The 60,948-nt window shown below is 35.9% G+C and overlaps 2 protein-coding genes and 1 long non-coding RNA gene across 5 annotated transcripts; 1 reads left to right on the forward strand and 2 right to left on the reverse strand.

Moving 5' to 3' along the window:
* Positions 1 to 6,913: 6,913 nt before the first annotated feature.
* LOC132629030 (pectin acetylesterase 7-like) lies at positions 6,914 to 11,253 on the reverse strand. Its single transcript, XM_060344776.1, has 13 exons — positions 11,209 to 11,253; positions 11,036 to 11,113; positions 10,843 to 10,916; positions 10,498 to 10,625; positions 10,317 to 10,399; positions 9,195 to 9,324; positions 9,035 to 9,114; positions 8,843 to 8,929; positions 8,461 to 8,585; positions 8,308 to 8,368; positions 7,413 to 7,469; positions 7,240 to 7,317; positions 6,914 to 7,015 (listed from the first exon to the last, which is right to left on the reverse strand). The coding sequence occupies exons 1-13, from the start codon at positions 11,251 to 11,253 to the stop codon at positions 6,914 to 6,916; spliced, it is 1,128 nt and encodes a 375-aa protein (XP_060200759.1).
* Positions 11,254 to 29,103: 17,850 nt separating this feature from the next.
* LOC132627611 (uncharacterized) lies at positions 29,104 to 32,979 on the reverse strand. 3 transcript variants are annotated; one of them, XR_009577928.1, is made up of 3 exons: positions 32,823 to 32,977; positions 31,639 to 32,224; positions 29,104 to 29,360 (listed from the first exon to the last, which is right to left on the reverse strand). It is a non-coding gene; the product is annotated as an uncharacterized LOC132627611 (long non-coding RNA). The 3 variants fall into 3 exon arrangements; XR_009577931.1 differs by having other exon boundaries at positions 31,639 to 32,229; positions 32,823 to 32,966; XR_009577929.1 differs by having other exon boundaries at positions 31,639 to 32,979.
* A 12,732-nt stretch (positions 32,980 to 45,711) lies between these two features.
* On the forward strand, positions 45,712 to 54,631 carry LOC132629031 (serine carboxypeptidase-like 17). Its single transcript, XM_060344777.1, has 14 exons — positions 45,712 to 45,884; positions 46,356 to 46,501; positions 47,400 to 47,500; positions 47,575 to 47,697; positions 47,819 to 47,921; positions 48,026 to 48,063; positions 50,148 to 50,246; positions 53,250 to 53,336; positions 53,431 to 53,562; positions 53,707 to 53,778; positions 53,865 to 53,986; positions 54,081 to 54,194; positions 54,293 to 54,336; positions 54,426 to 54,631. Exons 1-14 carry the CDS (start codon positions 45,712 to 45,714, stop codon positions 54,509 to 54,511), a joined length of 1,440 nt encoding a protein of 479 aa, XP_060200760.1. The 3' UTR covers positions 54,512 to 54,631.
* Positions 54,632 to 60,948: the final 6,317 nt, after the last annotated feature.

Consider the following 60,948-nt stretch of genomic DNA (forward strand, 5'->3'; position numbering starts at 1 on the left):
AACCACATCAAATTACGTGTGCTGATTATATTTCTATTTGGAGATATAGAATTAATGCAACTATTGTTTGCTCTATGATCAACCCAAAATTACTGCTGGCATGTGGTAAAGGGCTGACTCCCTCGAGTCAACACCTTTTTTTTTTTTTTTTTGGTTAAGCATCTCCTTCTCTCACATACGCTTCTACTTATTCCGATTTAAGTGATTGTATTTTCTTCTTAGTCTGTTCCTAAAAGAAATGACACATTTCTAAAATGTGGAAATAATTCAACTTAATCTCTCACTCTATTAACGATAAAGTTTTATAGTCATACAAATATAATGCATGTTAATAATGGCAAATTTCAAAAGCCTTCATTTTTTTTAAAGTCCGCGTTCTATCAAATAGGTTACATATATAAATAAATAGAGCAGAAAGAGTACTATTTTAACCAAAGCATTAATATAAATTAAATATCTCTCACTGGAAAAATCTTGTGTATATAAAGGTTGAGATACCTCATTGTGGAGATCTCTTGTGTCTGCGAAGAAAAGACTTGCAATGGAGTCTTATTGTTATGCCTATCCTAATTGTATTGTAATTGTCGTTTGAACATGTATTCTCTTAGCAAATATATTTAAAATGCAGAGGCAATGCCAAGAAATGCGGTATTACGTTCGTTTATAATATTCACTCTTCATATCATTCATACGCGTATAAAACACCATTTTCCAAATATATGTATGGGGCGAAACTCTTTACAGAAAGCCAAATTAAATATTTACATTATATATATAACAATAAATATTCCTTAAAAAAAGTAGAATAAGATAAAATTGTCTGATTGCACTGAAAATTATTCACCAATGCCTAAAGTTCTTGAATTTGCAACAACGAGGAAAACATTTTTTTTCTTTGTTAGTATTTATGTGTACGATATTCTCTTTTCTTTTGAAAAATTAAAAGTAATAATACAAATGCTCAAAATTTTGACTTCATGAAATCCATAACAAAATTATGGCTATATTTGAAATTTTCAATCTCCCCAAAAAAATGCAAAATTATAAACTAATTTCTCCCTGGGAAATGATTGAAAAGAAAGAAGATAAAAAATTACAGGTGTCTATTGCACAGTATGCAAGGCATATGGGGTTTTTTTTTAAAAAAAGTATGCAAGGCATATCTAAAGCTAAAAGGTGCTTAATTATATGGGCAATATGTAATATGTGAGCCATATTGAATGGTAAAAACTTACTCCATCCTCGCGGTTTATATCAAATAAATAAATATACGATGCATGTTTTGCACACTAATCTTATTTAATTAAAATAGTTAATATATTTTGATTTCATTAAATCAATTAACCATTATAATGAGACGGACCCGACTCTGATCTTTTAAAGTTCACTGTCATCATATATGATTTAAATTTCAAAAAGAAAAAAAAACCATCATCAAGTTGTATGTATCTTTTAGGGCTCACTAGGTTTAAAAGTGACACATCGCATTGGAGTGGGGCGGTTGAAATAGAGGCTCACTTCCGGCGTTTTGTGTGATAAGAAGGTACTAGCAAGGCTGAAGGGCAAGTTTTATAGAGTGGTGGTTAGACCGATTATGTTGTATGGGGTGGAGTGTTGGCATGTTAAGAAAGCTCAAGTTCAGAAGATGAAGGTAGTAGAATAATGAGGATGTTGAGGTGGATGTGTGGGCATACCAGGAGATATAAGATTAAAAATGAAGTGATTCGGGGCGAGGTAGGAGTAGCCCATGCGGGACAAAATGTGGGAAGGGAGGTTGAGATAGCTTGGACACGTGCGGAGGAGATCTGCGGATGCTTGAGGTGCGAGAGCTAGTTGGCATGGTTGGGCTAAGAAGAGGGAAAAGTAGGCCTAACAAGTCTTGGGGAGAGGTGATTAGGAAGGATATCGCGCAACTTCAACTTGCCGAGGGCATGACCTTTGATAAGAGGGCGTGGAGATCGAGTATGAGGGTAGAAGGTTAGTAGGTTGCACACGATTTACTTTGCCATACTAGGAGTGGTACTATCTTTGTTTTGTCTGCTTATTATTAGATCCCTAGTACTATCTGATTGTTTATTTCACTCTGTCATCTTATTATTTGGTTGTTATTATTGCCTATAATTACTGATTATTATTACTGATGCTTTTCATCTGTCTTTTCTTCTCTACTTGAGCCGGGGGTCTGTCGATTACAGCCTCTCTACATGTCACAAGTTAGAGGTAAAGTCTGTATACACTCTACCCTCCTCAGACCCGCCTGATGGGATTTTACTAGGTTGTTGTTGTTGTTGTAGTTGTAAGGTTTCAAAGTGGTTCAAAAGCTGGGTATGGATCAAATTTTATACAGAACAACTGTGATTATTTGAGTTTGATGGAATTATGCTGTGTTTTAGAGGCATATTTTCGGAGATTTTAAAGCTTTAAGGTCTCAGTTAAAGCTAAGTATTGATTCTTTTGGATGCTTAGCTATTTTAGTTGGACTTTCAGTAAGGCAAAGCTTTTTGGAATTTTAATTAATTAAAATGACATTCAGCACCAGTGTTTTAAAAGGCGGGCATGAGGGCGGGGCGTTTTATTATGTGAAAATATCAACATGTACTCCATACAAGTAGTGCTGCCATATCTTGAGTGCAAAAACTACAGCTGCCAACTCTAGGTCATGAGTCGGATAATTCTTTTCGTGAACCTTGAGCTGACGAGATGCATAAGCTACAACCTTACCATGCTGCATTAAGACGCATCCGAGAACAACTCCCGAAGCATCACAATAAACCACGAAACCTTCGGTTCCTTCTGGTAGAGTCAAAACTGGCGCAGAAGTCAGTAACGTTTTTAATTCCTCGAAACTGTGCTCACAGGCATCTGACCACTGAAATTTAATGTCCTTCTTCATCAGCTTGGTCAATGGTGCTGAAATAGACGAAAACCCCTCTACGAAACGTCGGTAAAAACCTGATAGACTCAAGAAACTGCGAATATTTGAAACTGATGCGGGTCTGGGCCAATTCTTAACGGCCTCAATCTTCTGAGAGTCAACCTGAACACCCCCACCAGAAATCACATGACCTAAGAAGGCCACTAACTTGAGCCAAAATTCACACTTAGAGAATTTTGCATACAACTTGCGGTCCTTAAGAATCTGAAGAACTATACGAAGGTGTTCTACGTGCTCGGCCTCACTACCAGAGTAAATAAGGATATCATATATGAAGACAATGACAAATAGGTCGAGGTATGGCTTAAAGACTCTGTTTATGAGGTCCATAAATGCCGTTGGGGCATTAGTCAAACCGAAGGACATGACAGAGAACTCGAAATGACCATATTTGGTTCTGAAGGCTGTCTTAGGAATATCTTGTCACCTAACCTTAAGCTGATGGTAACCTGATCGGAGATCTATCTTGGAGTAACATTGGGCACCCTGAAGTTGATCAAATAAGTCGTCTATTCGTGGAAGAGGGTATTTTTTCTTGACCATGACTTTATTGTGCTGACGATAGTCAATGTACATACGCAAAGAACCATCTTTCTTGCGAACGAAAAGGACTGGGGCACCCCATGGAGCCTTAAGCTCGCGTAATTCTGCTGGAGCCATCCTATAAGGTGGAATAAATATAGGTTTTGTACCTGGGAGTAGGTCAATTGCGAAATCAATTTCCCTATCAGGAGGGATTCCGGGAAGTTCCTCGGGAAAGACTTCTAGAAACGCATTAACAACAGAGACTGATTGAAGAGTTGGGGTCTGGGAAGTTGAATCCCTAACCTGAACGAGATGATAGATATAACCCTTAGACACCATTTTTCTTGCCTTGAGGTAAGAAATAAACCTACCCTTAGGACTCACTGAATCACCCTTCCACTCTAAGACTGGCTCATCAGGAAACTTGAAATTTACAGTGTTGGTTCTACAATTAACTGACGCATAACATGAATATAACCAGTCCATGCCCATGATTACATCAAAATCTACTATTTCTAACTCACATAGGTCAGCTGGAACAACATGGTGATAGACTCTGACTGGACAACCCTTATAGACACATCGAGCTATGACTGACTCACCAACTGGAGTTGACACTTCAAAAGGTTCTTTTAGCTTTTCAGGTTCGATACCAAATTTCCTAGCAACATAAGGGGTGACATAGGATAAGGTGGATCCAGTGTCCATGAGAGCATAAACATCGAAACTGAAAATGGTGAGTATCCCTGTAACAACATCAGTACGGGAATCGGTATCCTGGAGCTCGGTCAAAGCATACAAATGGTTTGGGCCATGCTCGTGTTGCCGGATCCAGCTGGTACATGTCCTGCTCGAGTTTGGTTATTATGAGGAGCTGATGAACTTACTGACTGAGTTTGATTACCTTCTGTGCCTTGTCTGATTGAAGGGTAATTTCACTGAACATGGCCCAGCTGGCCACACCCATAGCAAATATTCGATCCAGGGTGGCACTCCCCAGGATGCCTCTTCCCACACTTAGCACAAAACGGATTGGTGAAGTTACTCTGAGTCACACTGGCCTGAGACTGGGATCCTGACCACCTGAAATTCTGTTGACGGTTATCTTTCCTGAACTTGGAAACTGGAGCACTTATCGTGGACGGAGTAAGTCCGGCTGACCTGTTCTTAAAGAACTTTCTATTTTCATTACCTCTGAACTGTCTGGTAGACTTGGCCCTCTTGTTGAACTCTTTGTCTTTATCTTTTTGTAAGGCTTCATCCTCCTTCATCCTTGTCTCATACCCTTCTACGAAAGCAACCATCTTGGAGATAGTCATCCCCCCATTCTGTGTCGCAATATTGGCCCCATCGTACAAATAGGGATTAAGACCCCTAACAAACCTCCTCACTCGTGCCATCATGTCCGATACCATATTTGGAGCATGCTTAGCCAGACTAAATAGTAGTCCTGAACTGACCTACCATTCTGTTTAAGCTTCAGGAATTACTCAGCCTTAGCTTCTCTGACTTCTGTTGGCATGAAGTGGTCCAGGAATGCACTTGTGAATTCATCCCATGTAGCATCAGGTGCATCCTCACCTCGGGGAAATTCTCAAGATTCATACCAGGTGTTAGCAATGCTCTGCAGCTGATGAGCTCCAAAAGTAGCTGTTTCGATTGTCATAACTGTCATAATCCTGAAGATTTTCTGAAGAGCATCGATGTAGTCCTGAGGGTCCTTATCTTTCTTTGTCCCCGTAAAGACTGGGGGATTCATCCTGAGAAAGTCCTTAGTCTTAGAAGACTCTCCATTACCTCTTGAGCTTGACCCAGACTCTGACATTGGGCCTGAGCTGCTACCAGTTGTGTGAGCATATTGATAGCATTCCTAACATCCCCCATCCGAATCAATTGGAGGTGTTACTGTAGGATCGGTTGGGGCTGCTATCTGAGTCGAAATAGTCTCTTCGCGAGTTGCTTCTGTAGTAACCCCTTGGCTGGTAGCTGTAGCCTTTCTGGTGTATTTCCTTTTCGCAGGCATTTTTTGAAAATACGTACACGCACGAATTAGAAAGACATCCTAAAAGCACTGCGCTAACTGCACGATCTAGAATATGTAAGAAGTGAGACAATCCTGAATGTCTTGGTGGTCAACTGTTTATATGTATGGTGCCCTCACACATATAAAAGTGACCCCACCGGACACGTTTTCATAGACTCCCTAAAGACACTTGAACCTAGGCTCTGATACCAAGCTTTGTCACGCCCCGAACCATGGCCTAGGCGTAACACGACACTCGATCCTTGCTTGCATGTGTCCGAGCGAACCTTATGGCTTGCTTGTCAACATGGGCATCAAAACAATACAATCTATATGATGCAATTTAAATGAATCATGAAATGTAATTTGCGGAATAAAGTCTTAGAATTTTCTTATAACATGAAATATCATAACATAATAGTCTGCAAACATGAAAGCATAGCTGACTCTGTGAACTAATATATGTCTGTGAAACCTCTAAAACATGTCTAAATACTAACTACCAGGACATGGCCCTGGACTACCATAAACTGAATACTAATAAGCTGATAACTGAGGTGATCCTACTGCGCAGGTGTATGTTCCTGAAAACTAGTATCTGCACCGTGAAGTGCAGGCCCCAGACAAAAGGGACGTTAGTACATAGTGAATAGTACTAGTATGTAAAACCTGTTGAAACGAAGAACATGGCACAACATAGGTACAGGACATGAACCGAAACTGAATGTAACTTGAACATGAGCATGAAACGTGAGTAAAGTCTGAAAACAGTAAATCAATGGAAAGTACATGTATGTAAAACTACTTGTAATGTGGGGAACGCTATAGTATAACCGACAACATGATCTGGTACTTGCGTCCTACCAGGAGAACACTCACACCTTACCAGGGATATGAGACTTAAGTGATAATAAGCATGTAAGGATCCAAACTGCATAATGAATGTGTTGCCTCCTTGCTGACAACCCTTATCCTACGGTGGCAACGTAGTTTCAGGCTATCTGAGCCTTCTCGGTTAACTACGCAATTTCCAAAAATATGTTTTCATGGATAGAGTTATTCGATATTTTTTCTGATAAGAGATAGCAGATACTTGGTGAAATGGATTAAGATGTGTGCCAAAGTACGCCCAAACACCACTGTTATAAAAAATAAAATAAAAAGGACAAAAATAACACTCCCTACATCCCAATTTATGTAGCGTCATTTGACTAGGCATAGAGTTTAAAAAAGAAGATAAGATTTTTAAAAATTTTGGTCCAAAACAAGAGTTAGATACTTGTGTGGCTCTAAATCATCTCATTAAGGGTCAAAAGAGATTTTTTGTCAAATTATTTATAAATTCGAGAGATGACATTATTTTTGTGACAGACTAAAAGAGAAAGTATGCCACATAAATTGAGACATAGGGAGTACGTTATTTGTCTGTTCTAAAGAGAAAGATTGAGGAAGAGTACATGCAAGTTAACCACTGCAGCAAAGGTTGATTCCAATACTTTCCCTCTCTTGCCATCATTGCTAAAAGAAAGAAACTGTAATTATTATGTTGTTATTGACAAAATACAATTATGGTTCAATGCTTTTTAGTTTCTGAGTTATTTGAATCTTACTCAAGTAAAAAATAGCCACCATCTGAGAGGCATTTCACCAAAAAGAATTTGATCAATAAAAATAAAGAAGTACTATAGTTGAATTGGAAAAGGAAATTAATAGAATATGCTTTTACTGTTGTGTATTTGGTGACTAATAAACAAACCTGGTATGAATCATAAGCAGAATTGATTATGAAAAGTGGTGTCTTGATATATTGTTGTAAATTTTGTGGGAAAAAACACTGCAAGTTATAATTTGTGAAATTATTAGTTTTAGATACATAAGAAAATAAGTCAGTTATATATGAACTGAGACTGGTGATGAAATTGCTCTTACCAATGTTGGATCCAATTTTCTTGAAGTACATGATGAAGGCAACATTTTTGCTGAATTCTATAACCCAATAAAAGAGTTCATGTAAGCATCTTGCAAGATGAGAATAATCAAATGGATTACAACAACTTTTTTTTTTTATTTCATCCTAATTATTGTTTGTGATATTTACACAAAGTTGAGTGACTGCTTTTGTTGCGAATAAAAGTTTAGTGACTTTTGTGATACTGAAATGAGCACTTTATTCGTTTATAAAATAAGTTTAATGGTTTTAATGAAAAAAAGTAAAAGTTGAGTAACCGTCAATGAAATTAACTTTGGAATATAGTTATGACAAATCATGAAATAGAATTTATATGTATTCACAAGTATATAAATTTTTCAATATGTATGAATGCATGTGGAAAACGACCAGAACGATAATATATATATATATATATATATATATATATATATATATATATATATCCCATCTACCTATGTTTTCGTGGATAGAGTTATTCGATATTTTTGCTGAAAAGAGATAGCAGATACTTGGTGAAATGGATTAAGATGTGTGCCAAAGTACGCCCAAACACCACCGTTATAAAAAATAAAATAAAAAGGACAAAAATAACACTCCCTCCAGCCCAATTTATGTGACATCATTTGACTAGGCATAGAGTTTAAAAAAGAAGATAAGATTTTTAAAACATTTGATCCAAAACAAGACTTAGATACTTGTGTGGCTCTAAATCATCTCATTAAGGGTCAAAAGAGATTTTTTGTCAAATTATTTATAAATTCGAGAGATGAAATTCTTTTTGTGACAAATTAAAAAACAAAGTATGCCACATAAATTGAGACATAGAGAGTACGTTATTTGCCTGTAATAAAGAGAAAGATTGAGGAAGAGTACATGTAAGTTAACCACTGCAGCAAAGGTTGATTCCAATACTTTCCCTCTCTTGCCACCATTGCTAAAAGAAAGAAACTGTAATTATTATGTTGTTATTGACAAAATACAATTATGGTTCAATGCTTTTTAGTTTCGGAGTTATTTGAATCTTACTCAAGTAAAAAATAGCCACCATCCGAGAGGCATTTCACTCTAGGCGTGCTAGGTAACAGAGATCGAAAACGATCACAATGGATCATAGAAGCCAATCCACCAGCTGAATTGCCTGAAAGAATAGCCTGCCATCACAAAAATCCATTGATAACCGTCAGTAATATTCTTTGCACTATCATCACAATTTAATCTATATTATTTATTTTATTTTTCAAGTTATATATCATTCTTGTTTTAAAACACTACGTGCTGTTACAGGTAACTTAATCTGATGGTATAATAATATTACAAACTATCAATTCACAACGCTTAAACTCCTTTCTTAACTTATTGTAGTTTTGTTTATTAAAATGATAGTTTAATTTGCACTAATTGACCATACATTTTTTGCATTCTTCATTCCTTTTGCTAGTAGCTCCTCCATAATTGTTTGAAAAATCCTTGCACCTCTATAATGTTGATTGGTAGCCTGAAAAAGAAGTTTGACATATTACCATAATTCCACTTCTATAACTTATAAATATATAGGACATAATTAAAGTCTACATTTGATAACACAAATGTGGTGACGTACTTTATCGACTGATTCAACGTCTCCTGTGAATGAAGATCCATCGCAATATTTGATCATAATTCTGTGCCAATTGTAGAAGTCTGGAAAAAAATAATCATTAGTCAAGATCGTTATTATCCAATTAATAAGAAGTATATATAAAAAATATGTTCATATGTACCTGGATTATTGGTCTTGTTGTAATCTAGCAAGCCGCTAAAAACACGGGTGTTATCCATATGGTTAGAGGAGCCCGTGGAGTTGCCAAAACGGAGTCCACAATCTTCCACACTTCCACACCATCCTCCCCCCTAATTAATCACGTGCAAAGCTATTAATTAGCACTAGTCTATATTTTACAAAACATGATATAAACTAAGCACTGGTTTGAAATTTGGAAGCGAATTGATGTTGTTGTTGCAAATATGGATGTTAAATTTAGTCCATAAAATATAACCAGCCCAATTTTAAATAGGTTGGACAGGACATATACTCATGACAGTTTAATTCGGCACAATCCAAATTAACACGTTTAAAAATATTGACTGATTTCGACTTAGGTATGTAGTGAAATTGACCTATAATTTTATTTTTTTTAATCAAATCATAGAAAAATAAGTTTCTTTTTTCTTTTGTTTGCATGTTGGATATAGCCATCATAAAGAAAAAAATTGTTAATCATGTTTGATGAAAATAATTAAATCAACAAACAAATAAATACAAAGTCGGTTTGTTAAAACCCAATATCTAGCTTAATTTGACTCGTACATCTTCATCCAAGTAAACGTGTTTGTTGACTCAAGTTATTTTTATCTTTTCAACTTTAACCCAACATGCCCACTTGATATGACAATTAATGAGAAAATAACATCATATGAAAGTAGCAAAAGATAAGAGACATTTACGCAAGACAATAAAATAAGATACATGAAATGCTCGTTTTAGAAAATACTACACTTTATATATGTTTAAGAACACTCAGTTGATTATATATATATATATATATATATATATATATATATATATATATATATATATATATATATATATATATATATATATATATATATATATATATATACTTTTCAGCTGGTATGCAACATGTAAGTTGGATACCCAAAAATATACAACGTACATAATTGCTGCATTGTAATTTCTTAAGGGATGATTTTGTGAATGATTATAGACGGAAAAATGTTTTATTCCGGGAAAAAACTCCAAGAGATAATTAGCTCATATTCAAGCCTCGAAGATTTTTTATCGGAGATGCATGAAAATAAAGTTGTGGATAAATATGGCTCACCTCAAGAAAAACTACCCAATTATTGACTCCATCTCCAAACCCTTTGTCATAATGATATGCTGCTGGACTTCCGTCTAAACAAACTGTAAATGGTTTGTCACCACAAAACAAGTTAGTAAAATTACTCAAATAAAATTTCTCGAATCATTTTGATCTATCAAGAGTTAATTAAGGATTTGACCAGCTCCTTTTGAGACGGCGTCTTTAACCAGCGTTTTCTCAACTGTTGGTTGCAAAACCTCAGCTTTTACTTGTATCAATGAACAAATCACTAGGAATAACCACTGATGCCATCTTGATGATACACTTCTGCCAAAGGAAAAAAAAAAAATTACTATCTACTATAGACCAAAAGAACCACATCAAATTACGTGTGCTAATTATATTTCTATTTGGAGATATAGAATTAATGCAACTATTGTTTGCTCTATGATCAACCCAAAATTACTGCTGGCATGTGGTAAAGGGCTGACTCCCTCGAGTCAACACCTTTTTTTTTTTTTGGTTAAGCATCTCCTTCTCTCACATACGCTTCCACTTATTCCTATTTAAGTGATTATATTTTCTTCTTAGTCTGTTCCTAAAAGAAATGACACTTTTCTAAAATACACCAAAAAGAATTTGATCAATAAAAATAAAGAAGTACTATAGTTGAATTGGAAAAGGAAATTAATAGAATATGCTTTTACTGTTGTGTATTTGGTGACTAATAAACAAACCTGGTATGAATCATAAGCAGAATTGATTATGAAAAGTGGTGTCTTGATATATTGTTGTAAATTTTGTGGGAAAAAACACTGCAAGTTATAATTTGTGAAATTATTAGTTTTAGATACATAAGAAAATAAGTCAGTTATATATGAACTGAGACTGGTGATGAAATTGCTCTTACCAATGTTGGATCCAATTTTCTTGAAGTACATGATGAAGGCAACATTTTTGCTGAATTCTATAACCCAATAAAAGAGTTCATGTAAGCATCTTGCAAGATGAGAATAATCAAATGGATTACAACAACTTTTTTTTTTTATTTCATCCTAATTATTGTTTGTGATATTTACACAAAGTTGAGTGACTGCTTTTGTTGCGAATAAAAGTTTAGTGACTTTTGTGATACTGAAATGAGCACTTTATTCGTTTATAAAATAAGTTTAATGGTTTTAATGAAAAAAAGTAAAAGTTGAGTAACCGTCAATGAAATTAACTTTGGAATATAGTTATGACAAATCATGAAATAGAATTTATATGTATTCACAAGTATATAAATTTTTCAATATGTATGAATGCATGTGGAAAACGACCAGAACGATAATATATATATATATATATATATATATATATATATATCCCATCTACCTATGTTTTCGTGGATAGAGTTATTCGATATTTTTGCTGATAAGAGATAGCAGATACTTGGTGAAATGGATTAAGATGTGTGCCAAAGTACGCCCAAACACCACCGTTATAAAAAATAAAATAAAAAGGACAAAAATAACACTCCCTCCAGCCCAATTTATGTGACATCATTTGACTAGGCATAGAGTTTAAAAAAGAAGATAAGATTTTTAAAACATTTGATCCAAAACAAGACTTAGATACTTGTGTGGCTCTAAATCATCTCATTAAGGGTCAAAAGAGATTTTTTGTCAAATTATTTATAAATTCGAGAGATGAAATTCTTTTTGTGACAAATTAAAAAACAAAGTATGCCACATAAATTGAGACATAGAGAGTACGTTATTTGCCTGTAATAAAGAGAAAGATTGAGGAAGAGTACATGTAAGTTAACCACTGCAGCAAAGGTTGATTCCAATACTTTCCCTCTCTTGCCACCATTGCTAAAAGAAAGAAACTGTAATTATTATGTTGTTATTGACAAAATACAATTATGGTTCAATGCTTTTTAGTTTCGGAGTTATTTGAATCTTACTCAAGTAAAAAATAGCCACCATCCGAGGTAAAAAATAGCCACCATCACCCCCAAACTTAGGCTTTTAGCCTATATTTGCACTTTCAACGCACTTAAGGAGGTAGGGTACCAAAAGATGGATCAATGAAGAACAAAAGGTTAAAGTTTGTAACATGGTTGCCAAAGAAAAGGTTAAAGGCTCAAAAGGGGTTGACTAGGGAGAATATGCAAGGGTAGGATATTTAAGGCACAAAAGCGGTTCAATGAAGGCCTAACATCATTTTTCAAACCAAGTGTAGTCTAGGATTTCACCTTGAAACTCATTCCGGGCAAGTTCTAGACCACAAATAATGCAACAGAACTCACAAATAAACCTCATCACACATGGCACATGAAAACTCAAGTAGAATATGTATCCAAGAACAAATTGAAACAAATGAACTCAAAAAGTCACTCATAGCCAAAAGAGACTAATTAGTGAAAGTAAGAGCCAAAAATTGAATCTAAAAGTCACAACAAGAACCCTTACTTCAATCATTTTTTTCTTTTTCAAAAATCAAGAATTCATATGCCAAGATTTAAATATGTTGGTACCAAGTAAGCCAAAAGTTAGTCAAGAGGCAAAAAAAATCACATCCCAATACCATTTTTACTCCTAAACTACCTAACTAAGAATGAAAATAAATTAAGTAAAGTGACTAATCCACAACATGCCAAAAGAACGACATTTTCAGAAATTTGAGCAAGTTCCATTTGTAACAACGTCTATCCACAGCCACAACGACAGTCACAAAACAAGCCCGACAAGGTTACAAATAAAGCATAACCAAAATATAATGTGCTAGCTATCACATGTCACCCCCAACTACAAACAATGTAGTGTCCTCACTGCACATAATCAGACAAAACATAAAACAGTAAGGAAAGAGAAAAAAAAAAAAAAAAAAAAAAAAAATTTTTTTTTTTTTTTTTTTTTTTTTTTTTTTTTTTTTTGCTCACTGGCACGACCTGCGACCCGTCCTGCGATTTCGCAGGTATGACCTGCGAGTCGCAGGTACGACCTGCGAAAGATTTTTTTTTTTTTTTTTTTTTTTTTTTTTTTTTTTTTTTTTTTGTCTCTGTCACACTATGCGACCAGACCTGCGATTTCGCAGGTATGACCTGCGTTTCGCAGGTATTACCTACGTTTCGCAGGTTATGCCACCAGATTTTTTTTTTTTTTTTTTTTTTTTAACTGGTTTTAGGGGCTGTCCGGATATCCAACATGCTCAAAACAACTCCAAAAATTCTGAAACTTTGTAGATTAGTCAAAAACCATAAACTAAACTATTCTAAAAAATAAAATTTCAAAAACGATTTAAAACTTTTAAAACGATGGGTTACCTCCCACCAAGCGCTTGATTTAACGTCGCGGCACGACGGTTACCTTTACCACTTTTCCTTCCATTTGGAAGATATGAATTTGCGCCCCAACTTTGAATCAAGATCATGATGGCGCTCATGGGGCGGTGGCAGAAAAACGAGGCCAACTTTCGGGTATCGCATTTTGCACTTCTTGGCCCTTAAGTGAGGCATGCCATTTTGTCTTCTTGGCATAGCAAACTTCAAAATGAAAACGCTTTCTTCTTCATTTTCACAATTCTCCATAGGCTCGGTTAGTTCAACTTCCATATCATCAACCAAGCACAATGTTGAAAAATGGTTGGAATGTGGTCTAAGGCGCTCCATTTTCAAATTCACTTCATTTTTGACATCCTCACCCAAAAATGAACTAGAGTCTTCAAAAACCATTATATGAACTTTTTTATGCAACTCTAGTATCATTTCTTCAATTTCGGCATCTTGCATTATATTTGGATTGGTCGGTTGGCAATTTATCATTAGCTCTTGAAAATCAATGTTGACCACTTTTTCATTGGAAACTAACTTAAAACTACTATACATGACTATTTGATGTTGAGTATTGCATACCTCAACTTTTGCATTCAATTCGGCTTTCAAGTCACGGATAGCAATTTCAAGTTCCTTCAACTCTTGCCTTTGCTCAACATGGATTTTTACAAATTCTTCCACCATCCTCGAAATGTCTTCTCGATGATCCCCATAGGCTCTAAGTTGTTGAGCTTGAGACATAAGCCAATCTTGGCTCACTATTTCCACTTTGTCAAGGCTTTCTTCAAGTTGAGAGTCATTCAAAGCTTGTAGAAATTCACTCTTGGAGACATTCATGTTTTGGTCACTTTCTTGCCTACTTTCAACATCCTCAAGTTGTTGAGCATTATGAATCTGAACCAATAATTTCATTTGATCCTCCAAGATGTGAATAGCTTTGTCATTGCAATTAATTGCTTGCCTCAAGTCATCAAGTGGTTGCCTCAAGTCCTTAACCGCTAAGTCCTGTTTTTCAACTTTTTCAAGGATGGTCTCTAACATGAGCATTATCCTCTCATTTTGAGCATTTGAGGCTTCTTCCATTTCCTTATCCCTACTATCATCAAAATCACAACTAGAATAGTCATAGTGGGGGTTCGGGGAAGGGAAGGACAAATAATCACAATTATCCCAATGACCATTTTGACCACCACATCTATCACATATACTCCACTCATAGGTTTGGGATTGTGCGCACAACCCGCCCCCGGAAGAATTCAAACAATTTTGCCATGAGTGTGGTCCTCCGCAATAAAGACAAGGGTCATCAAAGTATGCATAACTACCATCCGACCAATTATCATTATATGATGCCATTTTTTTTTTTAAACTGAACAGTTTTTGCAAAAAAATAAAAAACTGGACAGTTTTTCAGAACTGGACAGTTTCTGCAGAAGCAAAAACTGGACAGTTTTTCAGAACTGGACAGTTTTGCAATTCTGCAAAACTGGTCAGTTTTTTTTTTTTTTTTTTTTTTTTTTTTTTAAAGCAATGAAAGTTTGAACCAAAGCAAGTTAGCTTAAATCCCAAACTAACTCAAATACGCCAAATTGTTCCCCGGCAACGGCGCCATTTTTGATAACGTCCAAATACACTCCTCAAAGAGAAAGTGTACACGGTCGTATGCAATATATTTACCCAACTATGAGTCGGGGTCGATCCCACAGGGAACAATGTGCTAGGCGATTAAGAAAGTAAGGAATTTTTACTAACTAAGCTCTGCCAAACGATAAATGATATTTTGGGTTTTTGAGAAATTTATGACTAATGCGAAAATATATAAACTAACCTAGAAAGCAAGTAAATTGATCAATGGCCACAAGCATGGATACAAAGGAAATTACACTCAAGTAACGATCCAATATATTTTATGATATTACAACTAAGAGCGGGTCTATGTTAATAGATAATGATTTCTAAAATCTCATTGAAAGTTTCTCAACCAAATCAATGAATTTCACTCTAAGCTTTCTCAAGCCTTAGAGTGTGATGTTAAACACAATCAATTCAACCTCAAGTTAACTATCCTATCTCTAGCTCAAGTTATTAGATGGGTTTAATGACCCAAATCCTTGCTATCAAACTCTTTTCCTAACTTTCACTTTCTTTCTCAAGCAAAGTAAAAGTGCTTAGGCACAAATAATGTTTGCAACCATTAGGAGATATTTAAGCATGAAGAGTTAATAGAAAAACAATAAACCCACTTCATTAGAAATAAAAATCATTCAATACATAAGCATAACAAGAGATTCAATCCAAACTTTAATCAAGAATATTTTCATAAACAAGATTCAAGTATTGAAATGAAATACTACACACTTAGATATACAATACAAAACAAGAGATTGAAGAAATGAATTAAAGGTTTAAGAAATGCTCAACCAAATCTTCAAATCTTCAACCCCAAAGTGTGGTGTAGATGAACCCTAGCCTCCAAGCTTGCAAAATGGCAAAAGATGAATAAAATTGCTCCCTTCTCTTTCTTTTGTAATTACCTCATTTTTTCAAGTTCCAAAAATGACAAAATATGCCCCAAATTTCAGTTTTTGCAGTTCTGCCCGTTTTTTGCAGTTCTGTCCCGTTTTTGCAAAACTGTCCACTTTTGACAGTTTTGCAAAACTGTGCAGTTTTTGTCCAATTTGGCCTCTTTTTGACTTGGTTTCTTCCGATCACTTCTAAATCACATAAACCTATAAAATGGAAGTAAACGACATTAAATGCACTATTTTTTCAATCAAAACATAGCAACAATCTAAGATTAAAGAAGAAATAAGTTGGTAAAATACCAACTTATCAGTTGCACACGATTTACTTTCCCATACTAGGAGTGATACTAACTTTGTTTTGTCTGCTTATTATTAGATCCCTAGTACTATCTGATTGTTTATTTCACACTATCATCTTATTATTTGGTTGTTATTATTGCCTATTATTACTGATGTTTTTCATCTCTCTTTTCTTCTCTACTTGAGCCGGGGGTCTATCGAATACAGCCTCTATACATGTCACAAGTTAGATGTAAAGTCTGCGTAGACTCTACCCTCCTCAGACCCACCTGATGGGATTTTACTAGGTTGTTGTTGTTGTAGTTGTAAGGTTTCAAAGTGGTTCAAAAGCTGGGTATGGATCCAAATTTATAGGGAATAACTGTGATTATTTGAGTTTGATGGATTTATGCTTTGTTTTAGAGACATATTTTCGGAGATTTTAAAGCTTGAAGGTCTCAGTTAAAGATAAGTATTGATTCTTTTGGATGCTTAGCTATTTTAGTTGGTCTTTCGGTAAGGCAAAGCATTCTGGCATTTTAATTAGTTAAAATGACATTCAGCACCAGTGTTTTAAAAGGCGGGCATGAGGGCGGGGCGTTTTATTTAGTACGGGGCGAGACACTTGTAAGCCCCATCGATCTTTTAATTTTAAATTATAATATTGTAAAATAGTATAATAACACAAATATTATAAAAAATATATTAATAATTTTACAAATTTAAAACATGATTAAAGAAACTCATAGAAAACAAAACTTCTAACATGATTTTATAAGTATAAATAATGCAATGATTTAAAAGTTATTATGAGATGCAAACCAACTCTAACCTCTTAATTTTCAATTTCAAACAATAAAAGAATCACAATTTCTCAAAGCATACTATGCAATTTACCTTCCCAAAAAAAATCAATAAAATTTATCAAATTATAATTAGAAAATCACTCCTTCATGAATAAAAATAAATTTACTTTCAAATAGCAAAATAATAAACAATGATAATTTTGAGACATTGGACAAAAATGTGAAGATTAATGGCAAGTGAAGATGTAAAATTCGCCTTTGTATTCTTAAAAAAAATGTTAAGTAATGTTTACCCCCACAGTGTTCTCATATAGTAAATGTGCAATACTACGGTTTGTTATTTGAGTTACTTTTAATCGCCTTATTTCTATAGATGAAGAAAACAATTAAGCATCATTCATTTAATAAAGAATTATGAGGGTCAATACTATTAACTGAGGCATTTGACACATAATTTGTGTAAGAAATTTTATGCGAGCCCCGAGCGTTGAGCGTTAGGCGTGTTCAGGTTGTACAATCGGGCGCTAAGGGAAAATTTTCCTAGAATGAAAAATTTCCTAGAATGTTCACTATAATGCATAATTCGCCCCCTCAGCTTATACGTAACTAGTCAAGGAACTCGCGCTTCGTGCAGTGGTACGTCTTTTTGGATGTTTAGTTGATTAGTTGATCTAAAGGAAGTAAAAATTCTATAATAACAAAGGACAAAAAATATGTAATGTAAGACGTGCAGAAAGAAAAATAAAATGCTAATGACAGAAATATAGCTATGAAAAATCAAACAGAAAAGCAAATCAAAATAATCACATCATTCACTATTTTCTTATAATTTTCATAATTAGAGAGTTCTCAGAAAACATTTCTCCTAATTTTGGAGGTGAAATTAAATGTTCTTTTTATTTTAAAAAAAAAAAAAAAAAAAACTCTTTCGAGTTTCAAATTGTGCAGGATGGAAAACATCAAGACCTTTGCAAAAGGGAACAAATAAAAATGCCCCTTTGCTGAATAGCAGAGGCCTTCACAAAACCGATGATTTTCTTCCTAATCCATCGCATTACTTATTAATATTTTATATTACTACTCCCTCTGTCTCAAATTATCCATTATTTTCTCCAAAAGTATTTTTTTTTTTAATAAGTGCTTATTTTAAAAAGGTATGGTGTTTGGCAAAATAAGTGCTTCTGGGAGTAGTAGAAGCAATTTTTCAGAAGCTAAAAAAAAAAAAACTTTTGCCCAGAAGCACTTTTAAGTAAAATACACTTAAAAGCACTTTTTAAAAGCTTAGTCAAACACAAATTGCTGCTCAAAAGTGTTTTTTAAATTAATTGGTCAAACAGGTTATAAGTTATAATCTCTCCCCATTAAATGTTTACTCTATTTATGTGTAATCTCCATTAATAAGAAAGTACTACTGAGGGTAAAATAGGAAAATAGTCAATTTGGTCTTGAACTTTTAAAACGACAAATAATTTGAGATAACTATTTTTAGTAACCCCGACGGATAATTTGAGACGGGGTGAGTATTATAGTTGTTCCATATATGCCTAATCTGTCATGGTTACTATAAATAGTTGTCTCAAATTATTTGTCTTTTAGAAGTTCAAGGCACAATTTATTATTATTTTCTCATTTGACCCTTAGTGGAATTTTGTTATTAATGAAAATGACACATAAATAGAGTCACTAGTTAATGGAGAGAGATTATAACTTAGACATAAATAAGGGGTAAAGTAGTCAAATGCCCCTCCTAATTGATATTTGTTAAGAGGTGTGTAAAACAAAAACAAAAACAAAACAGAAAAAAAAAGATAATTTGAGACCGAAGGGAGAATTATACTACATTTGTTGGCAATCGTTATCTTTTTGAAAGTAATAGAACATACTGTTAATTTTGCAAGACTAGACTAACTTATTGGCTAAATCAAAAAACAATAAAATAAGGACACCGTAAAAAAAAAAAAAAAAAAAAAAAAACATAAGGACCAGGCACTTTTCTGTTATAATAAAAATCAACTTAATTAGATTATCCCATCTAAATGTGCTAATTTTATTTGATTAAATCTGATAATTAATAGATAACTTCTAAGTTTAATAATTTAAAATGAAATATTATATTGCAAATAAGAAGAAGAACAACATATTTTTTATTGCATATAATATAAAAATAATTTTAATAAATATTATGGATTGTAAATTAAAAATTAAAAAGCTTCCTATTTATACTTTGGGTGAATTCAAAATCATCGTTTAGTACTATTAAATAGGAAATTGTATCAGTGATAGGTCAAATTAATATGGAAAAACTAATTAGTATATTACAGTACTAAATGATCTACAAAAGGCCGGGGATAGAGATAGTAATATAATCTCTATATTTAAATTATTTAAAAACTAAAAAAGTAACGAAGTAATACTCAAAAATATTATTGATAAATTTAGATAATTGAAAAATTGGAACAATAAAATATAAGTTTAAAAATAAAAAATGTCTCATGAGTACTAGAAATATATATATATATATATATATATATATATATATATATATATATATATATATATATATATATATATATATATATATATATATATATATATTACATTATTTTAGAGGTGAGTAATTGATAATGATATTAAACAAAGTGACAAACTAACAATGTAGTACCGTACTAAATAGTGTATGAGAATAGTAAAGAGAACGGAGAAGAGCCTAAAATACTCTCGAACTATTAGAATTAGTGCAAAAATAACCTCCATCCACCTTTGAGCTCCCAAATACCCCTGTCATCCACCTTTGAGCTCCCAAATACCCCTGTCATCCACCTATGGGGTCTAATATACCCTTATTTCTAATAGCCCCATGTTGACACCCAATTTTGTCCATCCTTTCGTCCAATTTATATCGTTAAGCTTCTATTTTATTAGATTATTAATTGTATTTTTTTTATCACAACTTGTAGTCAAATTTCTTGATGATCTCTATTACTATTATTACTATTAGTAATAGTAGTAGTAGTACTACTACTACTACTACTACTATTATTATTATTATTATTATTATTATTAATCTTGAACTTGAATGGTTTTTTCAAACAGATTCGGGTCCAAACTTCTGTCATTTTGTTCTTGGCATATTAGATGAAAAGATGAAAGTTTCGATTTCGCAATTAAGGCGGATATTAAGCTATGATTTTTATGATTACTAGTAAGAAATTAAGGTGAATGAATTAAGGAAATAAAGTGGAATGGAAAAGAGAAGAGAAGAGAAAATCAAATTAGAATAAATGAAAGAATATAAAAGGCACAAAGAAAGGGATTTTGTAGCCGTGGAATGTAACACCCCGCATCTTGGAACTAAGTTTAAGCTTAAATCATTAAAGTTCTAGTGAGTTGATAGGCCTATTTCGGGCAGTGATAACTCCTTGATCCGTTATGAATATGGAAGAACTTCCTTGATGGAAGTTGTAGCCCTATTAAATAGCTTTCCAACGGTATATTATGGGGATTAAACGGACATCTGTGCAAAGAGTTATGCCCATTTGACTGAAGCCTGTACGCTGGAAAAATCTGTCTGCGTTACGGTGACGAGTTACGGACCGTAACTCGTGTTACGGGCCGTAACAGTGAGCCGTAACACAGACGAAATTTCCAGAACCTCACTGGAAATTTTCATCAAGATACGGTCCGTCCTTCGTGTTACGGGTCGTACCTTGTGTTACGGGCCGTAACAGTGGACCGTAACATGGGGAAAATTTCCAGAAACTTTCTGGAAATTTTCAACAAGGTACGACGCCAAGTTACGATCCGTCCCTTGTGTTACGGGACCGTAACATGGGCGTGTTTTGGTCCGCAGTTGAGTTTCGGGTCACCTGACTTCGGGAGGCCATAACCCCATCGTAAGTTGAGAATTTAGGAAAACTCAAAGAATTAAAGTTGTAGATAATTGAAATACCTTTCCAACCATAGGTCGTGGGTTCACAGGCGACATCGGCATAGGGATATATGGACGTTTTAAGACAGAAAGGTCCCAACCCGTTTTCAAGTTGGGTCAACCCATTTTCCCATTGGTATATAAAGAAAATAAAAACCCTAGCAGCCTCCATATTAACAAATTTCAGATTTTTAGAGAGAGAAAGTGAGAGAGAGGAGAGATAGAGAGAGAAAGTAGAGAATCAACCAAGTTTAAGGCCCCGAATCCCGAAGCTCATGAAGGATAATTTGTAGTACAAGTTGTGGTCGTCATTTTAAGCTAAAGATCGGACTTGGGGTGTTGATTTCGTGGTGACTACCCAAAAAGGTAATATTTCTACTCCCTAATCACTTATAGTTGTGAATTGATGAATTCTTGGGAGAATAATAATTGGGTTTGTTGAAGATGATTATATGAATTATGCTAGAATTGTTGGATTGTTGACTTGGGATTGTTGTATCCATATGGTTGATGAAAAATGATGTTAATTACATCTAATGGGATTGTAGAATTAGCTAGAAGTAAAAGGATGGGGATTTGGTGAAGAAAACACCATTAATGAGGGTTATAAAGCTTCATGCCTATTAAGTGTTTGATAAAATGCTTAGATGAACAAAACATGGATATGGTTGCTAACATAGAATCCCTATGACTTGTATTGCTATAGATTGAAGTTGAAGGGATTGAAAGACATTGTGATACGCTCAAAAGCGGGAGGTTAAGGTATGTAGAACTTCCATCCACATGTGGGAACCTCTACGTTTTCCCCATGATCCGTTTATAAAATCCATGAAGTTCAAATCCTAGGGCATTAAATCCAACATATTGGTAGCCCGTAATTATGTATGTATGTACATGAATTCCGTATCTATGTTCGTTATTATATTCCTAATCTTCCATTACGGACATTAGGGATCCTAGCTTAATCCATGAATCATGAATTCTTCCTCATGTGTTCTCATTATGTTCATATGAAACTGCATGAGTTATTTTGCAAGTTATAAACATGTTTTCAAGTCAACTACAAATATATGATTATGAACTATTGTATTACTCATGAATCAAGAACATGTTTGCAAGACTATGACAAGTCATCTTATGAAACTATTTTACAAGTTATTTCATGAAACCATGTTTACAAGATTATTTCATGAAACCATGTTTACAAGCTATTTCATGAAACCATGTTTACAAGCTATTTCGTGAAATCATGATTTCAAGACAAGTACAAGTAAATTCACGAAAGTCATGGGCTTCTTAGCCAAATATATTATGTTCATGTTTTTGGGAGTTGCACAAATTACCGAGAAGGCTCAGATATCCTGAAACTACGGAGCCACCGTAGGACAAGGATCGCTCCGCCCAGATAGGACGATACCTTAATTTTACACTGAATGGATCCCTCAGGTACCTTACTACCTCAGGCAAGGTATGAGGGCTCTGCTGGTCCGGCGAGGTACCAGACTCCACGTACCTACGTGGTAAATTACTACCTTATACCCTGGCAAGGTATAGGGGCTCTGCTGGTCCGGCGAGGTACCAGACTCCACGTACCCACGTGGTGATATGATATGTCGGTTTATGAAATGCTCTCCCTACTTATCATGTTTTACTCATGTTATGTATACGTATATGTACTCATGCTCATGCTCATGTTCATGTCCAAGTTTCCAGTTTCAGTTCTTATCATGTTATTCCATGTCCCCTGTTGTTTCTTCCGGTTGCTTTACATACCAGTACATTCAATGTGCTGACGTCCCCTTTTATTGCCCGGGGGCCTGTATTTCACGATGCAGGTACGGAGTTACAGGACGACGCTTCTGATCATTAGGATTTACTCGTACCAGCTTATCGGTGAGCCCCATCTCATTCGGGGTTTAAACATTGTATTTCTCTGTTTAGTTTTGCATGTAAAGGTATGATGGGGGCCTTGTCCCAGTAATTATGTTTTCCAGTCAGACTCATGATAGAGGTTTCATAGACTAGACCAGTCAGTTATGTTATGTCAGACATTTGGAGTCGTATAGCCATTTTGGCTCACTCATTTTTTAAACAAGTACTTTATTAAGTATTATGAATTATTACGTTTTACAAAGGCTCATCATGCATTCACGTTATATTCCGCTTATGTTATGCATCATGATGATTTAGCAGGTCATGTGGTTCGCTCGGTCACATGTAGTCAGGCACCGAGTGTCGTGTTACGTCCAGGCCATGGTTCGGGGCGTGACATGGAATTTCGACGAGAATCGGGGAATGTTTGATTTTAATGAAATTTAGAGATGACGGGTCTTAGGAATTTTGAGTAAATAACAATGAGTTATGGATATTTGGTTTTGGGGGTAACCTAATGCCTTTAGGGATTTTTAGTAGGAAAGGGATTATGGGCTGGGTAGAAACTTTAGGAAATGGGTGAAAAAATTTATTTGGTTTATTTGGGGAATAAAGTAATTTCAAATAGATTTTCTCGACTTTCATAATGATAATAAAAGTAGAGGGACAAAATATTTTGGTAAATAATTTTATCACTTGTAATAGTAAAGTAATCATAGAAACATAACAACAACTATAAGTATGACGTAAAGGAGTTGGCCTGGTCAATAAGAGGGAGTCATACTTTGGACTGCTTTTTTCAAAAGAAACTATCTGAAAGCCCCTATGGTTTGCTGCTTCCAAACCTGGTTGTCCGGACTTGGAGTGAAATCAGTTCTATTTTCAGGCAACCCCACCAACACTTAAGGGATAAAAATGGTAATACAAAAAACATGTTTAAATAAATATTTATAGAGATACGAATAGGATTAACACTACAATTAAGCCAGAAGGAGAATAAATGCATGAGTGATTTTTTTTTTCTAGTATAACGAAAAGGTAGTAGTAGTAGTAGTAGCAGTAGTAGTAGTAGAGATCATCAACAAATTTAACTAAAGGTTGTGATAAAAAAAAATATAATTAATATTCTAATAAAATAGAAGCTCAACAATGTAAATTGGACGAAAAGATGGACAAAATTAGGCGTCAACATGAGACTGTTAGAAATAAGGGTATATTAGACCCCATACGTGGATGTCAGAGGTATTTGGGGGCTCAAAGGTGAATGACGGGGGTATTTGGGGTTCAAAGGTGGATAGAGGGTATTTTTGCACCAATTCTAATAGTTCGAGGGTATTTTAGACCCTTTTCCGTAAAGAAAAAGAAGGGACAAAAAAACTATTCAATTACTATATAATTCATTTTCTTTAACTAATTAAAGATATTGCTATTCAGTACATTGTATTAAAATTAGATGATATTACTTTCTTTTTTAAACAATGTGATTTAATGCTCAAGTAAACCAAATAACAATTTGACAAGATTAACTCCTTTTTAATTGTGTCCGCGCACCGCGCGGGTACGGATACAAAAAGGAATGAAAGTCATGTAGTTCTTTTCATTTCTCTGTCTTGCATTGTATTGATAGTTTATCTATTGTATGATACATATGTTAGTTTAGTTATGTTGAATTCTTGATTGAGCAATAATATGCATGTTTTTCCGCTTTGCATCCTTACTGTATCAGCTTATCTTGATTAATGATCAAAATAGTGTGATTTTGCAGGATCGAACTAGAAAGGAGGAAGGAGCGTTATGATATTATCAAAAGGAAGCTCATGCTATCAATGCGCCATGCACTAGCAGGATGAAATTGGCTACCATCAACAACAATAAATGACAAAAGTGAGATGTACATAGTATGTATTTATGTATCAGAAATGATCAGTGGGAAGAGTTGATTGAGTCTTGTGATCAATTGAAAGGTTCTGAGCAAATTGCTGCTGGAAGAGGATGAATTTGTGTCATTTTATAATGATGGATGTTGCAGTACAACCTGCAGATATAATTCGAGTTGTGAATACTCTGCCAGAAATGGAGGCAATTGCCTTGCGTATATTGCCAAGGATCATTGACTCAGACAAATATGTACATAAAATTGATGATCAAATTAAGGATGAAACAAATTTCTGCTCTTAAAACTTACTATTGTTGGCAAAGTTACTTAAACTCTCCCATCTCCTTGAGATATTAATTTCAAGCCAACACTTACCGTATAAAACAATTTTCACACTTTCAAGTCATCTAAGATGGATTTATAATCAATTACCCAGAGAAGGTTTTGGGTGGTGTAGTATTCAATTAATTGTAGATAATCATGGTAAAACTTGCTTCAAAGTTTTCTATTTTTAGAGTTCAAATAATATACGCTTATCATATAAAAGAATTATTGCTCTTTCAAGTCATCTAAAAGATAACCATTTATAAAATTTTCTTTTTATCACGGAGTGAGAAGGAAGTTGACATATGTACTCGACTTCTTCTGTAGCCACTCGATTGGCTACTATAAATTTCATTGAAAGGTAATTTTCCCAAGTATCAGTTTTATTAGATTAATAACAAGGGGAAACTGAAAAGATGAAGTCCAAAACCTAGCGGTAATTACCAACACTAATTGGTCGTGAATAGTGAACACTTAACAGGCAGGACAAGCAGAATTTCCAGCCATATAGAAGTCTTTTCCAGCATTTTCAATACTCTAAAATGGTGCCTGCTTAGGCTTGGATTGGCAATACTCTGACTAACGCATTTTGTTACTACAGGTTATTTAGCATAGCACGGTGGCTGCTCTGGAACTGATTTCATTAATAAATTTCAGCTTCAAATTTAATTGAGTACAAACATTTAGGAGAGAGAGAAAGAATATTATGTTGAATAACAAATTAATAAAAAGGCACTTGGTAATATAATGATACAAAAAATTTGGTAGGCTAATGAAGAAAACAAGGAAATTTAAAACGGAATTTTTTTTTGAAAAGGACTCATTTAATTTTATATCACTTAATAAAATCAAAATTTGCAAGATTAGACTAACTTATTGGCTAAATCAAAAAACAATAAAATAAGGACACCGTAAAACAAAAAAACAAAAAAAAACATAAGGACCAGGCACTTTTCTGTTATAATAAAAATCAACTTAATTAGATTATCCCATCTAATAGCTTGTTTGGCCAAGCTTATTTTCCCCCCAAAAGTACTTATTTTTTTAAAAAAATGAGGTGTTTGGCCAAGCTTTTGAGAAAAAATAAGTGTTTTTAGGGAGTAGCAGAAGCAGTTTTTCATAAGCTAAAAAAAATAGTTTTTTTCCAAAAGTACTTTTTTGAAAAGTACTTTTGAGAAACATACACATAGAAGCACTTTTTAAAAGTTTGGTCAAACACTAATTACTACTCAAAAGTACTTTTTAAATTAATTGGCCAAACACAAACTAATTTTAACCAAATGTACTTTTTTTGAAAAGTACTTTTGAAAAAAGTACTTTTTAAACAGGCTATAAATGTGCTAATTTTATTTGATTAAATCTGATAATTAAAATATAATTCTAAGTTTTGTAATTTAAAATGAAAGATTATATTGTAAATAAGAGGAAGAACAACATATTTTTTATTGCATATAATATAAAAATAATTTTAATAAATATTATGGATTGTAAATTAAAAATTAAAAAGCTTCCCTATTTATACTTTGGTTGAATTCAAAATCATAGTTTAGTACTATTAAATAGGAAATTATCAGTGATAGGTCAAATTAATATGGAAAAACTAATTAGTATATTACAGTACTAAATGATCTACAAAAGGCCGGGGATAGAGATAGTAATATAATCTCTATATTTAAATTATTTAAAAACTAAAAAAGTAACGAAGTAATACTCAAAAATATTATTGATAAATTTAGACAATTGAAAAATTGGAACAATAAAATATAAGTTTAAAAATACAAAATGTCTCATGAGTACTAGAAATATATATATATATATATATATATATATATATATTGCATTATTTTAGAGGTGAGTAATTGATAATGATATTAAACCAAGTGACAAAGTAACAATGTAGTAACTGTACTAAATAGTGTATGAGAATAGTAAAGAGAAAGAAGGGACAAAAAATTATTCAATTACTATATAATTCATTTTCTTTAACTAATTAAAGATGTTGCTATTCAGTACATTGTATTAAAATTAGATGATATGACTTTCTTTTTTAAACAATGTGATTTAATGCTCAATCAAACCAAATAACAATTTGACAAGATTAACTCCCTTTTAATTATGTTCGCGCACCGCGCGGGTACGGATACTAGTAATTAAATAGAGGGAAAAAGGTAAAATTCTGAGGAAAAAAAAATATGTATACCGGTCTTAGATTGCTCCACATCGCTTATGTCTCTTTATATATAAAGAGAGAGAGAGATATTTTGACGCATTGACAACTTTTTGTGTACAAAACATTTTTTCTTGTATGTCTTTTACACACCATTACGGTGCTTGACCCACTTTTTCTCAGTGATTGTCTTACACAGGACACATATCATAACTTAATTAAGGGGGGGAAATAATACTTTCCTCCATCTTAATTATCTAATATAGTTCGGCTTGACACGAAATTTAAAAAAGAAAAAAATATTTTTGAAACTAATTATTTAAAACAAGTCATTGATATTTGGATGACTCTAAATCATTTCATGAAGGGTAAAAGGAGAAGTTTTAAGTTAAATTATTTTTAAGTATAGAATATTTCATTTTTTCAGACAAACTAAAAAGAAAAGTGTATCATATAAATTGGAACAATCCCCCAACCCTCATTTTTCCCAATTCCCTAGCTTCAAGATTGTCAATGGTGTTCCTCGAATTTTGCCGAGATTAATCATCAATTTTCAGCTCAGCAATAACTACAAAATCAAACTCCAAATAACAAATCAGATCCCAATTTGAAATTCTCCAACTCAAAATGAAACTTCTAATTCTCAACAATAGTGGTTATCGCTTGTCTCTACTCAAATCAGATATAAAGGAATAGAAGTTAGATTCCAGTTCAACAAGAAATTTTCAACACCTAATCTGGGGCGGAGCCACCTCTTTAACTACAGATTTGGCAGAACCCGGTATCTTTGCCTCAAGCCCTATATTTATGTTAAAAACTAGGTAATGCACCCGCGCTTCACGCGGTAGTGTACGACCTCATTAAGATTATGTATGTTCATTTCATAATATTCGTTTGACACAGATAACTTAAGGTAATTTATGTTAAAATTTTAAACACATATCTGAAGCTCTAATGAGTGCTTACAAATGTCGTATTCTCTTTTTTTTGTGTACACTAAATGTACCAGTTTTGGATGATAATTGGAACGTACCAAAATATCTCATTGGGTCCTAATTTCAATTTCTTTTTAGTTTTGTTTTAAGTGCCACAAACGGAGGTGTTGTCTGGCGCATGCTTAGTTACATCCTTTATATAGCAGAATTCTAATGATGACATTTCATTTTTTTTTAACTACGCACTAATAGTTGCTTTGAACCTTCTTGTAAGGAGGGTTAAAGTCATTGAATGTTAGTTGAATCTAGTGCAGAAGGTGTACGCTAAATCTACTCAAAAGTGTCTTTTAACATACTTGGTCAAACACAAATTGTTTCTCATCAAAAGTATTTTTTTGAGAAGCACTTTTCAAAATAAATTGATTTTAGAAGCTCAGTCAAACAGACTATAAGCCTTACTTTAATATCAAAACCTGCACAAACTCACGTTTTGCAAACTGCTTTCACTATTTGCAGTAATACAGTATTAATCATGCATTTTTATGTGTATTATTGTCCTTGTCATGTTTGTTTTTCGTTTTTTACTTCTTCCTATTTTCTTTTTTGGATTTTTATTACTCATAAAGTACTCACTCGTGCATTTTACTACAACTTTTCTAAACCAAAGTTGGATCTTAGTAATATATTCCCCTGTTCCTTTTTTGGTTTCTAATGAAAAAGAAGTCCACAAAATAACCAATAAAATGACTCTGTTAACATGTGAAAATTAGAGGCTTTCTAGTGCAAAAACCAACAAAAATTATCAACAAAATATTTGAGTTCTGATTCCAGATGCAAACAATACAAATTACATAAAAGTTAAAAAATGAACCAATTCCTCTTTCCAAACGTAAAGGCAATTCCCATTTGGTGGAAGATCATGGAGTAATACAAAACATCACCTCCATCCATGTATAGAGATATAGATCAGCTGCAAAATTCTTCAAGAACATCATCTCTATTGAGAAACGGTCTGCTGCAAGATTCCTTACCTGCAGGGCAGTATATCTGAGTAAATAAGTTATATAATGGAAGTGGTCCAGGCACTTCTCTGAGGCGTTTCTAATCAACCAGAACATTTTCTTAAAGTCGCTAACCAAATCTGATCTTTGAATCCGAACTAACATCGAAAATAGCTACTAAATGCAAAGAAAAGCCGACATTTTAAGCTATTGGAAGAGAACTAATATATAAAATAGCTACTGGATGCAAAGAGAAGTCGATATTTTAAGACTTTTGGAAGAGATTAGAAGGCATGTTATATGTAAAAGAGTAAAGTGAACATATAGATAACCGTAATCCAATATCAACAGGACACAACTTTTGCATTATTATGGATGGAACTGAACTTTTCATTATCTAAAGTTTCATGGTATCCGATATTTCTATCTCCTCATACTAAAAATTCTTATGGAACCAGCAATACATCCAAGCCGTAGGTTCAAGAGATAAAGAACCGTTTAAATGATATCGATATTCCATTATAATTGCAAAAAATACAACAAAAATAACCTCCCAAAAAAAAGATCTAACAAAGAGAAACTTCCCAGCGTCTCTTCTTTTGTTGTAATGAAAATTTTCGTGCATTCTTGTTGTCAATATGCAATAGTTTCTATCTCAGTCTGAATTTAAAAAACACTCATCTTGATCTCACTATACATTCATAACAAATTGAATTGCAACACTCAATTAAGGGAATTCATACTAAGTGAAATCATAGTCGTTGCAAATATGCTTCAGTTAACACTATTTTGCAATGGGCGATATCAGAACTAATCTTGTACTTAGTTGATTTCCCAAAAAGTATTCTGAGCATAAGGATGTCTTTTAATTTTTTTTAATTGCCCTGATGGCAAGCTTTGTAAGTTGCATTCTAGGATGTGATATAGAAGTGATCAATTATAAAACTTTGATTCTGCTTCTAAGAAAGTTGTAATGATGGATTAACTTGCTGCAGTGTGTTCCTCTGTTCCTCTAAGTGTTTTTCTCAGAAAAATGTCAAATATGTTTCATGGAGTAAAAATACCATGAGAAATAGTGATGAAAATGCACTAAACATCAAAGCGGGTATACCTTAGATATTATTGACAAATATTTCCCTCTAAGCACATCTGTTAGAATCTGATTGTTTGAAATAGAGAACAACTTGCAGGTGACGGACATTCTAACCTAAAGGCAAAACTCAAGAAGATTGAACAAACATGTTAATCTCATTAGCTATGCTGGAAAAGTTGGATGAGAACTAAATAATAAACCATTTGAGATTCATTGAATCTCACAAAAAGCCGCATTACCAAATTCATTGCTACAACCAACCTAATATTAATCAGAAATCAAGAATACTGGATAACATAGATATATTATACTTTAAGGGCCAGATACATAGATATCCCCTTGAACTTCTTTGCATATTTCAGATAACCACCTAAATAAAACCTATGATCACTTGAACAATTGATCTCTATTAACTGTACCTATTTAACCCTTCAAAACCAACAGGTTAACCAACCTTAGGGATCTTTTTTGCTCTTATTTTCCAATTTTTGACAACCACGATACATTTTCAAGAGATTTATATTTATAATCCAACTTAAATCTAAATAGAGAATGATATTCTCTTTACCTATGCCTATTTTACTGCCCAGGTTCAAGGTATTCCACCACTCTTTTAGGAAGTGAATGTGATTTCCTTGCATATTTAAAATAACAAAATCAAAATGGAAAAAGCTAGATTGACCTGTAGTAGTAGTAGTAGTAGTTTCTGAAGTTATTTTGCCTGAAACCATATTATGACTTGTAAAAACTAAGGTTTAATAAAGTGTCAGATTTGTATCTTATGTGTTTGAACACAAAGATAAGAGGTTGACCAATGATACTCATTTGAAATACAGAGTAGTAGTAGCTAAGTAGGGAAGCATCTATTTGATCCAACATTGAACCTGAAAATTCAACCTTCTCAGAGAGATACCACAAATTTGTTTATTTAGCTCCAAGTTTTCTTTATTTTCTAGTTAGCCTTAAAATAGATATTAAACTATCATCCAAATCCGGAATATAAATCATATTACAGAAGAAAAAGAGAAAAGGAGAATTGACAAATTTAGATAGAGGCGCAATTTGAAATTTTGCCTTTATTATGGTGTATCTTCTCAAAGTTTTAGCAATAACAACTTCGACTCCCTACCTCAAAGTTTTCCCCATTAGGAAATGCTATCAAAAGAAACATAAGGAAATCCACAGAATCTCAAGCACAAATGCGCAAAAACTTACCAACAACATGGGGCTCTACGCAGCCCAAATTTCAGGTCATCCACGATGGTAAGCATGATTTGCAATTTCTTAATCCCGTTGCCGATTAGAACTAATTTGGCTGTCAAAGAGATGCAGAAACAGCTTGTCAATAACCAAACTCATATATATAATGGTTAGGGCATGGTTAAAGAGTTGAATGGATATAATAAGTCATGCATGCTCCCCAGAAAAGCCCTTCCATCTGAACATTGCAAACAACCTCCTCGTGCTTCTTCATATGATTTAGTCATCCCAAGGCTTAACGTCCAAAGAAATTGATGAATTTTCACCTTCAAAAGTAACAACACCACGAGGAAGCTTATTGATGATTTACTTGAGCAAATGAACATATTTTCCACATTCAAGTTTGAAGATGTTCTGCATTTTCTTTCCATAGTAATTATGAATGGAACACAAAATCAACTGAGAAGGAAATATCAAAGCTCACTCTCTTTCTTCTTGGTAGATATCTTACCAGCCTCCATCGCTTCCACTGCCTTCTTCTCCGTTGTCTCCTCTCCAAGGAGATTAATATCATCTAGTTGCATACGCCCAATGTGTCAAACTATGCTTGGTTAGAGAAAATAAACACTAATCAGAGAAATCCTACCTTCCTATTCTGAAAAATATGTTGACCGAATTTTATGGATTAAATGTTGCACCCAATATCAAAATGTTAACCTGAGCATCCCGCCAGCAAGCGGGAAACAAAATGCACAAATCCCCTAACACCAAGATTAAAACAAAGTTTGTGGACTTTGTTACTTCAAATAAAATAAGTCAAACATATCATCAAACACCTTTCCTACCCAAGGTCCAGATGATATATGCAGGAAATGATGGAAGAAGGAAGTAACCTATAGCTACTACGTGATTCAAAATTTTAATTCAATGGACAGATGACATCAAATAATTGTCGTGCAACGAAGAGGAAAGAAGCATCTAATTATAGACAAATCTTAAGTGGATAGGATTTGCAAACAAAATTTATTACTTTGTGGGGAAAAGAAGTATTGTATTGCTCCAGACTAAGAAAGTCCACTCCATAGAGTTATAACAAACATACTAATCAAAGAACAATTAGAAAAGAGATCATATTAAACCATTCGAACAGAAATCATCAAAAATAAATCCCAAAATCAAAAGGATAAAATTACACATACCAAGAAAATTGTTATTACCAACAGAGAGGGCAATAAGAATAGCAAATTGCACCGAAAAAGCTTACTCAAAGCAGATACGATAAAACAAAAATGAACTATAACTTCTACATGAGAAATTCCTAAATTCACCAGCAATGAAGAGAGATGGAAGAAAAAACTTTACCATAAGTGAGAGTATAAACGACAGGTGGTGCTGGTGCGTGGTAGTTCTTAAAAGACACGTTGCATTAATATCGCTCAAAGTCTAAAGTGCCCTCAACTCGAATTTTATTGGCATTAAGCTGCCATGTCGATCCTCACTGCCATCTCATATTTCTATATAGTAGAAATCATATGAGGCTAAATGAGTAGATAAAAGAAGCTCCTCATGGTAGTTTAATTCTTAGCAACACCACTCAAATCTTTACAATACAACAACAACCCAGTGAAATCCCACAGCGTGGGGTCTGGGGAGGGTAGAGTGTACGCAAACCTTACTCCTATCAAGTTAGGACGGTTGTTTCCGAAAGACCCTCGGCTCATCAAATCTTTACAATAATTTAGGATAATTACGATCTAATCTGGATTTTGAAAGCATTAGTATCCGGTAAGCTATAGGAAACCATTTGGTAAGCCGAATAAAATTATCGTCAAGATTAAGAGATTAGAACACAAGTTCTTTGTTGGAATAACAGGAGAAAGTATTTTGTTTGCAGACCATGGAACATCTCCTATTACTGGTCAGAAAATATCTATAAATATATCATGAAAATCAGGAAGGAATAAATGTATATCCATGAAAACAGATGCGCCAATAAACGTAATGGTGAACTTGGTAAGTGTTTTTTTACCTTGCAAGGGTAAAACTTTAATTAGAAGACAACGAAGCATTCTACAAAATAAAATACTAGAAGTAAATCTTTGAAGCGTACCTAAAGTCTTAATAAACTCTAAAGTTTAGGCGTATCAAAGTTGTGTTCTGATTGAACAAACAGAGGCAACTTACAGCAAAAAAGGATAATGTGCACAAATGGATTGAATTATCGGGGAAAATTTCAGGGAAGAGCTGCTTGAAAATTATACAAAATGGCTTTAGGTCACTTTATATGAGTTGTTGCCTTGTAGCCTTTAAACTTCTCAAATGATTTATTTGTTTTTCGCGAGAATAACTGGTCTGGTAAAAGCAAACAACGGTTTCATCGCTCGCAAGTCAGAACATGAAAGAGTTTAGCAGGAAACAATAACAGAGTATGAAAAGTTGAAAATGTAATATAGTCTAAACTCCAAATTACTAAACTACAGAAAATATTTATAGACATTGTCGAACATTGTAAGGTAAAGAACAATATCACATTAGTTGCAGGTACTCAGTAATAGGGTAAATAAACAAAGGTTCTCTTAATAAATGGATTCCACACTCAGTTCACATGATTTTCTAGGAAAATAATCAACCGCATAGTCATTCACAAAGTATTATATTACTTTGCACATATGCTGCAAGTTGGAGGATAACTCATTCTCTTTAAATGAAAGAAAAATGAAATCACATCCACGTTCTTCAAAAACAAAACCATGTAGTAATTGACGAAGAATGCAAGATATCGCTATTGCATTCAAACTTAAAACATTCAAATATTTCTATCGCAAGATTTGGTAACCAGTGAAGCACTTCATAAAAAAATAGTAGTGGTTGTTAGGTGTGGAATTGGCCAAACAAGTCAATTCTTTTGTTCACATAGTCGTGATGTAAGCGCTTACCTCATAATAGTCGTGATGTAAGCGCTTACCTCATCATAGGAAATTCATTCCTATAAATAGGTAGCTTATGGTTCATTTGTAAGATATCATTAAGATCATTTGCTATACACATCCCAAGAGAGAAAAAAATCTAAGAGAAATACTCTTAGTGAAAGGCCTAAGTAAGAGAAGGTCTTTGAGAGAATTTTCTGTGGTAAAATTCTTGAGTGTAATTGGGATTGGGGTTGTGAGGTTGAGTGTTGTAAACACTTGTAATATTTCTTCTTTAATAAGATCTGCAGCAGCAACGTGGACGTAGCTCTCACATTGAGGGTGAACCACTATAAATCTGTGTGTGCTATTTATTCTTCGCTTACATCACGGCGTAAGTAGGTTCTGTCTAAGGAGGTTGGTATTTAAGTGGTCCAGCTGTGACCCTCCAATCTTTCCTGGGAACCTGCTTACAAAGGTCGGATTTGGGATTCAAATCCTAACAACTGGTATCAGAGCAACAGGTTGTGTTGTGATTTAGAAACGATGGGAGGCGAAGATGGTACGACGCACGGCATCGGTAAATTCGATGGTACAGACTTTGCGTTCTGGAGAATGCAAATTGAAGATTATTTATATGGCAGAAAGCTTCATGAACCTCTGAGTCCGAAACCAGAGGAGATGAAGCAAGCAGATTGGAATCTCCTCGACAGACAAGTTCTGGGAGTCATTCGGCTGACGCTGTCGAAGAACGTTGCTCACAACGTGGCAAAGGAGAAGACCACCGCTGATATGATGAAGGTATTGTCTGACATGTATGAGAAACCTTCGGCAAATAATAAGGTATTTCTCATGAAGAAACTATTTCATCTAAAGATGATGGAAAATGCTCATGTTGCTGCACACGTAAATGAATTCAATACTATTGTAAATCAATTGTCATCGGTAAAAATTGACTTCGATGATGAAGTGCAAGCTCTAATTTTGTTGGCATCCCTACCAAATAGCTGGGAGCCAATGAGAGCAGCGGTTAGTAATTCTGTCGGTAGTGAAAAACTAAAGTTCAACGATGTTAGGGATCGTATCCTTGCTGAGGAAGTGCGCAGGACAGATTCTGGAGAGGCATCGACGAGTTCTGCTTTTAATGTTGAAAACAGAAGCAGAAATTATGACAGAAACTACAACCGAAATAGGGGCAGATCGAAGTCAAGGAATGGCAGGGGTCAATCCAGACCAGGACGAACATTTGAGTGTTGGAACTGTGGAAAACCAGGTCACTTCAAGAAGAACTGCAGGGCGCCAAAGAAGGAGGACAACAAGGGGGCTGGAATCAACGCTGCTACGGAAGACATTGGCGATGCGTTGTTGCTATCGGTTGACAGCCCGATAGACTCTTGGGTGCTTGACTCAGGAGCGTCCTTTCATACCACCCCACATCATGATATAATGACAAACTACGTGGCTGGGAATCTCGGCAAAGTTTATTTAGCCGATGGAGAGCCGCTAGATGTTGTTGGCACGGGAGACATTAATTTGAAGATGTCAAATGGATCCTCGTGGAAGATTACAAAAGTTAGACATGTTCCAAAGCTGATGCGAAACCTGATCTCAGTAGGTCAGCTTGATGATGAGGGATATGATCTCAATTTTGGTAATGGGTCTTGGAAGGTGGCGAAAGGTGCTATGGTAGTTGGCCGAGGAAAGAAGATTGGCACTCTCTACATGACGACTAGCTGTCGTGATACTGTTGCTGTGGTTGACAACACAAAGAAGACAGATTTGTGGCATTGTCGGCTGGGGCATATCAGCCAGAAGGGGATGAAGTTGTTGGTGACAAATGGCTTAATTCTGAAGCTGAAGACGGTGGACCTTCATACGTGTGAGAGTTGCATTCTCGGAAAACAAAAGCGAGTAAGCTTCTCAAATGCAGGCAGGGAGTTGAAGGTCGAGAAGCTGGAATTGGTGCACACAGACGTGTGGGGACCTACCACTGTCCCCTCTCTTGGAGGATCACACTACTACGTGACCTTCATTGATGATTCAACCAGGAAGGTATGGGTTTATTTTATGAAAAAAAAATCCGATGTGTTTAGTGTATTCAAAAGATGGAAAGCCATGGTCGAGAATGAAACAAACCTCAAGTTGAAGTGTTTGAGGTCCGACAACGGCGGAGAATACACTGATGGTGATTTCAAACGGTACTGTGCCGATAATGGGATCAAGATGATGAAGACTATTCCTGGAACGCCGCAACAGAATGGAGTAGCCGAAAGAATGAACCGAACGTTGAACGAGCGTGCTCGGAGTATGAGAATACACTCTGGACTGCCCAAGACATTCTGGGCAGATGCAGTCAATACCGCGGCCTTCTTAATTAACCGAGGACCGTCAGTTCCCTTGGATTTCAGAATTCCAGAAGAAGTCTGGAGTGGCAAGAAGGTAAATCTTTCATTTCTGAAAGTGTTCGGTTGCTTATCATATGTTCATAATGATGATACGGCTAGAAGCAAGCTTGATCCAAAATCAAAGAAGTGTTACTTTATTGGCTATGGTGACACCGAGCTTGGTTACCGATTTTGGGATGAACAAAATCGGAAGATCATCCGAAGCAGGAATGTTGTCTTCAACGAAGAGGTGCTATACAAAGACAAGTTGCAAAAAAATTCAGAATGTCAGGACAAGGAATCGGAAATAGTCGATTTGAGGGACTTCCCGACACCTGAGCCGCAGCCAGGTACAGCCGAGGCAGAGGACCAAACAATCCGAGAAGGTGCTGATTCTGAAACAAATGAACAGACGCCAATCACAGAACTGCGTAGATCATCCAGGATCAGGAAGACGCTTCACAGGTACTCTCCATCCCTCAACTACATTCTACTCACTGATAGAGGGGAGCCGGAATGTTATGAAGAAGCAATGCAAGTCGATGAATCGACTAAGTGAGAGCTGGCAATGAAGGATGAAATGGATTCACTATCGGCAAATCATACATGGGAATTATCCGAGTTGCCAAAGGATAAAAAGGCATTGCAAAACAAATGGGTTTATCGGATAAAGGAAGAACCCAATGGAAGCAAGCGTTATAAAGCAAGGCTGGTTGCAAAGGGATTTCAACAGAAAGAAGGCATCGACTATACGGAGATCTTCTCTCCCGTAGTCAAGATGGTGACTATCAGAACTGTTCTTGGGCTGGTAGCAAAGGAAAATCTACATCTGCAACAGATGGACGTGAAAACTGCATTTCTTCACGGTGATCTAGAAGAGGAAATCTACATGCGACAGCCGGAGGGATTCAAAATCAAAGGAAAGGAGAATCTGGTATGCAAACTTCAAAAGAGTCTGTACGGACTAAAACAGGCTCCAAGACAGTGGTATTTAAAGTTTGACAGCTTTATGAAGAAAGCTGATTTTTTAAGGTGCGAGGCAGATCACTGCTGTTACTTCAAAAAAATTTGAAGACTCGTACATGATACTGCTACTCTATGTCGACGACATGCTAATCGTAGGAGCAAACCTACAGGAGATTGATCGGTTGAAAAAAGGGTTATCGGAAGAGTTTGCAATGAAGGATTTAGGAGCTGCAAAGCAAATCCTTGGGATGAGAATCGACCGAAGCAAGGAGGGCATCAAACTCTCACAAGAAGAATATGTGAGGAAAGTTATCAAAAGGTTTAACATGCATGATGCCAAGCCAGTCAGCACTCCCTTGGCTGGACACTTTCGATTGTCAAAGGATCAGTCGCCGACAACCGAGGATGAGAAGAAGCAGATGGACAAGATACCTTATGCATCTGCAATCGGTAGTCTTATGTATGCAATGATATGTACAAGGCCAGACATTGCACATGCAGTGGGAGTTTTCAGCCGATTTATGAGCAATCCGGGAAAGCAACACTGGGAGGCTGTGAAGTGGATATTCAGATATCTGAAAAGCAGCTCGAGTTCAGCTCTGTATTTTCGAAAATCAAAAACAGGATTGCAAGGGTATGTTGATGCTGACAACAGTGGTGATATTGATAGCAGAAAGAGCACATCCGGGTATGTTTACACCTTCGGAGGTACTGCAATCTCTTGGGTTTCCAAGTTGCAAAAGATAGTAGCTCTCTCTAGTTGTGAGGCTGAGTACGTTGCTGTGACGGAGGCCACAAAGGAAATGATGTGGCTACAATCTTTTCTGCGGGAATTGGATCAGGACCACGAGGGAAGTGTGTTATATTGTGATAGCCAAAGCGCCATTCATTTGGCAAAGAACCCGGTTTACCATGCTCGAACGAAGCACATACAACTCCGGTACCATTTCATTAGATCAGCTTTGGAAGATGGAGCGCTGGTGCTTGAGAAGATCGCAGGGAGTCAGAATCCAGCAGACATGCTGACAAAGGCAGTGACGATAGACAAACTGAAGCTATGCTCAACTTCAGTTGGCCTGCACGAAGTATGAAAGTAGGAAAGAGCTGCTGCATCGATCAAAGTGTGAAGACAAATTAAAATTAGTCTTCAAGTAGGAGATTTGTTAGGTGTGGAATTGGCCAAACAAGTCAATTCTTTTGTTCACATAGTCGTGATGTAAGCGCTTACCTCATAATAGTCGTGATGTAAGCGCTTACCTCATCATAGGAAATTCATTCCTATAAATAGGTAGCTTATGGTTCATTTGTAAGATATCATTAAGATCATTTGCTATACACATCCCAAGAGAGAAAAAAATCTAAGAGAAATACTCTTAGTGAAAGGCCTAAGTAAGAGAAGGTCTTTGAGAGAATTTTCTGTGGTAAAATTCTTGAGTGTAATTGGGATTGGGGTTGTGAGGTTGAGTGTTGTAAACACTTGTAATATTTCTTCTTTAATAAGATCTGCAGCAGCAACGTGGACGTAGCTCTCACATTGAGGGTGAACCACTATAAATCTGTGTGTGCTATTTATTCTTCGCTTACATCACGGCGTAAGTAGGTTCTGTCTAAGGAGGTTGGTATTTAAGTGGTCCAGCTGTGACCCTCCAATCTTTCCTGGGAACCTGCTTACAAAGGTCGGATTTGGGATTCAAATCCTAACAGTGGTAACTCTTGGCAACATACCTAAAGTCTAAACGTGTCACAATGGATATTAAAAATATGAATACAATTATAGTTTTATAGGCAACAAAAAAGAACCTCTTTTCAATCCTGACTCCTAGATGCTCTAGATTAGCTATTTTTAGGGAGTAAAGACCCTCAAGAATATAGTTACATATTTGCTAACACAATCAATTGTCATGTACTATTTGAAGTCCAGATTTTTTTAATCAAAACATAAGGGAGTCGAAATGTAAGTAAACGAAAGAAGCGCTAGAAATTCACATGAAAATGTGGAAACAACATACTTGGACTGCCTGAAGTGATTTTGTGGGCCTTGAAGCAGAATTTTAAAGTCAGGAGGGATTTTGAACGCAGTAAAAGTGGAAAATCAAATTTCTGGGAATCCAAAAGGACGCATACAGAAGTGTAAGAGAGTGGGGTGTGAATGGAGAAGCAGCATACCTGGGTTTATAGGAGGGATTTTGTGCGCCGCGAAGACAAAGTTCAAATCAAGGAGGGATTTTGGACTCGGTGAAGACGAATTTTTAATTTCTTTGGAGATTGATGTTGGCAAGTATGGGGAGAATAGAAAGAAGAACACAGAGATTGATAAAGGAATAAGGGAGATTTGGTGAAGGTTTTTTTTTTCTCTTGTCCCGCTTTTGCGGTGCAATGGGCGAAGCGGCGTTTCTAATTGCCGGTTTTAATTCTTTGGGCATGAACAAAGCGAATTAATTCTGAAAAATCTATTAAAAAAAAAAATACAAACCCTGCCTTTCTGTTGAGCCACGCAACGGGCCTTTGTCCTGTTTTTGTTAGATTACGTAAATGTTAGAATCAATTAGTCAAATTAGTTCCTAATTTGTAGCCTACAACTACGTTGTAAATAATGTATATTAACCTATTGAATGAATGAGAATAGGGACGGCAAATATTCTCTTACATGGTATCAGAGCTAGGTCTCTGCAACCCTAGCAGCCGCCCACCTCCCATTTTCTTCGTCCCTTCCTTCTTCTCATCTCCATGGCTGACGCATCCAAGTTGCATCCTGGAACTACAGTCACCAATATCAAATCCTGCATTCCTATTGTTCTTGACTATGAAGGAAGCCAATACAATAACTGGGCTACCCTCTTCAAGCTCCATTGCCGAGCGAATTTGGTAATTGATCACATCTTACCTCCTGCCTCCCCCACCGTCTCATCCACAGCAACCGAAGCCGAGAAAATTGTTGCAAAGGGTCTATGGGAACGGCTAGATGACATCGTACAGCAATGGATATATGGTACGATATCCAATGATCTTCTCAACACAATCATTCATCAAGAGGACACCGCAGCTGAGGCCTGGAATCGCCTTGTTCATCTCTTCCAGGACAACAAATCGGCTAGGGCTCTTTCCCTTGATGCAAAATTCACGAACACCAAATTGGTGGATTTCCCAAACGTGAAAGCATACTGTACCAGGCTCAAGGTTCTTGCAGACAACCTCGCCAACGTCGGCCACAAATTCTCCGACGAACGTCTGGTGCTCCGTCTTCTGCGTGGGTTATCGGAAGAATATAAGCATTTTCGAACAACGGTGCAACACCGTACTCCTCTCCCATCCTTTAAAGTTGTGCGGTCGATGCTCGACCTTGAGAAAGACAACAATGGCGAGGACGCCATTCATGAATCAGTTTCGAATGCTTCTCTCATTTCCCACAATATTAATTCTCATAATTTCTCTGTTAATGGGCAGCCCAATAATTCTGAAAATACCTCCAATAATCGAGGAAATTTTCACAATCGTGGAAAGAAGAACAACCGCGGTCGGGGCGGTGGGAACCGCAACAACAACCGTGGTGGTGCTGGGAATGGCCAGACAGCAGCGGGGGGCAACCGAAATAACCACCAGACCAGTCTGCCCGCCACATCGTAGCACCAAGGAGCTCTTGCCCAGCATTCTCGGTGCTCGCCCTCCCCAGTCATTCTATTTGACAGCCCCGCCACCGCAGCATGGTGGGTATGTGCCCACGGATATTGATCAGGCTATGCATACAATGTCCTTGCATCCGCCCGATGACAACAATTGGTACATGGACACCGGATCCACATCGCACGTGACCAACTCCCAAGGTACTCTCTCGTCTTACTTTCAATTGAGCAAAAACAATGGCATTGTTGTTGGTAATGGTAACATGATTCCGATTCATGGTTGTGGTCATACTTCCCTTCAAGTCAATCCCTCCCTAAACCTGAAAAATGCTTTACATGCACCTAAACTCATCAAAAACCTTATTTCCGTTTGTAAATTTACTATCGATAATATGGTTTCTGTTGAATTTGATCCTTTTGGTTTTTCTGTGAAGGATTTACGGACGGGGAGCAAACTCATGAGATGTGAGAGTTCAGGTGATCTTTATCCATTCTCCAAAAATTAGCGAGTCATTTCCTCTTCCGCACCATCTGCTTTTACCGTCATCTCTCCTTATATTTGGCACTCCCGTTTGGGTCATCCGGGGGATGTAATTCTTAGTTCTTTACGTAGTAGTAATTTGATTGAATGTAATAAGGCTCGAAACAATGTTTGTCATTCTTGTCCTTTAGGGAAATTGATTAAAATGCCTTTTTATGACTCTCTATCAACTACTACTATGCCCTTTGATATTGTTCACAGTGATTTATGGACTTCACCCGTTCTTAGCTCTTCCGGTCACAGATATTATGTTTTCTTTCTTGACAATTATACTAATTTTCTTTGGACTTCTCCCATCAAAACAAAGTCCCAAGTTTATGGTATCTTTTTGTCTTTCCGGACTTTCATTCGCACTCAAATTGAAAAAGAAATCAAAACTTTTCAATGTGACAACGGGCGTGAATTTGATAATGGTCCTTTTCATAAATTTTGTGAACAAAACGAGATGCTTTTTCGATTTTCTTATCCGCACACCTCACCCCAAAATGGTAAGGCGGAACGGAAAATTAAATCCATAAACAATATTGTTCGTACACTCCTTGCCCATACATCTATGCCTCCTTCCTATTGGCATCATGCTTTGGCCATGGCAATGTACCTACATAATATTCTCCCTTCTAAAATCTTAGCATATAAGACACCCACTCAGAATCTTTATCAAAATAATCCATCCTACTCTCATCTTCGGGTTTTTGGTTGTCTATGCTTTCCTCTCTTCCCTTCCACACAAATTCATAAGCTACAATCTAGGTCCACTCCGTGTGTTTTCCTAGGGTATCCTTCCAATCATCGGGGGTACAAATAGTATGATTTATCGAGCCGAAAAATAATCATAGCCCGGCATGTGTGGTTTGATGAAAACTTTTTTCCATTTTCAAAAATAAATAATCCAACTCCTACCTCATATGAGTTTTTGGGTGATGATAATTCTCCATTAAGAATACATTTGTTGCATGACCAGGCCAATGCTGCTCCACCTAATGGGCCAACTCCACAAATGCAGCCATTAAGGCCCACTTCCCCTTCTGCAACCCAACACCCAAACTCACCCATTTCCTCTCCTCCCTTGTTGCCTGTCCAGTAGGCCACTCCCACCACCCCAGCGGCCCAATAGCTTCTTCTCTCTCCTGGCGCGGCCCAACTCTCTCCTTCACCCTCGCTGCGTGTTGTGAGCCCAGGCATCTATCGCCCGCCTCACCAACGCAGCAGCCCCGTCCCTGCCAGCCCCATCTCACCTACATTGCCACCATTTCCTCGCATGACTACGCGTAGTCAACATGGGATATTTAAGCCGAACTTGAAATACAAAAATCAAGCCTTAAGTGCCACCAACACCTCCATCTCTCCTATTCCCCGGAATCCAGTTGGTGCACTTAATGACTCGAATTGGAAAAATGCTATGCAGGATGAATATAATGCTCTTATTGATAGTAAGACTTGGGAGTTGGTCCCTCATCCTTCAAATGCTAATATTATTCGGTCTTTGTAGATTTTTCGGCATAAAAAGAAATCTAATGGTTCTTTTGAGAGGCATAAAGCCCGTCTTGTAGGTGATAGCAGGTCTCAGCGGGAAGGTGTTGATTGTGACGAGACTTTCAGTCCGGTTGTCAAACCGGCAACTATCTGTGTGGTTCTTACTATTGCTTTATCTCACTCTTGGCCCATTCACCAACTTGATGTAAAGCCTTTAGGATTCCGGGATTCGACTCGTCCTGATCATGTTTGTCTCTTGCGTAAGTCTCTCTATGGCTTGAAACAGGCACCACGGGCATGGTATCAGCGTTTTGCTGAATATGTGACAACCATTGGTTTCTCGCATAGTACATCTGATAACTCTCTCTTCATTTACTGTCGTGGAAAAGATACTGCTTACATTTTGTTATATGTGGATGATATTATTCTAACTACATCTTCATATTCTCTCAGACTCGGTATTATGTCCAAGTTAGCTACGGAATTTGCAATGAAAGATTTGGGTCCGTTGAGCTATTTTTTGGGGATTGCCGTCTCCCGAGACAAAAATAGCCTATTCATGTCTCAGGGTTCTTATGCAGAGGATATTCTTGACAGGGCAGGCATGTCACAATGTAAGCCTTGCCCCACACCAGTTGATACAAAGGGCAAACTCAGCGTTACTTCGAGCGCCCCATATGAAGATCCTACGAAGTATCGTCGTCTGGCAGGTGCTTTGCAATACTTGACATTTACTCGGCCAGACATATCATACGCAGTACAACAGGTTTGCTTGTTTATGCATGATCCCAAAGTCGAGCATATGGAAGCATTAAAACGCATTTTGCGTTACATTCGAGGTACGATTGAATTTGGTACACATTTATACAAAACCTCTCTATAGTCACTACTATCATATACGGATGCAGATTGGGGAGGATGTCCAGACACTCGACGCTCCACATCGGGTTATTGTGTATATTTTGGGGATAACTTGATTTCTTGGTCTTCAAAGCGCCAACCTACTCTATCTAAGTCTAGTGCTGAAACTGAGTATAGAAGGGTTGCTAATGTTGTCTTTGAATCTTGTTGGATTCGTAATCTGTTGCTTGAACTCAATTGCCCTATTCGTAAAGCAACTTTGGTCTATTGTGATAATGTGAGTGCCATCTATTTATCTGGAAATCCGGTACAACATCAACGTACCGAGCATATTGAAATGGACATTCATTTTGTTCGTGAAAAGGTTAGACGTGGAGAGGTTCGTGTCCTACATGTTCCGTCCCGTTATTAGATTGCCGACATTTTCGCCAAAGGTCTTCCGCGCGTACTATTTGATGATTTTCGGGACAGTCTAACCGTTCGTAAACCTACCGCTTCGACTGCGGGGTGTGTTAGATTACGTAAATATTTAGTCAAAAATATTTTGTAATCCTCTATTTTAGGTTAGCATACGTTAGAATCAATTAGTCAAATTAGTTCTTAATTTGTAGCCTACAATTACGTTGTAAATGATGTATATTAACCTATTGAATGAATGAGAATAGGGACGACAAATATTCTCTTACAGTTTTATATATATATTGATATATATATATGTATGTATAAATAGTACATACAAAATTCAGTTAACAGAAAAATTATGATCGAGAACCTTAAACTGAAATTCTAGTTTCCCTCTGCACATAATACGATCAATTTTATCAAGTATGTATCGTTCAATTAAAATATCAATTTTATCACACGTTTGTCATGTGTAAAAAAATGATTTGTATTAGACACATACGAGAAAATGTTTGAATTTCAACAGTTGGATTACTGTTTCAGTTCGTTACCGCTAATTTTTATTCTCTTCTTCCATTATCCAAGTTTTGAGGGTCCAATATGCCCCTGAACTATTTCAAATAAGACAATTTTAACTAAAAAAAACTAGTAATGATAACTTTAAAGTCGACATTTTTGTTTGTTACGTTATCTCGAGACACTTTCTCTGAATCCAAGCATCAGGTGTACAGCAAAGGAGTATATTCATCTTTATATTCACGTGTATGGATTATGAATATTACGGAAAGTTGACTTCCATATATTAAAGTATTCCTCAATTCTTGGATCTCTATGTATTCTATTAATTACCTCGTGATTGACTATTTTATTGCTTTTTCTGATTATATATCCATCTCCAGAGGGTTTTCAAGAAAGTTCTCTATAGACAAAAAGCAATGGCCAAAAGAAAGACAAGTTTTGTGCTTTGCTGCAATTTGTTTTCAGTTCTTCTTCTTCTTCTTCTTCTTGCAGAAGTAATACAATTTCCAGAGCGTGTTGAGGCTGCTGGTTCACCCGTCAAGTTTCTTCCAGGATTTAAAGGGCCACTTCCCTTTGAACTTGAAACAGGGTAAGTGCAAAAGGTACTTTTTTATGTTTAGTCTAGTTTTTTTTTTTCTTCTCTAAGTACTCCTATATATGATTGAACAAAATTAGAAAATAAATATTTATAGTACTAAATTCGCACGTGTAGGGGTGCATTAGTACTCCAGTACATTTCCTGGAACTATTTCAGTTTATACCTACTAAGTAGAGGCTTGGGCAATGTTTCAGTTGAGGTTGAAAAGAAGAGTATTAGAAAAAGTATGTTCAAGTCAAGTTGTTTTCGGACATGAATTTACTTGGAAAAATAGTTTGTGAAAGTTGATATTGTGAGTGTAAAACAATGTTTTACCTGATATATACCTTCAAACCAGTGTTTCAATATTTTTAGATACTAGTTGTCAAACAAGTAATTGTGAATGCCGAAGTTCATAACCACAAATACTACCAATATAATTTTAGTGCTCAAATGGAAGTCAGCAAGGGGTGGTGTTTTCAGGTACATAGGAGTGGGTGATTCAGATGATGTGCAGCTATTCTACTATTTCATTAAGTCTGAATCTAATCCAAAATCAGACCCTCTTATCCTATGGCTTACAGGAGGCCCTGGCTGCTCTGCTTTATCTGGTCTTATCTATGAGATAGGTAAATGATTCTCTTCTTTTCTTTTTCCTTCTCTATTTTGGACCTCCATGTGATGTTGTTTTCACTCATTTACTTTGTAAACAAATGATGAGGCATCACCCCCACAATTGATGCATCAAGGTAGATGAACGCATTCTTGTAGAGCAAACTAAATTGCATTTTGGGTGCGTTTGGTATGACGGAAAATGTTTTCCAAGAAAATATTTTCTCGGTAAATAAGCAATTTTCCTACTCATTTTCACGTGTTTGACACGCAAGTTGGAATATGTCATTTTAAGAGTATTTGCATATATTCAAAGCAAAATACTAGCATGAGGTTTTTGAATTCGGATTGCAACTTCTGGTGGTGGGAATAGGCGGGGTGGGTAGGCAGGGCTAGGGGGCTAGAGTGGTGGGGGGAGGGGGTTGGGTGGGGTAAGGGGTGGTAGGTGGAGGGTTTGGCGAAGGTGGGGGTGTGGGGTGGGGTAGGTGGGGCGGCGTTGGTGGTGGGGTGGATAGGCAGGTAGGGGAGGGTGGATAGTGCGGGGGTGGGTTGAGAATGTGTTAGTGTGTTTTTATTAATCCGGAAGATGTTTTCTCTTAAAGGAATTCAAGATATTTAATGCAACCAAACAAGGGAGAATAGGAAAATATTTTTGGGAAAACAGTCTCATACCAAATACACCCTTTGTTCTACTTTTTATAGTACGCACATTACACATTATAAAGTACAGTGCACATAATACCTTACATGTATCATACCTATGGATTGATGTATTTGGAGGTCTACATAGGACATCTTCAAACAATATCATCTCGTGGTGCTAAGCGCTTGTCAAATTAAATTGTATTGGTTTTGGATTGTCAAAGTTTCCACAAGCAAGTTAATTTGGGGACCTTTTACCTGTAAACTGTGAAGGACCGATAACATTTGAGCCTGTGGAGTATGGTGCTTTTACGCCAGCAGAATATAATGGGAGCTTCCCCTCACTGGTCTTGAATCCTCATACATGGACAAAGGTGAACATATCTGTCACCGACTAATCTTGGAATATTCATAAGCTTCCAGCCTAACTTAAATGTTGTTTAATCAGGTAGCAAGCTTTATATTTTTAGATCTTCCAGTTGGTACTGGATTTTCTTATGCAAGAACTTCAGCGGCTCGTCAATCAGATGATCTACAAGCTAGTGATCATGCATATCAATTTCTTCACAAGGTAATTAATCTCTGCACCTCATACTTCTGATGTAAAACTTTTGTTTGACAGAGATTATGGAATCAAATTTCTATTTTTAAATCGCTTTGCCATTTCAGTTAATTCATCCATTTCCTTTCAGTGGTTAAATGATCGCCCAGAATTCTTAAGAAATCCATTTTACGTGGGTGGGGACTCCTATTCTGGAATAGGCGTACCAATCATTTCTAAACTCATAGCAAATGGTAGGACATCAAATGAAGTGCATTGTTGTTTGGCCCCAAGAACCTCATTTGCTTGTTCTCCCCCTGGATAATCATTCACCATTTGTGATGATGTGGTAATGCAGGAAATGAGAAGGGACTTGAGCCATTTATTAATCTTAAGGTCCGTCTTTTTTTTTTTTTTTGTTACGTTTTTTACATAATGAGTTCTTTTGTTTTATATTCATGAACTTACGAAAAGATACAGCTATAGGCAGGGGCGAAGCTACAATGGTTCAAGGGTGGTCAAATGAACGCCCTTCGCGGAAAAATCATATTGCATTTATTGAATATATAGTAAGTGTTCATTTGAACACCCTAGAACCAAGAAAAAGACTTGGTCTGGCGGTAGAGGGTGTTCATTTTGCTTGGAGGCTCCCGAGTTTGACCCTCCTCTAATACCCTTTTGCGTGAAAAAATAGACTAATTTGAATAATAAAATACACTGTCCTTGCTTTTTTCTTTTCTTTTTCTCTCTTATTATTAATTGTTTTTCACAATAAAAAATTTCAAATGGAAAGTAACTAACACACGCGTGGCAATTTTCTGAGTCTCTTTTGCTTTTCAAAATCCTACCATTCTTGGTTTCTTTTACTGTTAATAAATTAAACGGGAAGATTTCAATTTGAGTTCTAGAATGTTTTTAGCTGCAAAGCTAACCTTCCATGGTATTAGTGGAAAGAAAACCTTCCATGGTGATAGAAAGTCAAAATTGGACCCATTGTCTCTCTTCATTGCAAAATAATTAAATACAACCGAAAATGGATTTTCGGTAATATTAATTTGAGAAAAGTTAATTCAACAATAATGACTCACATTTAGGTTTCTAGAAAAATCTCTGAGTACCACTAACACATGGTTTGAAATGCAATATGATATTGTTGAATTAAAAAAACGGAAAAGGCTCAAATATGTAATCGAACTATCAGAAATGGTTCATTTATGCCACTCGTTGAAAGTTTGGCTCAAATATGCCACTGACGTTACCTTTTTGGCTCATCCATGCCATTATTCACTAACGGTGGTTTTAAAATACCAGATATGCCACGTGGCAAAAATTTATTGGTGCACGTCACTTAAATGAAAACCAGCCAAAATAAATCCTAATTAAACCAACGGAAAAGGCTCAAATATGTCATCGAACTATCAGAAATGGCTCATTTATGCCACTCGTTGAAAGTTTGGCTCAAATATGCCACTGCCGTTACCTTTTTGGCTCATCCATGCCATTATTCACTAACGGTGGTTTTAAAATACCAGATATGCCACGTGGCAAAAATTTATTGGTCCACGTCACTTAAATGAAAACCAGCCAAAATAAATCCTAATTAAACCAACCCGACCAGTTGACCCGACCCACCCATCTTATACCTATTTCTTTACCCCCTCTTTCATTATGTTATAACGATTAACCCTAATCAAACCCTAATCGTTATAACATAATGAAAAAGGGGCAAAGAAATAGGTATAAGATGGGTGGGTCGGGTCAACGGGTCGGGTTGGTTTAATTAGAATTTATTTTGGCTGGTTTTCATTTAAGTGACGTGGACCAATAAATTTTTGCCACGTGGCATATCTGGTATTTTAAAACCACCGTTAGTGAATAATGGCATGGATGAGCCAAAAAGGTAACGGTAGTGGCATATTTGAGCCAAACTTTCAACGAGTGGCATAAATGAGCCATTTCTGATAGTTCGATGGCATATTTGAGCCTTTTCCGTTGGTTTAATTAGGATTTATTTTGGCTGGTATTCATTTAAGTGACGTGAACCAATAAATTTTTGCCACGTGGCATATCTGGTATTTTAAAACCACCGTTAGTGAATAATGGCATGGATGAGCCAAAAAGGTAACGGCAGTGGCATATTTGAGCCAAACTTTCAACGAGTGGCATAAATGAGCCATTTCTGATAGTTCGATGGCATATTTGAGCCTTTTCCGTTAAAAAAATTCTGATTTATTATTTGTTTAAGCCCGACTTTTGGTTTGATACGTTTTGTTTTTTGGTAAGATATGTAAGTTTTATCTTACGGATGATAGGATGCTGGTAAATAAATCTCGATTTAAAAAGGAAAAATTTTCCTTGCACCCATTTATTAGATTTTTAAATTTTGGTGCACTCGTTCATTGAACACCCTTGACGAAATGTCTGGCTCCGCCTCTAGCTATAGGTGCTCTTAACATTTTGTATTCTTCAAATGGTTTCAGGGATATTTACTAGGAAATCCGGCGACATTTCATGGTGAATACAATTACAGGATCCCATATGCTCATGGAATGGGACTTATTTCTGATGAACTTTTTGAGGTTTGCATTATCTAATAGAATCCTTTTTTTATTCAACTTATATTCGCTAACAATGTGTCACGCCCTAAATCTGAAGAGGCGTAGCCGGCACCCGGTGCCATACTCGGCCCAAGCGTACCACTCTGTAACTGTAATTCTAAAGGGGTAACCCTCAACTTAGGCCGACAAGGCCTACCTACAAACAGACAATACCAATCAAGGCCGACAAGGTCGTATCCTGAATCATCTGAACATAGTACTAATCTCGCCTGAAGGGTAAGCACACCCAAAGGCGTATATATATAAAACTGCGGAAGCCGATGAGGTCGCTATCAACGTCTACAAACAGTACTATCAAAATGAATTTACACAAAGGCCGACAAGGCCGCTACATTGACATACATAACCTGCATGATACGTCTACAAGCATCTAAAGAGTAATGACTAAACTATGGCCACGACAGGGCCCCGACCTATCCATCATCTGTATATACACAAAACTATGGACTGGGTAACTTCGAATGACATAGAGCTTACCACACTAGCTGGTACTCGGCAAGCTACTGAGGCGGTCTCTCCAGCTGCCCATCTGAACCTGCGAGCATGAACACAGCGTCCCCAGGCAAAGGGACGTCAGTACGAAATAATGTGCCGAGTATGTAAGGCGACTGAAACTAATACTGACATGGAATATAAGATAACTGAACATAAACTGAAGAGTCAATAAAGAATCTGGATGCACTTACCTGCCTCTGACGTCTAATAACTAATCATACGACATCAAACTACTCAGCCTCGTATAAGGCATCTAGACATGCATGATTAGCCCCGAGGGCGCTCAATGTAGCCCCGAAGGCAAGCGTGCATCTGTATAGGCCCGAAGGCATCTATATGGCGAATAACCCCAGAGGCAAGCGCGCGTCTGTATAGCCCCGAAGGCAACCGTCATAGCCCCAAAGGCAAGAATAACATAGCCCCAAAGGCAACCGTATATACTTCTATAGACTCAACAATCTCACTTCTATCTGCTAGCTACATAAGCAACAAGTCTAACTAAAAGTGAACTCCCGACAAGGGAAACTACTATACGAATATCATGAAATAACATAGACATGGAATCTCTATGAGTGGAACCTCTTTGTGCACTTGGCCGGGACTCGTTCGATAAGGAATCATGCCAAACAAAGAAGGAAGGATAGCCTTTACATACCTAGATCTCCTTGTCTCCTCAATATTTTCAAAGCATCCCACAATACAACTCAATCTACGTTAATACAACAAAGTCCATGATTAATGCCAAGAAGGAACTTACTTTGAATCTCTAAGTTATTAACTTGTCTATATAAATTTGGGCAGCAGCTCCCCTATAACTTTGACTTCCTCCAACTCCACACATCATCAACAACAACCAGAGCAATACAACAAAAACAACATCAACAACAAGGTAGAATATATCATTAACAAGTCATCAACATATCACGACAAACGGCAAGCTCAGATTGGAACTCATACAACCCTTGTCACCCCTTATGAATTTCTTACTTTAAATCAACAATATCTATAACATGATGACAAGTATATTCATCCAATTTTCCAGCCACTACACATCATAAATATGACTTCAAAGCAATCTAATACAATACAATATCTTAAATACGATTTTCGACCTTTACCTCATAAGTTCTTAACCAAACAACATCTTATCATGTTTCTCTTTTTTTTTTTTTTTTATACTTCCGGCCCATAAACAACAAAAAAAAAAACATAGCTCTCATGTTCCTAATCATATTTCCAGCCTTTCCACATCACAAAAACAACTTCAAACCATCATAAGAACAACAAACCAGTTGCTAGCTGTTTCCGACCGCTATTTCGCATATTCTTATCCCAACAACCATTAAGTTTTAATACTTCAATAAGCTCATACACACCAAGAAAAGGAGAGATATTTACCTTGGACAGTAGGTACAAACCCTTGTTGACCTTTCTTCAACCTGAAGTAATCCCCACTAGAACAACTACTCCGTAGAAATCGTGTTCCACTTGTTCTACGATCTTTCCGAGGGGTAGTTTGTGTTGTAAACTTGCGAAAATCACTCTTGGGTGGTGGGAGAACTCTTGGAGAGTATCTTAAGAGCTTAGGATTCAGTTTGGACGAGAAACTGAGGTGAATAAAGGGCTGCACCGCTTTATATACAATTGGATAAGTTCCACTGCCTATGTGGGTCCCAAAGGGAGATGCTTGCACAGTCTCGCGAAAACGCGAATATCTCTCTACTCCGACGTCGTATCGACGAACGGTTTAATGCGTACTAGACTCGTAGACCTTCAATTTGGTGGGTGGATCACCCCGTAAATCCAAGTAGATTGGGAGAAAATCTAGTGACATCTGACCCAAATTTCAGCTAACTTATGAACTTAACTTGTGACGTCTTTTGTCGACTTTTGTTTTACAACTCTCTTGACTTCAAAACTTAACATACGACTATCATACAACTATAATACCTCATAAAATGACCTTCTTAACATGTTAATCACCCCAAGTCTCACCCCAAAAGTACGAGTTATAACATTCCCAATCTTGCCGACTTTCGACGAAACTTATTTTCTTCGATTCGTTTAACTTCTAAACCTTCCAACCCTCTTGGTACTTCCTGATCATGATCTTAAATCTTTGTAACCTCCAAGCTATCATGATTAACTTACTTTGTATAATTTTAAGGATGATCTCATTTCCGAGCTTATGTCAATTGACTTACGACGTACTTGACGTATGAAAACGTGGGATGTAACACAATGTAATAGAACATTTACACTGTAAATGCAATTCAACACGTTGGAAAAGGTTACTTGCCTTATTGTTCAGATTGCTAATTCAACTTATTATGAGTAGTTACAATTATCTTGTAAATGACATGATAATGTAAAAATAGTTACTCTTTCAAGGTATAGAAGTTAAATGTTTCTTCTAAGCATTTGCTTCACACATTTACACTGATTAAAAGGCTTACTACTCTTGTACAGTCCTTGAAGAGAAATTGTAAAGGAGAGTATTTCGATATACATCCTAGCAACACGCAATGTTTGAATGATCGTCAGACTTATGATCAGGTTTGTGTCTAGCAATTCTTTTCTCTTGTGCTGCTTCCATCTTAGTGCTTGGTTTATTCGACTAAACTTAATATAAGCTTTATGATTTTTATAGATGCTTGATGGAATTAATAGTGTGCACATTTTGGAGCCCAAATGTGAGATGGATTCATCAAGGCCACAAAAATGGTTAGGCCAAAGAAGGTCTCTCGATGACATGCTATATCGTGGACGGCTAAGATGTCGAGTAAGAATCACTGGTGTCTATCCCCTTGAAAATATGCTATACCCAAATCTTGAAAATTATACTCTACCCAAATCACAGAAGATACAACTATACGATAATTCAAAAACTTCATACTTTTACGTATTTCTTTTTCTGTCATGCTAGTTTGACTGGAAAAAGCTCTCTTACCAGTGGGCTGGTGATGACAAAGTTAGAGAGGCCCTCCATGTTCGAAGAGTATGTTTTTCCTTTTTCCTTCATAAAAGGAGAAATCTAAAGTTTGGAAGCAATAAAAACCAAACTATGAATTTTATCCCATGCAGGGCAGTATTGGAAAATGGAAGCGATGCGCTGTCGATGCTTTGCCTTTCCAAAAGATAGTGCAAAACAGCATTCCATATCATGCAAATCTCAGTGTTAAAGGTTATAGGTCCTTAATATACAGGTTGAGTAATTATATCTTGTGTCTATAAAGTAGTGAAATTTATTAAATAAACAATAGATAAATGTTTCTTAATTTCCAGTATTTTGTAAAACAGTGGTGATCATGATAAATGGATCCCTTATATATCAACTGAAGCTTGGATAAGATCTCTTAACTACTCTATTGCTGATGATTGGCGACCATGGATTGTTGATGGTCAAGTTGCAGGGTAAGTTCAAAACTGAATGAATGTTCTTTGATGTTTGAACATGCCTCAACCTGAATTTTTCTTGTCTTTCCAATTTTTCTTTGTACTGAAACATGCAGGTATACAAGGACATATTCAAATAAAATGACATTTGCCACAGTGAAGGAAAGCAACTATTTGACTTCAAGTTTCATTTTCTTTTGTTTTCTCCTCTTTCTCTAGCAAGTTAACATTTTTTTAAAACTCTTTTGCAGGGAGGAGGACATACAGCTCCAGAGTACAAGCCTGTTGAGTGTCTGGCCATGCTGAAGAGATGGATATCTTATCAGCCTATGTAATTAATGAGGAATACATTTCAAGCTCTTCGTGAATAGGGTCACCGGTTTGTATTCTGATCAAAAGTAATTGATAAACATCAAGTGTTAGAAACTGATAAGTAATTAGGCAACATGTTAAAATGGAAGTATTAAAACTCTAATAAGCAAACATGATAGTTTCTTGGCTGATTTAGATGTCAACTTTTTTTCTTAGTTAAAATGCACAATGTTTAGTAAAGTGTCTGTATGTTTTTCTGTTTTAGACAATCAAGAAACATGAGGATTCGCAAGAACCCCCTCAGAGTAACTTGCACTGAAGAGGACAAGACAAGTGGTGCAAACCAGAGAGATTTTTCGCTCAATCTTGCTTATGACTTTGTCTTTTAAGAACGAGCAGATGGAATACCACTACTGCTGCTCTCCAATAATTTTGAGACTACCTCACATTTTTCCCAACAGTAAATAGACATAACTCAAACAGCTATTAGCATTGATAAGAGCAAAGCATTTAGCTACAGGATTATCCAAATATAGGAAAATTTGCAGGACGTCAAAAATAACTGGGGAAAGAACGTAGATGCCCCTGAAAATAAAATAATTACCCGGCCATACCCTTTACTTCCACGCCCCCAAAACTATTTATCCGAAATGGCCCCAAAATTATGCTACCAACACGGTATCACCCTGTCTCTTATATATGGTGATGATATCACAGAGGACTTCTTTCATTTCTTCAAAAACACTCATTAGCCCTCTATGAAACCACCATACAGTATACTGACAAACGGAATATCATAAAGGATCATGTTCATTTATTCAAAAAACACACTTTCCTTAAAACAAAAATACATCTATAATATCATCATCTTATATACATACAATGAGATGATATCATGGAGGACATTCTCAATCCTTCAATGAGACACTCCCTAGTCTTCCATGATACCATCATGAGATATAAATATACTGAGACGGTATCATGGAAGATTGCTTCAGACCTTCAATGAGATACTCTCTTAGTCTTTCATGATACCATCCATGGCATATAAATATACTGAGATGGTATCACGGAGGATTACTTCAGTCCTTCTCTTAGTCCTCCACAGCGCCATCATGGTATATAAATATACTGAGATGGTATCATGGAGGAATGGTTTTGAGCGACGGGTACTCGGGTAAATATTTTTAGCCGGCTCGGTAAAGCGAAATTAATTTAGAGGAGGCATGGCCCGGTAAATATTTTGCATTTTAAGGGTATTTCTATTGTTTTTCCAAAATAATTTCATTATTTTGAATAGTTCAGGTTATTTACCGTTTTTCAACTTTAACTTCAAATACTCTTTTTCAAATTTTAACCTGATCATGTCTGGAAATACTGGAATGTCAATAATTTCATATATTTTAGTAATTAAAATGTATTTTGATGTGGGAAAATCGTTTAATTGACCTGGGCCCTTCAGTTTTTGTAGCTTAAAAGCAATTGCGTTAGTGGGCCTTGAGCTTGAAATTTAATTCTTGCTTCAAAACATTTTTCAGCTCCTTCCTATATCGCTTCGTTACTTGCAAACTCATTCAATTGATATACAGACAAATTTCTATACAGGTATATCATCATCAACACGTAGAAACAAAATAGTAGTACTACTATTTATATTTTCTGCAGTGCAAGTCACCTCTTTGCACATTCTACTCATTCACGTGCTCTTGTTAGCTCGATCTTCTCGATAAAGTAAACACAAGTAACAAAATAGACAAACTACAAACAACTACATGCTTTGAAATGACGAGAACAGAAAAAGTACATGTTTGAAAATTGAAATTACACACTATATTATAGCGTGTATATATATATGCTACTACAATAAAGACAATGTATACTTTAAATGTCAATCATCTGCTTTTTCAACCTTACGGAGGGGAATGGAATAGTATAGCAGAGAGCACATGCTTTGGTCTAGAAAGTGATTGAGAAATATTTTTCAACATGTTAAAAACTTTACTTCCTACCCAAAAGAGTTATGGTGGGGCGAATAAGATTTCTCCACCCTTAATCAGGTATTGAGTTCAGCCCTGAGAATGAATAATATTGAAATTACTTATGCAACCAACCATGTGTATATGTAATATTAATTACTTGTGCAAAAATTAATATTGAAACTATTTTGTTAGCACGTTAGTTTAAAGACAAGTTATGCAAGTATTAGTAATGCATAAATTATAATATAGTAATTAGTAACATAAGAATTGTAATGTAGAGATTAATAAGATGGATTAAAATACGGGTTTTATTTGCTTTTATCATTGTTGTTTAATACATGACTATTATTTTGGTCATTTTAGTTATTTTAATTAATTCATATTTTACTAATTTCTATATTCTTATTCCACATTTTAAATATTGGATTTTATGCAACTATTACAAAACCTACTTTACTTCATGTTCAGATGAACTCTTCTGATGGTTTGTCAAAATTAATGTGGGAAAAGGAATTGATAGGAACATGACACTTTTTGCCCACAACTTTATGCTTTGCACGTGCTTAGTTATTCCTAACAACAAAGCACAAATTTCTAATTGTGCATGTGCTAAGTGGCAGAAGATATTTGTTTCTTATTCACATTTTCAGTCTCTGCATGCTTTTACTTTTTTCACCATGTCATTTGCTGCTAAAAAGTGTACTCCATGTTTTACAATTGAGGTCCCTCCACTTCGGCTTTGACCTCAGTTTCTCAGACATTGGTGTTTCTGTTCCATCATCACTCTCTTTTGTCTTGCACTTGGCATTATTTCTTGGTGATGATGATTTCATTTTTTTCACATAGAAAATAAACCATGCCAAGTATATTCATCTTTCTTAAAAATATATATTTCCTCCGTCTTAAAATAAGTGTCATCTTAGCAAAAATCACGCTCATTAAATAAGCGTTTGGCCATAGAAACCAAAAACTGTTTCACTTTTTTTGGAATTTTGGAGTTGGAGTTGTGTTTGGCTATAGTTTTTGAAATTGTATTTTTTTGTTGAAATGTACTTGTTTTGATTGTGAAAAAAGTGAAACACTTGAAAAACAAGTTTTTCTTGTTTTTCAAATTCCATTTGGAATTTCCATGGTTAAATGCTGATTCCGGAAAAAAGTGGAAAAAATTTCCAAAAAAAGTGAATAATTCTTATGGCCAACGGGTCCTAAGAAACAATAAATACATTATGGATTTAACTAAACTATCCTATTTATTAGACGTGTTATGAGAATTGAGCATTAATATTAAAGGGACAAATTCTTTAATGCTAAGGGCATAATTGGAAACACTTATCAATTTTATCTTAAATCCCGAAGATAACTTTATTTTGGGACAATTTTTTTTTTTACTAAGGTGACAGTTGACATTTATTATGCGTCGAAGGTAGTACATAATTACTAGAAGAATGTATTTTTCCCATAGAAATATTATCAGTGGCAATTTCCACCGAAATTCAAGAAAATCCGGACAAATGGGAAATATATCATTGTGTTTCCCAATCGCCATGTAAGTTTCGAATTAAACTTTCTGTGGGAAACGCAGTAGAAAATTTCCAGGGTGTCAGTGAAAATTATTTTCGACCAGCCCTTTTATAATTGACCTTTTCCCAATAGGAATATAGTCCAAAAAAATCAAGTTTTCACACTTATTTTTCCCATGAGATAAAAAAATAAAAAAAGCTTTGTTTTCTAGCATTAATATTTACTACTATTTCTCTAGATATATATTATTAGAATATCTCTCTTTTTTCATTAAGGGGAAATGAATTTCTATTGTGTACAAATTAGCACTTCCAATAATCCTATAGTTGGTGCTAATAAATAAGTGTTTGGATGAAAATTGGTAAGTTGGGGGAATGGGAACAAAATCCTATGTAAATACGGGTGCTTATTTGCGTATTATGTCCCTCCTCTCCCTCATTGGAACAAAAAAAGTCTAATCAAATAAAGAATGGTGCACAAATTACACTACGTAAGTCAGTTCTATTGAGTTGGAAAATGCTTTTGTTCCCTCTTTGGTGTACTCCATCTGTTCCACTTGTTAGGAAAAATAGCACGATATTGAACTTGGAATTAAAAAAAAAAAATAGTAACTAAATTATCACAAACACTCTATCGTGGCAATCCACTGCCTTGAAAGCGATTTTCGGCCTGATACCGGTACAAATTGTTCACAGCCGGTCGCTCCCCAAGGTTTCACAGTTCTTCCAGAAACGTGTACTCGTGGCTGAAAGTTAGAGTACTTTGCACAAAATACCATCGCCCAGAAACTAAGTTAAGAAGAAGAGAGGAAGAGTGTTTTTCTTTTTTGGTTTAGTGTATTTTATGTTCACCAATGTCTCTTCTTATATAGGAGATTTCCAAGAGTTTAACATTTGCAAATAGGAGAGTTTACAGAAGATGAGATGAATGGAATTAATGGAATTAATTGACCATTACATCAAATGGTACATAATTCATTTGGATGAATTTGTTTCAAGTCCTTGTAACGTGTTCGTAGAGAATTCATGCATTTGGAATGAATAGGTTAATCTCTTTATAACATATCTGTATCTTTTGCATTACACAAAATCACAAATGTTAGGAATGATTTCAACAGTCCCCCACTAATGCAAAGATAAAGAGTAAGAACAGATTCTAGGCGAAAGGAAGGAACATGTACTTAACTGTCAATATCTTTCGATTTGAATTAACACATAGTGAAATGAGGCAACAACTAATATCCACAAAGTGAAGTACTCTTGAACTGAATGGACATAAGTTGAGACCCCCATAACACATACGATATCCTTAATTTTGTGCAACCTCCGCGATACTAACCAAGTGCTTTTATGGTCATGCACACACCTTGGGTCTCATGAGTGCTCTAGAAAGACGACCCAAGTCTTTCATAAAAGGCGACCACACCTTTACACTCACATAGATGATTCTCTCAAGTCTATCTCAACATAGACCACCTTAAGGCTATGGAATCATTAAGAGCAAAATAAGTTCAACCTTATAAACACTACCACATGCCACAGGGACAGGAAATATAGTGTATATTGATGGCCTATATGGCTTTGTTTGACCACAAACGGGTATCCACCATATTACCTCAATCAATGGGCTTTAGTGCCATCCCCTCGACATATCAAGGATTATTTTCCTTGCTAAACCCTTGGTTAAAGGATCCGCCAAATTTCTTTCGGACTTTACATATTCCAAGGAAATAACACCATGTTTCAGCAAATGTTTAACTGCACCATGTCTGAGGCAAATATGTCTTCTTTTTCCATTGTAAACACTATTCTTGGCAATCCCAATTGCCGTCTGTGAGTCACAATGTAAAGAGACTGATGTAGCTTGTCTTCCCCACAACGGTACATCTGCCAAAAGGTTTCTCAACCACTCAGCTTCTTGCCCTGCCAACTCGAGAGTAATGAATTCAGATTCCATGATAGAACGTGCAATACAAGCCTGTTTGGAAGACTTTCATGAAATAGCACCTGCACCCAAAGTAAACACATAGCCACTTGTGGAGCTAACTTCATCATTGTCAGCTACCCAGTTTGCATCACAAAAACCTTCTAAAACAGCAGGAAATTTATTAAAATGCAAACACCAATCCATAGTACCTCTCAAATACCTTAGCAAACGATGAAAAGCATTCCAGTGTTCACTACTGGGGTTATGAGTATATCTACTTAATCTGCTAACAACATAAGCTATATCAGGCCGAGTATAGTTCATTAGAAACTTTACACTCCCAATTATTTTAGCATATTCAGTTTAAGAAACACTAGATTCTTTATTCTTTCTCAAGTGTACGCTAGGATCATAAGGAGTTCTCATTGGCACAACATCAAAACAATCAAACTTTTTCAACATCTTTTCAATATAATGAGATTGACACAAAGAAAAGTCATTAATAGTTCTTTTGATTTTAATCCCTAAAATCACATCTGCTTCTCCAAGGTCTTTCATTTCAAAGTTATAAGATAAAAAATTCTTAGTCTCATTAACAACATTCACATTAGGGCCAAAGATTAACATGTCATCCACATATAAACATATAATTATACAATCTGATCCTATCATTTTGGAATAAACACAGGTATCAAATGCATTAACAACAAATCCATTATCCACTAATGTGACATTAAACTTTTCATACCACTGTTTAGGTGTCTGCTTTAGCCCATACAAAGACTTCCTCAATTTACATACTTTATTTTCCTGTCCTGGGACCACAAAACCCTCAGGTTGAATCATATAGATCTCTTCCTCTAAATCACCAGTTAGAAATGTCGTTTTGACATCTATTTGGTGTACCACTAAACTATGAATAGCGGCTAAAGCAATAAGAGTCCTAATGGTCATTATTTTAGTTATAGGAGAATAAGTATCAAAGTAATGAACACCTTTCTTTTGGTTAAAATCCCTAACCACAAGTCTAGCCT

This window comes from Lycium barbarum, chromosome 2, assembly GCF_019175385.1.
Source record: "Lycium barbarum isolate Lr01 chromosome 2, ASM1917538v2, whole genome shotgun sequence".
NCBI lineage: Eukaryota > Viridiplantae > Streptophyta > Magnoliopsida > Solanales > Solanaceae > Lycium > Lycium barbarum.

Excerpts from the sequence above, each read along its gene's own strand:
- LOC132629030 (XM_060344776.1), bottom strand. The coding sequence starts at position 11,253 with ATGTTGCCTTCATCATGTACTTCAAGAAAATTGGATCCAACATTG. Across the intron at positions 9,325-10,316 it reads ATTGGGTAGTTTTTCTTGAG|GGGGGAGGATGGTGTGGAAG; the intron begins GTGAGCCATATT and ends GTGATTAATTAG. Across the intron at positions 7,016-7,239 it reads CTGCTTATGATTCATACCAG|TTTCTTTCTTTTAGCAATGA; the intron begins GTTTGTTTATTA and ends TAATAATTACAG.
- LOC132629031 (XM_060344777.1), top strand. The coding sequence starts at position 45,712 with ATGGCCAAAAGAAAGACAAGTTTTGTGCTTTGCTGCAATTTGTTTTCA. Across the intron at positions 47,698-47,818 it reads CATATCAATTTCTTCACAAG|TGGTTAAATGATCGCCCAGA; the intron begins GTAATTAATCTC and ends ATTTCCTTTCAG. Across the intron at positions 54,337-54,425 it reads AATGACATTTGCCACAGTGA|AGGGAGGAGGACATACAGCT; the intron begins AGGAAAGCAACT and ends AAACTCTTTTGC.